At 45.1% G+C, this 71,389-nt stretch overlaps 3 protein-coding genes across 8 annotated transcripts in view; 2 read left to right on the top strand and 1 right to left on the bottom strand.

The window, feature by feature from the left end:
• Nucleotides 1-2,984, top strand: part of NCDN (neurochondrin) — an 8,825-nt gene extending 5,841 nt beyond the window's left edge. For all 6 annotated transcript variants that reach the window (XM_061412562.1, XM_061412564.1, XM_061412561.1 and 3 more), the window contains 2 exons: nucleotides 112-254; nucleotides 1,464-2,984. In XM_061412562.1, coding sequence (XP_061268546.1) covers nucleotides 112-254; nucleotides 1,464-1,900 — 580 coding nt within the window. In that variant the 3' untranslated portion in view covers nucleotides 1,901-2,984. The remainder of the gene's footprint in view (nucleotides 1-111; nucleotides 255-1,463) is intronic.
• A 7,104-nt stretch (nucleotides 2,985-10,088) lies between these two features.
• On the top strand, nucleotides 10,089-26,194 carry TFAP2E (transcription factor AP-2 epsilon). Its single transcript, XM_061413179.1, has 7 exons — nucleotides 10,089-10,115; nucleotides 10,416-10,892; nucleotides 11,450-11,501; nucleotides 20,648-20,870; nucleotides 22,389-22,507; nucleotides 23,033-23,174; nucleotides 24,937-26,194. The coding sequence occupies exons 1-7, from the start codon at nucleotides 10,089-10,091 to the stop codon at nucleotides 25,217-25,219; spliced, it is 1,323 nt and encodes a 440-aa protein (XP_061269163.1). The 3' UTR covers nucleotides 25,220-26,194.
• Nucleotides 26,195-31,030: 4,836 nt separating this feature from the next.
• On the bottom strand, nucleotides 31,031-67,609 carry PSMB2 (proteasome 20S subunit beta 2). Its single transcript, XM_061412547.1, has 6 exons — nucleotides 67,384-67,609; nucleotides 62,824-62,946; nucleotides 58,929-58,999; nucleotides 34,630-34,792; nucleotides 33,274-33,323; nucleotides 31,031-31,265 (listed from the first exon to the last, which is right to left on the bottom strand). Exons 1-6 carry the CDS (start codon nucleotides 67,472-67,474, stop codon nucleotides 31,158-31,160), a joined length of 606 nt encoding a protein of 201 aa, XP_061268531.1. The 5' UTR covers nucleotides 67,475-67,609; the 3' UTR covers nucleotides 31,031-31,157.
• Nucleotides 67,610-71,389: the final 3,780 nt, after the last annotated feature.

The following is a 71,389-nucleotide window of genomic DNA, read 5'->3' as shown; positions in this document are numbered from 1 at the left end:
CTAATTCCTTGCCAAACCCTGGCCTGGTGAAACTGGGAGCCCAGGTTGCCCCAGGGCTTGGTCTGGGTCCACTCATCCCCTGCCTCCCGTCTTTGCTCCCTTTCTCCCCAGGCGGGATGCCTGCTTCACTTCTCTGATGAACACCCTGATGGCGTCGCTGCCTTCACTGGTTCAGCAGCAGGGGAGGCTGCTTCTGGCTGCCAATGTGGCTACCCTGGGCCTCCTCATGGCCCGGCTCCTGAGCACCTCTCCAGGTAAGCCCCTGGGGACCCAGTCCGAACAGATGGAAGGCCTGGGTGGACGCAGAAGACCAGGCTGTGTTCTGGGCACAAGTCATCATTTTTCTGAAAATGGTTTTACAGAATTTTCCAATCAATCTCTGAAGTGCATCTCCATCCCCCGCCCCGCCCCACCCTTCTTCCCCGAATGATAATAACATCTTCTTCCTTCTATAGACTTTGAAGGCAAGGCCTGGTGGGTGTAAGTACAGGCCAGCTCTCAGGCACAGGCATAAGCACCTGGAACCCCCAGCAGCCCGAGGAATCTGAATTCTGTGTTTTCAAGGTGGAGCCGCCCCCACCCAGGCCCTGAGTCAGAAACACGACTTCTCTCCATTGAGGTTTTTCTCTGCTCAGCGCTTCACCTCCCTCATGACAGGCTTCAGTGCTCTTTCAGCACGTCCCTCCCTCCCCGCCCGCGCCTCACTCTGGCTGTGTGCAGGTTGGGGGGGCATCCGCTCCAGCCCCCTACCAGCCCCCCGTGTCTCCCACTTTGGCCGTGGGTGTCTGCTTGGGTCCCTCTGTCCCCGCCTGTTCCCTGTACCCCATCTGTCAGGTTGGAGGAGCTGCACAGATGCCTAGGAACAGAGTGTAATGAGCCCGTATCCTCAGCAGCCTCTGTTCCCTGTGCGGGGGGATCCCAGTAGGGTGCCTGGCAGCTGGAAGAGGGGCATGTCCCAGTGGATCAGGAGCCCCACCCCACCCTACCTGACCCTCTCGCCCTGAGCTCCCTCAGATCCAGGCTGCGTCTCCACAGCCCCTGAGTAGAGCCCCCAGTGCTGGTTAGCCCGACAGCCTCGGGAGAGCGTCTGCAGTGCAAGGGGCATAGTAGCCCTGCAGGCCAGTGAGCCAAGCCCATGGTCCCCTCTGGCACCTTCTTCTGGCCTAAGAACCAAATTGCCACACCCCCCTCATTGCTGAAGGGCTGGGCCCAGCAGAAGCTCCCATCACCACTCAGACTGTAGCAGGGTCCGACCACGAGGTAGAGTGCCAAGATTATTACATTTCATTCTCATGACAAGGGTTCTAAGATTAGCACCACTGGCCCCATTTTACTCGTGGGAAGAAACCAGACCCAGAAAGTGAATTACCTGAGGTCCCACCAGGACGGGGGGAAGGGCAGGGGGGATCCGGTGAGGCCGCCAGCCCCTCTGGTTCATGCCCCTCTCCCTGCTTGCCTTCCAGCTCTGCAGGGGACGCCCGCATCCCGAGGTTTCTTCGCAGCTGCCATCCTCTTCCTGTCGCAATCCCACGTGGCCCGGGCCACGCCCGGCTCAGAGCAGGCAGTGCTGGCCCTGTCCCCCGACTACGAGGGCGTCTGGGCGGATCTGCAGGAGCTCTGGTTCCTGGGCATGCAGGCCTTCACGGGCTGCGTGCCCCTGCTTCCCTGGCTGGCCCCTGCCGCCCTGCGCTCCCGCTGGCCCCAGGAGCTGCTGCAGCTGCTGGGCAGCGTCAGCCCCAACTCTGTCAAGCCTGAGATGGTGGCTGCCTATCAGGGCGTCCTGGTTGAGCTGGCAAGGGCCAACCGGCTGTGCCGGGAGGCCATGAGGCTGCAGGCCGGGGAAGAGACTGCCAGCCACTACCGCATGGCCGCCCTGGAGCAGTGCCTGGCCGAGCCCTGAGGGGGCATCCACTGGGGACAGACCTGGGGGTGGGCAGCGAGGGAGGAGGGAGGAGGCATCTCCCCTGAAGCCCCCCAGTTAGACCCCCCTCCCCAAACTTCCCCCCCAAACACCCCAGCTTTCTGGCTTTTCTGAGGGGTGAGGGCATGGCGCCCACTCTTCAAGTGTAAGGAACTGCGTCACGCCCCCTGGGCCCACTCTGGGCCAGGGATTGACTTGGAAATCAGCGTGGCTGTCCCCGCCAGGTCGGGGGAGGTGGGAGCAGCCCCAAGAGAGGGTGGGCACTAGGTGTCATTTTGCCGGAATGTCTCGCTCCCTCGTAGGAGAGAGGCCCCCAAATGGGACAGGGCTGGCAGGAGCCGGCTGCCTCGGCCCATGCGCCCTGCCGGCCAGGGCGTGGGCTCCCCAAGACCATGGTGCCCCTCTGGCCTCCCAGGTCCACGTCCTTTAAATTGGCCATTTGGTTCTTGCCCTTGGCCCCCTTGGGCAGAGAGCAGGCTCAGGCCGTTGACATTGCAGTTCTTCCTGTCAACTTCAGTGTTCCAGGGTCTGAACTGCCCCAACCTTCCGGGGGAACCTGGGGCAGACAGGCCTGGTGGGGGGGTCAGGAAACCTCCTTCCATGTGAGCTTCCTTGAGGGGACCCAGGAGCCCTTGAGCCCTGGTCTCTAAGCTTTTGTGTCGTGTTGCAGCAGAGTGACAGTGGGGGCTGGGGAGTTATTTATTTTGCCTGTCCTTATCCCTGCTTGGACTCCCGAGCACCTGATCCCTGTCCCCTTGGTGCCATCTGGCCTGGCTGGAGCCAGGAGCCGGAAGGATGCTTTCCCAGAATCCGCATGTTCCCCTAGTGACTGCACCCCATCGCCATCGTGGTGCCTGGCTTCCACTCCCACCCCCGCTGATGATTGCTCTCTGCCGAGAGACGCGACTGGCGGCTCCAGCAGGGACTACCTTTCTTACAAACCCAGGGGACCCCCCAGCCTGACCCCTTGCTTCCCTCTTCCCTCTCCCAGTGCGTTCTGTGATCACCAAGTTCAAAGCTGTGCAATGTGGACACTCAATAAATGTTCATTGGTGACAAAACAGCTCCTGTGTGGTCTGTCCTGCACCTTCTTCCCTCCGGGCCCCAGCAGCTCACGACACACATGCCCTGCTAATCACAGTTCACAAGTGCCCTCTCATTCAGTACCCCCAAGAATCCAATGAAGCAAGTGTCATCCCGATTCTGAAGAAACTGAGGTGCCGGGAGATTTGCTCAAAGTGTTGCAGCCTGTAAGTCCCAGAGCCAAGGCTCCATCCAGGCCATCCAACTTCTCAGCCCGCACCCTTCAATGGCAGAGTAGGTGGCAAACTCATGTTGATGTGGTGAGGCCTGGATGGGCGAGGGGAAACTTGTGCTCTTTTGTCCAAATGAAGTGCTGCCCCTCCAGGCCAGCAGGTTGCTGCCAAGTTAGCTGTCACCTCCTCCAGTGTTTAAAGAGAAGTCAAAAATCTGTTTTTAATGTGAAATCTGATTTTGAATGTTGATATTTTAATTAAATCATCACTACCCCAACAAAACATCTGCAGGCCAAATGTGACTTTCAGGCAGCCAGCTGTTCATTTCCGTTGTATGCCAAGTGAGAAGGGGAAATATCTGAGAGCGTCACTGGGGCCTGGACTGGAGCACCCACTGCCTCCCCAGGCCTGAACCAAAGCTGTAAGGCTGGAGCCAGACCAGTCCCAGGTCCACACTCTACAGACCCTTCTCCCCCTAGGCCCTCAAGCCTACAAGCATTCGTTGAGCATTTTCTAAGTACCTACCTGTGGTTGGCTATGCATAGATAGCAAAATTGATTTATCTATTGGATGTACTCAAAGTTGTGTCCTTGGCATGGAGTCCCTGAAGTCCCTGAAAAGTATGAAGTCAGACCCTGTCTGCCAAGCAGCTTAAAGTCTAGAGGGGAAACAGAGAAGGCAAAGGGCAACTCCTAAAGACTTAGGCAGTTGCTTCTATGAGGGGGTCTGTATAGCGTGGCTGGAATATGAGATCCCCTCAGCCTGGCTGAATCACTCCAGGAAAATTCAGAGGAGCTATCTGTGGCGAGACCTGAGGGGAGAAGGAGCTTGCCAGATGCACAAACAGAAGAACAGGAACTTGGGAACTGCAAGTAGGGGAGTGTGAGGTGCAGAGTGGTGGAAGATGAGGTTGGACCCATGGGCAAGGGCCAGATCTTACAAATTCTGGTGTGCCATGTCTAGGAGCTTAGATGGGAATCATGCTGAGGCTTTAGATTTTTTAGCAGATTGAGTGTGACTCTGTTTGCGTTGTAGAAAGATGACTTTGGTGGCAAGAGGGACGACTGAGGCAGAGAACTTGGAGAGGAGTTAGTAAGTCTGAATTAAGCCAGTGGCCATGAGGGTGGAGAAAGTAAGGGTGGTCGGCGTTAGTTAGTTGGCTTGGTGATTAACTGGAAGTGAAGAGGGATGAAGAGAAAGGATGACTCCCAGGTTCCTGTTCTGGGCCAATGAGTGACTAACGGGGCCATTCACTGTCATGGGGAGAAAAACAGGTTTGTGCAAAATGTAAGCTCATCTTGGTAAATGGTGAATTTGCACTGCTGATATCCAGGGGGAATTGTCTCTCTGCAGTCTGGAGCTTGGCGAGAGGCCTGGGCAAGTGACAGATTCAGGAGTTGTCGGGGATCAGCAGTCCTTAAAGTGATGGAAGTGACTGAGATCATCTGGGGAGGTGAAAAGAGAAGGGAAGGGCGCCCCAAAGCCAAGGACAACTGCCCCTGGTCCCTGCTCTCAAAATACTCTCCCTCATCTGGTGGAGAAGACAAACACTGCAGAAATCCTCAAAATGCAAGGCAGACTGGAGTCTGTACTTTGGTGAGGGTTGGTCAGAGAGTTCTTGACTCTGGAATGCGAGGAGGGCTAGGCCGCCAAGTAACACCAAGTTTGCTCCTGGTAATTCAGCACCAAAGGAGAAGGGGGCACGTGAGCTGCAGTTGTGAGATCTGACCACCAGGTGGAGCCTGAGTATCTCCTTGTGCCTGATTTCCCCTACCCTGCAGGCCACCAGGCCAAGAGCAGAAAGCTGTCAAAGGCAGGCAGGAGGGTGGCTGTGTTAACAATAAAGGAGGCAGGCCTGAGTCCTTTCTTAACATAAACTCCTACTGCAAACTCACTTTTTGAAAAGAGAGGGAAAGATTTGAGCCTGGGAGAAGAGCAATAGGGCTATTTGAACATGCATACCTACGTGTAAATATATGTCCTGTGTCCCCACGTGTATGTGTTTCTCATAAGTGTCTCTGTGCATGTTGTGTGCCCTCTGTGTCCAGGAGTGTCTGCATATGGACCCTGTGCACATTCCAGGCCCCCATATGTGTGCATGTGTTGCAGAGAGTGGGCAACTGGCAATGCCCACCTCCATGCCTCAGAAAGTGAGGAGGTCCTGGACAAGAAAGGGAATAGAGTCTGCAACCAGGAAATTTTGAGGATCCCCCAAAGAACAAACCATGAAGAACATCCCTCTCCTCAGAAGCCATAAGCAAAATCACTCACTGATCATAATGTGACTTGTCCACACTTTACCTGGGCTCTATGTCTAGTAACCCAGAGTCATGTTCACATGTGTGCATGCTCAGTCGTATCTGACTCTTTTGTGACCCCACAGACTACAGCCCGCCAGGCTCCTCAGTCCATGGAATTTTCCACGTAAGAATACTGAGTGTGTCGCCACTTCCTACTCCAGGGGATCTTCCCGACCCAGGGATCGAACCCGTGTCTCTTGTGTGTCCTGCATTGACAGGAGGATTCTTTACCACTGAGCCACCTGGGAAGACATATTCATTTAGAAGTCTTCCTAAAGGAGCTTAGGAATAGGCTGAGAAATTCATAAACTCACCCATTCATTCATTCATCATTTATTTAATAAGCCTTTACTCACCACCTGCTGTGTACCAAACCCAGCGCTAGACTAGACATATTTTCTGTTTCATCTTTCTTCTTCTTGTAAACTGGTTCATGAGGCAGGAAAGGAAAATTAGTTGCAGCTGCAAAGAGCCTAAAATGCCAAATACGGTGTTTCAATTTTTTTGTTCCCTGAAGATGGGCCATGAGGAGCCCCAGGAGAGTTTTCAGCCAGGAAGTAACATGGTCCAGTCACTTTTGTTGAAGAAGAGAAATGAAAGAAGACAGGAGACCAGTTTGAGGTAGGGGGTTGTTGCAATGGTCCAGGCAGTGGTTCCCAGGCTTTACTGTACTGCTGAGTCACCTCACAGGCTTATGGCTGGGCCCCTTGCCCAGAGTTCCTGATTCAGTAGGTCTGGGTGGGGTCTAAGAACTGACACTTTTAACAAGTTCCAGAAGTTGTAGGTGATGCTGGGTCAGAGACCACACTTTGAGAACAACTTGTCTAAAAGGAAGAGTATGGCAGCTTAAGATGCTGACAGAGGATGAAGAGAGATGTTTAAGAATTAGAAATGATGATCCTCTATGAGGATTAGGGGCTTCCCTTGTGGCTCAGCTGGTAAAGAATCCGCCTGCAATGCGGGAGACCTGGATTTGATCCCTGGGTTGGGAAAATCCCCTGGAGAAGGGAAAGGCTACCGACTCTAGTAGCTTATGGAGGTGAGGCAAAGGACAGAGCCTGGAATGGCTCTTTTTAATTTGAAGAATGGTGGTACCATTTACAGAACTCTAGAACATGGGAGGAGAAGCAGGTTGGAGTTGGTGGTGGTGGTAGAGATGTTTGACTTCAGTTTGGGGTTCCGAAGGTCTCAGCTGCAACAAGTTGTCTGGAGGGAATAGCCAGTAGGCAATGGCCCCTGTGGGTCTGGATTTCTAGTGAGAGATACAGACTGGAGATAACAAGGTTGGTAGATAACGATGGGCAGGGAGTCATTAAAGTCTTGAAAGGGGATGAACTCACTAGTGAAGAGTGTAGCTAGGAAGAAAAGGTAGAAGCTACAACTCAGGATGAATAAGTGACCTTAAGGGTGTGGTTGAAAAGAGGGGAGATAGAAGAGAAGATTGAGAAAGGGTCAGAAAAGAGGAGAAATAAGCAAGAAGGAGTTGTCTTAAACTGCAAGGAAGTAGGGTGAGGAAAGACACTGGGCAGGCAGCTTTTCTGGTCATTCTGGCCTTCCTAAGCCTACTGGGGAGAGCAGGAGATGCCCAGAGCTGGCACAGGCATCATAAGTCTCACTGGTCCTGGACATTTCCCAAAGGCATCCACCGACCTGCATGCACGTGCTGTCACACGTACACCTGTCCTGGAGCCTGATGTCTAGTGTCCTGTGGGGAAGAGGGGTCTCCCCACAGACCCCCACATCCATGTAGATATACACACACATACTCCTGACTTCTTATCTGCCCTGGGCACGAGGTTGCAAAATTGCTGCCCAATTTTGCTTTCTCTATCACCTTAGCTGGTGGTTTCAGCTTCTGGAAAGTTCCTAGTGATGAAACTTTGGCTGTTTCTAGCCTCCTCCTTCCCCTAAAGCCTCCCAGACTGAGATGACCCAGACCTGAGCTCTGCACCCGAGGCGTGCCTTTTGCAAAACACCCCTCAGGTCTCCTCCACACACCTCCCAATCTCTATCTCCCTTTCTCCCCTAATCTAGCTCACTATCTTAATCTTTACTTTCTCATCCTCCACTTCATTAGAAAGGGGTCTAAGAAAACATCTAGTCCACTCTTCCCTCCCATATTGTTGTTGTTGAAGTTGCAGAAACTGAGATCAGAGAGGAAAGGGGGCTTGCTCGGAATCACACAGTTCATCAGAGTCAGGACTAGATTCTAGGCACCTGAATTTAAGGCAATACAGAACAGTGATTCTGAACACAGAAAGAGGCTAGAGGCAGACTGCTCCAGCTCTGCCACTCAGCTAGCTCCTTGACCTCGGGCAAGTCATGTCACTTCTCTATACCTCACTTATCTCACCTGAGAATAGGGGTGATAAGGGTTTCTATCTCATAGGGTTGTTGTGAGCATTAAATAACTCAATATTCATCAAGTATTTAGCATACAGTCTGACACAGTATGTCATAAGTTGTGATTATTTCTATTCAAACCTAGACAGCATATTAAAAAGCAGAGACATCACTTTGCCTACAAAGGTCCCTTATAGACAAAGCTATGGTTTTTCCAGTAGTCATGTACAGATATGAGAGTTGGATCATAAAGAAGGCTGAGCACTGAAGATGGATGCTTTCAAACAGCGGTGCTGGAGAATACTCTTGAGAGTCCCTTGGACAGCAAGGAGATCCAGCCAATCCTAAAGGAAATCAACTCTGAATACTCATTGGAAGGATTGAGGCTGAAGCTCCAATACTTTGGCCACCTGATGTGAAGAGCCGACTAATTGAAAAAGACCCTGATGCTGGGAAAGATTGAGGGCAGGAGGGAGAAGTGGGTGACAGAGGATGAGATGGTTGGATGGAATCATCCACACAAAGGACATGAGTTTGAGCAAATTCCAGGAGATAGTGAAGATTGGGGAAACCTGGTGAGCTGCAGTTCATGCGGTTGGGGAGTCGGACGTGAGTTAGCAACTGAACAACATTCCTACTCTGCCCTAGTCAGAGTATCTTCTTGCCATTTTTTTTTTTTTTTAATTTTTGGCAGTGCCACGTGGCATGTGGGATTTAAGTTCCCCAGCCAGGGATCTAACCCACACCCCCTGCCATGGAAGCACAAAGTCTTAACCACTGGACTGCCAGGGAAGATCCCAACTTATTTTTTTTTTAAAACATTCCATCTGCTTTCTTAATTCTCATTCCCCTTACCATTTCTCTCATTTTGTTGTTCAGTCACTAAGTTGCGTCTGACTCTGTGACCCCATGGACTGTAGCACACCAAGATTCCCTGCCCTTCGTTATCTCCTGGAGTTTGCTCACACTCACGTTCATGGAGTCAGTGATGCTATCTAACCATCTCATCCTTTGCTGCCCCCTCTCATTTCCCTTTCTTTAATTCTTGTCCCTCTTCCTCAGGAAGGAAAGGCTGGGATTTGAAGTAAAGCAAAAGTGACTGCAGAGACTGGAACACACTTGACAGCCAGCCGGTGCCTGTCCTGGTAATACACAAACACACAGCCTGTGCATGTTATGCATGTAAATGGAATGACAGCACACGGTCCATATGGTGTCAGTTACAGCTTCGGGCAACATCCTTTGGAGATGACCCACCCAGGCTCAATCAGCCCAGGACCTCAAGGCTGCAGAAATACCTTGAACCCTACTCAGGTTAAACTCATGCCCAATCCCAGTGCCAGGCAACTCTTTGTGCAGTCAGTTTGTGTCTCCAGCTTCCTCAGACCTGGGCTAGGTATTGGGAGTTACCAGCTGGAGGAAGCCTGAGTGAAGTAAGCACCCTCAGAGGGGTTTTTTCCCAGAAACATGCAGAGAGGCTGGGATGGCCCCCAACTCACACACACACACACACACGCACACAGACTCATACGCTGATATATGTTTGCACAGGAGCCAGTGGGCTTGAGTCTGCAACTCACAAACCTCTTCCACTTTCAGGACTGCCCACCTCAACCATAATGGGGTGAGGTGGTTAGAGAAAGGACTGATACCCATCTTACAGACTGGCAAGCTAAGGCCGAGGAAGGGTAGTGCTTTGCTCCAAAGGCAAAGATGGGGCAGAGCCAAAGCAAACCAAGACCCTTGTGTCCCAAGCTCGAATTCTCCTCTGTTTCAAGGTAGCTGGGAGCTTTGAGCCTAGAAGGCGCTCAGACCAGCGCAGACTGGAACCACGACTCTATCCTCTCCAGGGGGTCGCGCCAAAGCCACGCCTCCTCTTGAGCAAGTCACTGGGGAGCGGGGAGAAAGCGGCCCTAGCATGTCTCTTTAATGCGCGCCCCCGGAGGCCCCGCGCGCCCCCGCCACTATAACTGGAGTGCATGGAGCAAGCTGCCTTCAGAGAAAGAAGGCGGGCGCTGGGCACCCGTTGACCGACTTTTCCAAGTGCGATCAGCTCCCGTCCGACCCACATCCCGCCCCCATGGACCCGCCCAGGGGCACCCACTTCTGAGGACCAGATGCCGGTCGGGCTCCGGGCTGGGTTGAACCCCGCCACCGCACAGTGACCGCCCGCGGGTCCTGCAGGCTCCGCGCACCTCTTCCCGCAGCGCTCGCCGTCGGGCGAGGGCTCCGCCGCCGCCACGCCTCGCGCCCCGCGCTGCCCGCCCCATGCTGGTGCACACTTACTCCGCCATGGTGAGTAGTCTCGGGCACGGGGGCGTGCCCGGCCGGGGATCGGGCAGCCTGGGTGCTGGACCTTCCGTTCCAAACCTCCCACTCCAACGAAATCTCGGATGGAGGGGGCCACAGCGACTGCGCCCGCGGAGAACCGTGCTCACGGGACTGTCCCCAGCCCAAGGTTCCCGCGCCCACGGGTTGTTCAGAGATAGACCTCGGGCCTCGGGAGCGGGCAGGACGGCAGCCGGCCCCTTGGGAGATGAGGAGGGTCCTTTCAGTTGCCGCTGGATCGCCTGACACGCCCCATTCCTTCCCCAGGAGCGCCCCGACGGGCTGGGCGCAGCGGCCGGCGGGGCCCGCCTGTCGTCACTGCCCCAGGCGGCCTACGGGCCGGCGCCGCAGCTGTGCCACACGCCCACCGCCGCCGACTTCCAGCCGCCCTACTTCCCGCCGCCCTACCCGCAGCCGCCGCTGCCCTACGGCCAGGCGCCCGACGCCGCCGCCGCCTTTCCCCACCTGGCAGGGGACCCGTACGGCGGCCTGGCACCCCTGGCGCAGCCGCAGCCTCCGCAGGCCGCCTGGGCCGCGCCCCGCGCCGCCGCCCGCGCCCACGACGAGCCGCCCGGCCTGCTGGCGCCGCCAGCCCGCGCCCTGGGCCTCGACCCGCGCCGTGACTACGCCGCTGCTGCTGTGCCGCGGCTCCTGCAAGGCCTGACCGAGGGCGCGCACGGCCTGGCCGACGCGCCCCTCGGCCTCCCGGGGCTGGCGGCCCCGCCGGGCCTGGAGGACCTGCAGGTGAGGCCCGAACAGTCCGGGATGGGCCAGCATCCGCTGCGGTGGCTTAGGACCCGGCGGGCGGCAAAGAGTGGCCAGTGCAGGAGCCCGCCCGACTTTTCTCCCAGCCTGCCGAGGATGCGCCCCACGTCCTGAGTTGGACGCTGCCTGGCCTTTCAGGCGGCCTGGCTCTGAGTCCGTGAGCCTGGGGTCTGGGTGGCGGCGACCCTTCGCCGAGGAAATGTACAGGGGCTGAACCACTTTGTCCCTCTCCGCTGGGCAATGTAGGGCATCTACATATGGCCAGTTCTGGTCTACTGGGGCAGCCTGTGCCTGGAGCGAAGAGAAGCGGAGGAATTGCCTGAAGTTCAAAATTGCCTCTGTGAATTGCACAGCAAGGTTCCCAGGGCTCCAACTCGGCCGCAAATGCTGGAGCGCGCGGGTGAATCCCGGTCCCGCCCGAGGCCGCCGCAGGCGACCGGTGGTGCGCGTTGGGCGGAGCAGACGGCAGGGGCTTGGGAAGCGACAAGAGATTATAGTCTACGAGCGCCCTTACCACTACCCTGTCCTATTTGCAGGCCATGGACGAACCGGGAATGAGCCTCCTGGACCAGTCGGTGATCAAGAAAGGTAAGGAAGAATGGCGTGCCTCTGCCAGGGCAGAACTGGGCGAGATGGTGCAAGCCCTGGCACACAGACCCAACGTCTTCCCTACGGCGCGTCCCTCATGTGCATCGCCGAGCTCAGTGGCCACCGGTCACTCTTTTCGGCCCAGTAGAGGGGCTGCGGAGGCTGCAAGCCTGGGCAGCTGGGGTGGTTGGTGAATTGGCCCCAGAGCCTACCAGCCCGGGTGCCCTGCGAGCCCGACCACGCTCACTTAGCTACCCTGGCGGCCAAGCCTGTGCAGGGGCCTGGCCTCTCCCTACCAAGGGGGAGGGCACTCTCTTAGATCTGGAGTTAATTTGCAGAACAAGTTAAACCACTTCCCTGTTTCCTAAGAGGTGGTAATAGGGGTGCTATTCCCATGGATGTCGTTAAATGATTTCCACTTTATGGAGCCTTACCATTTCCTAGCCTGCCAGGTTCTTTCTGCCTCTCCCTTCCCAGCAGGGCCTCCGGAGCCTTGTGGTTCCCTAGGGAATTTTTTCTCCACTGGGGAGCCTCTTTCAGTGTTCAGGATGAGGGGGCGGGTCTGTGAATATTGTGTCAGGCCCTGTGCAGGAGGGTCAGGGCCTGGTGTTGGTGTCTATGTGAGTCTGCAATCCTGTACATGTCTGAAATATTCCTTTCCTAGGTGTCTTTCTAGTATTTCTTGGTGTCTCTTGCTGTTGAGTGTATAATGTGTGTCCATCATGTTGGTGTAGTTTCCATGCTTTGGGGGGTCAGGGTCCCTGTTGTGTCCAGGAACTTGTTTTTTGGCACTGAGGATCTCTAAGGATGGAGAGTTGCTCCCTGTTTATTTTCGGGGTGTTTGTGTCTCTCTAGTAAAATCCAGGGGTTTGAGATCTGCCCTCCACTGGCTCTTGGGACCTGTGAGTTCTGACGGTGACAGAGAAAGGTGAGAAAGACAGACACAGGAAGCTCAGGCATCCAACAGGCTCCTTGAATCTGGGGAGGGGGCGGTGAAGAGAGGAATATGGGGGCACAGGCAAGCCCGCAGTGCCCAGGGCAGGCACAAGCTGTTTTTCAAACCAGTGAATTCAAGCCTGGGCTCAGTCTGCCCTCCCAGAGAGCATGTGGGGTGGGGAGGGACAGGGCTCCAGGCAGGACTTGGATTTCCAAGACTTGGGGCTGGGAGTTAGCTGGACCACCTGGAGTATGTGTGGGGAAAGATGAGGGGATAGCCCACCCAGAACCTGGGGGAAGGGGGCACCAGGTACCGGGGCTGTGTTACCTGGAGGTAGGGGTTTGGGGAGGCTGCCTGGAGCCCCAGCAGAGGTGTGTGGTCAGAGCCAGCTCTTTGCTAGCGGCCAATGCCTTGCTTTAGTGAATTTTTCCAAAACCGACGGAAGGAAGAACTTGTCTCCAGTGGCAAGAGCCTGCTGCGGGGCTGCGTCCACCAGGAGATGGTCTCCACGGTCTCAGTTCCCAGTTCCTGACTCCTGCCAGGACTCAGTGGATTAGGGGGGCCTAGACTCACTGACTCCCTGGGGGAGGTACGCACGTGCTAAATCAATTCAGTCGTGTCCAACTCTTTACAACCCTATGGACTGTAGCCCACCATGCTCTTCTGTCCATGGGATTCTCCAGGCAAGAAAACTGGAGTGGGTTTCTGTGCCCTTCTCCAGGGGATCTTCCTGACCAGGGATCAAACCCATGTCTCTTATATCTTCTGCATTGGCAGGCGGGTTCTTTACCACTAGCACCACCTGGGAAGCCCAAGGAACCTGGGGATTTCTGCTTTGGGGAAGGGTAGAAAAACCAGCTGGGCCTCTTGAGTACCTTAAACCCAGTCCCCTGCTCAGAGCCAGGACAAGAGACTGGCTACAAAGAGGAACTAAAACTGCCTAAAACTCCCAGCCCCAAACTTCCATAAATTCTGGGTCCTATGGGTGAGCGAGGATCCCCCAAAGCAGCCCCAAGAACACAGGGAATGGGGCCAGGATTCGCGAGTGTTGCGCGCTGATGTTGCGCGCGAGTGTGCGGGATGGATGTGGGCGCCCGTGCTGTTCGGGATGTCGCCGTCGCGGGCGCGCACACGGCCCGACTGCAGTGTCAGCCCGTGGGTGGCCCGGCGACCTGAGTTAGGGACTGCACGCTGGGAGCCCCAACCTGGACGGAGAGTCACAGCCCAGGGCAGTGCCGCCAAGAGGGAGGGGCGAGAGCTGGATCTCCCAAATGAAGGAAGAGGCTGGTTCCCGAGCGGCGAACTTGGCCTTTGGCTGGCGGCCGGCGCGGCTAGCCTTTGGGGAGGAGACGGAGTTCGTGCGGCGCTTTGCGGCTTTGCAACCAGACAGGCGGAGCCCATCTGCGAAGGTCAGGCCTCGGAAAGCGCTTGCACGGGCGACCTAGCCGTGGCCACGCAGGTGGCCCAGTTGAAGCCCTGCGTCCTGGAGCCTCCACGCCCCACACAGCGGGTGATTTTCTTTTGCGCCCTCCGCAGTCACTGCGGGACTCCCGCCACGCCGCCAGCCAAGTGGGCGCGGTTGGTTAGCTTCCTTCTTCGCCCTCGGGTCTTTCCGAAGGCTTGGGGAGCCCCGGTCCCGTCCTGAAGTCCTCTGGCACCTGCCAGGAGCGATGGAGGACCGTCCCACTCCTGGATTTATAGAAAGCCCTGGAGTTACAGAATTATGGAAAACTCTGAAATTACAGAAATTCGTTCTTGGCTAGCTGCAGCAAGGACTTCATTCCTCCAGCTCCTCCTGGCCCTGGCGGGAGGGGCAGCTGTGTCAGGGGCGGCTGAGGTCCTGGGTGTGAAAGGGCCAACAGGTTTAAAAAGGTTAAACATTTCTGTGGGTTTCTGACCACACAGTTACAGCTGGAGGGGAGTGGTTTGGGGATGAGAACTGAGGTGTTCCTCCTTCCCTCCAAGGAGAGTGAGTAGTTGCCGAATTACAGGCAGGGAAATCCCTTGCTGGGCTCTGTTGTCCACTCTCAGGGCGGGGGCTGATGTGAACAGTCACCCTTTCCTCTGGTTTCCCTGGCTCTGGGGAAGGAAAAGGGGAATGGGGAGTTTCTGGGCTTCAAAGGAGGGCCAGGATTGGGGTGAAATAAGTGAGGAACTCACTTGAAGCAAGATTGGGAGCTCTGTAATCAAGATAAATAATGTATCTTAGCGCAAAATTTTCTAAATTTTTGAATGCAAAGTATATCCACAATACACAGGATACCAGAATTTTACACAAAGATGGAATCTGACTCTCACTTCTACAACCCTACCTCACTTGCCTCCCAGGCTACCGTCGGCCACAGCATGAGACTAAAAAACCAGTGCAAATGAACTGTGGACTCTGCCTGAGGGCAGCATAGCACCCACAGGGCGGTGAAGGGTAGGAGTTATAGTTAAAAGAAAGGGAGGAGAGAATGGTAGGGGTGGGGATTAGGAGGTACAAACTTACTCAGTACAAAATAAGCTACAAGGACAACACAACCCAGAGGACATAGCCATTATTTTATTATGACTATAAATAGAATATATCTTTAAAAATTGTGAATTGTTATGTTGTACTCGTGCATATTATGTAATATTGTACATCAACTATATCTCAATTAAAAGAAATTAAAATTTGAAATAAAAGAAACCCTCCAGGAACTTCCTGGTGGTCCAGTGGTTAAGACTTTGAGCTCCCAATGCAGAAGGCATGAGTTTGATCCCTGGTTGGGGAGCTAAGATCAAACCAGCCACATGATTCAGCCAAGAAATTAAAATATTTAAAAAAGAAACCCTCTAGCAGTTGGTGAGATGGAAACTTAACCAGCAGGTCCCACTGGGGAAGGTGAGGGAACTCAAGTGGGCTGGGAGGAGGGTCAGGACCCCTCCTGTCTGCTTTCCTCCTGCTTGTCCCTCTCCCCACAGGCCTTGGATTGGTGGTACCCTAAGTGTGGTCTAAGGAACCACATGCATCAAATCCACAGTGGGTGCTTGTTTAAGAAAATGAAGATTTCCTGGGCACCATCTCACATCTACTGAATGAGAATCCCCGGAAATATGGCCCTGGGACTTCATTTTTTTTAAACTGATTGATTGAAGTAAAATTTACATATCTGAAATTCACCCATTGGAAGAGTACAATTCGAAGATTTTTAGTACACTTATAGAGTTGTGTAACCATTACCACAGTCTGTTTTAAGACATTTCCAACACCCCCCCCCCAAATTCCTCTATTCTCGTTTGTAACTAATTCCCACTCCAAGCTTTAGGCAACCACTGATCTGCTTTCTGTCTATATGTTCGCATATACTGGACATACTATATAAATGAAACACATATATAAATATGCCAATTTTTTCATCTAGCTTCTTGTACTTATAATATTTTTGAGGTTCATCTGTGTTGTAGATTTTATTAGTAGGTCGTCCCTTTTTTATTGCTTAGTAGTACTCCATTGTATGGATGTAACGGATTTTGTTTATTCATTCCTCAGTTGATGGACTCTGGGTTTGTTTCCACTTTTTGGCTAGCATGAATAATGCTGCTGTGATTATTCACAATGCATCTTTGTGTGGACATGTTTTCACTGCTTTTGAGTTCCTAGGAGTGGAATTGTGGGATTTTTATGAGTTTGTCTTTAATTTTTTCAAGAAACTCCCAAGCTGTTTTCTAAAGCAGCTGTACTATTTTACATTCCTACCAAATAGATGTGAGGATTCCAGTTTCTTCACATCGTCATCTGCACTTGATATGTCTGTCTGTTTGATTATAGCCTTCCTGGTGAGTATCTCAGTATATTTTTAATTTGCATTTCCTTAATCACTAGTGATGTTGAGCTCTTTCTCATATGCTTACTAGCCACTCATATCTCATTTTTAGTGAAACATCTATTCACGTGTTTTGAATATTCTCTAATTGGGTTATTTATCTTACTATTGAATTATAAGAATTCATATATTCTGGATCCACATCCTTGATAAGATATAGGATTTGCACATATCTTATTCAAGAGTATTTCATTCATTTTTTAAAAGAGACTCTTGCTTTTATTTATTTATTTGGCTGTGTGGGGATCTCAGTTGCATCACATGGTGTCTTCATTAGGTCATGAGGGGTCTTCTGTTATGGCTCATGGGCTCTAGCTGTGGCACATAGGTTCACTTGTTGTGGTGTGTGGGCCCAGTTGCTCTGCCGCATGGGGGATCCTAATTCCCCAACCAGGGATTAAACCCACATCCCCTGCATTGCAAGGCAGATTCCCAACCTCAGGACCACCAGGGAAGCCCCTCATTTTCTTAATAGTATCTTTTCATGTGCAGAAGTCTTTTATTTTGATGAAATCCAATTTCATGATTTTCTTTTATGGATCATGTTTTGGTGTTGTATGAGGAACTCTTTACCCAATCCAAGGTCAGGAAAGCTTTTCTCCTGTATTTTATTCTAGAAAGAATTGCAGTTTTAACCAGCTTTCTGAGCATCTGTGGCACACTCCCCAGAATCAGTGGTCAGAACGTATCTCCCACCTGTGGACAGAGTGTGTAGACTTGCTGTGTGTGTGTGAGTCTTGTCTGCAGGCGTGTGTACATATGAATGGCTTCTGCACGCATGACCAGGGGGACTCCATGAGTAGACCACTTCAGCTTCAGCACTCACTGTGGTATGGGAGACAGACGCCAGTGTCCCTGCCTTGTAATCTGTGCTAGTTAATTCCCACCTTTATGACTGCTCTTTCTCCAGGCCACTTGCTTCCCTGCCTAACCCTGGCTTCACACCCATCATTTTTGAAGGAAGAAGCTCTGAGGGGAAAGACACAGACAAGTGGGGGGAGTGGGGGGAAGTAGCAAAGTCTCTAATTCATATACACAAACACTTGTCCACCTGTCCTGCACTACGCTAGCTGTAGACTACCTATGTCTGCATAAATCTGGCATATGCTCTATGTTTAAATATATCAACAGTAGCAAAAGCACCTGCAGATATCCTTATGTACACTGCTGCATTCCTGCAACACTGGAGAAGGGCAGAGCCTGTGTGTATAGAGCTGGGCTCACTGTTGTTAAGTGTATGCACGCACAGGTTCACCCTCGTTGCTGTATAGCAGGGCATGTAGTTTTTATGTAGAGACATTTGTATGACACGTGTGCTCACATATGTCCCTGTTTGCACATGCACAAACGGCTTCACCCAGCTTTGGTCTCCCTCCTGGTACAGAGCCTGGCCTCAGGGGTCTCCAGACTTCAATAAAAGCTGGAGGGAGGAGGCTGCTGGGGGAGAGAAGAATTTTCTATTCTTCTGACCATTCCCTCTGCCTAGGAGTCATGGGCAACCGGACAGTCTCTTTGGCCTTCTTGTTAATTTATTAATTCATAATTTTATTTTTTAAGTCAAGCTTGAGGTATAATTTACATATAGTACAGTTCACCCTTTTAAAATGTGCATTTCTATGCATTTTTGTAAACTAAGTTTTTATTTGACTGTGGTGAGTCTTAGTTGCGGGATACAAAATCTTAGATCTCTGTTGCAGCATACGAGATTACACATGGGATCTAGTTCTTAGCCACTGGACCGCCAAGGATGTCCCTAAACTTTTGAATCAGTCGCCAGTGTTTAAAAATCCAGGGAATTCCCTGATGGACCAGAGGCTAGGATTCCATGCTTCCATTGCATGGGGTGTGGGTTCAATCCCTGGTCAGGGCACTAAATTCCCATAAGCTGCACAGTGCAGTGAAAAAAATAATCCAGAGATATCACCTAGAAACCTCAAATTCTGGTCTTACCAGCAAAAACAAAACAAACCAAAAACCTGAACAAGCTAAGAGTTCTGGCAATGTTGGTGTGTCCTACATGGTAACACTCTCCCATATCTCACTTACTTCTATTAACTGCTGCGCTCCCCACTTTGAAGTCTCCAACTGTGCTGTCCACTGTAGGATCTACCGGCCATGTGTGGCTAAAGAGCACTTGAAATGTGGCTAGTCCAAATTAAGATGTGTTGTAAGTATAAAATATGTGTTGAGTTTTGAAGCCCAAGTACAAGAAAATAATGTAAAATAGCTCATTCATAATTTTCAAAATACTGATTGTATGACTCAGTGATAATATTTTTATTTATTGGGGTAAGTAAAATGTATTAAAACTAGTCTTAATGTGTTTCTCACTTTTTAAAAATGGGGCTTCTGGAAAATATAAATTTATATATGTGGCTCAGAGTGTATTGCTCTTGGACAGTGTGGTCGAGAGCCTAAAGGGCAGATGGAGGACCAGGCAGATAGGTAGGGAGGGCTGGACCACAAGCTAGGTCCCACTTTAAAGAACATTTGGCCACTCTGTGCAACATGTGGGATCTTAGTTTCCTGACCAGGGATGGACCCGTGTCCCCTGCGTTGGCAGGCAGTGTCTTAACCACTGGAGCACCAACGAAGTCCCAAGAAGGGCACTATGACAGTTATGGTCATCATCAGAGGCCAGGCCCATCTCTGTTCCTTATTGCTGCGCCAGCTTAACTATTAATACTGTGAACTTTAAGTTTCTTTATCTTGAAATGGGGATAGAACATACCATCTACTCCATAGACCTGTTAATGTGAAGCCCTTGGTATACGGTTGGCACTCACTGGAGGGTAGGCAGCATCATTCTGCTCAGCTATGGAGCTAGAATTTGATTCTCAGGCACTGATGAGTTCTAGGCTGGGGAGTGATGGATGTTTCAGAAAGATCCCTCTGGAGCAGGGGCTTTGCAGAAATTCAGGTGGGAAGTGAGAGTGTCCCTCCATACCTGTGGCTGCATCCAGGCACGTGGAGAAAAGAAAGCCCTAGGCCACGGTGATGGGTGGGATGGTGTAGGAGAGGGCAGTGTGGAGGGCCTCACTGAGGTTTCTGGCTGGGCGAAGGCAGGGATGGTTTCAGTGCACATTCAGAGAAGGGAAAGCTGGAGGGGCTCTGCCAGGCCAGGGACTGGGCCAGGCTTGCTTGCCTCTGCCTTCCGGAGGCTTAGCACAGTTCCCCGCACACTGGTGCTCAGCGAACATTTTGCCAGATGACTGGAGGGCCAAGTGCCGCCTTTGAGACCACAGTCCAGGGCTTACTACTGGTACTAAGTCTATCGCCTACATGATTTCAGGCCCATTATTTCACCTCTCTGGGCTTCAGTCTCTCATCTGTAAAATGGGGATAATAAACGTAGCCTCTGTTCTGAGGATTCAGTGAGGTTATTGGTAGAAGCACAGTATATACTATAGTGAGTGCTCATTGACTCTTGGCCTCAGGATCTCCACTTGATCCCCCTCCCCAAACACAGAAAGCCTGCCTTTTCTACTAAGGCTCTCACTTCCTTGAAAGAAGAAAAGCCCAAGGGGAAACAAGTACGTCAGTCGTTCTCCCTTCCCCCTGAGGCTTAGCAGGAGAGTGGAGGTTAGACTGCGGGAAGGACTTTCTTTTAGAGCCAAGAGTGTCCAAATGCGAGTTAAAAAATAAACTTCTCAGATTCCCTTCCCTGCCCTTCATAGATATTAGTACAAAATTAGAGAGTATTGGAGGAGGGAACAATAGGGGATGTCTCTTTATTCCTGGACTCCTTGACATCCCAGAGTGACTTAGCTGGAAGAGGGCCAGGGTTGGGGGCCTAATGGGGTCATAACCTCCCTGTCTCTGGAATGCGGGAGTCCAAAGCCCCCAGGCCTTTCACTGACCTGAGATGGTGGGGGAGACATGGGGATCACAGGTGAGTGGGAGCAGGGAATCGGGGACTCCTTGTGATCTGGCAGTGACCCAGGAATCCAGTCGCCAGCTCACATTCCGTTTCCCTATTTCCAACACCCTCTGTGATCATGCATGCCCAAACTCCCAAGACTGCTGAGGCTGTTTGATTTTTAACAGGGAACCAGCCTGACTCAATGAAGGGAATCGGGGTTCCAGAGCCAGAGAAGTTTTGAGTTTCATTTCCACCACCCATTGGCTGAGTGAACATGAGTGAGTCACGTTAACCTCATCATGCTTCAGTCTCTTCTCTTTTAAAGCAGGGTTAGTAGAACCTCCTTCTGGAAGGTGCTGGGACGTGCAGAAGCAGCTGTGTGTGCACAGCGTGTGAGCACGGTGCTGACTCGCAGCTGGCACCTCAGCAGCGCGCTCGCATCCCAGCTGGCCAGTGCTCAGTGTTTCTCTCCCTTGCTCTCGCTTCTGCTCCACAGTCCCCATCCCCTCCAAAGCCAGCAGCCTTTCGGCCCTCTCACTGGCCAAAGACAGCTTGGTTGGCGGCATCACGAACCCCAGTGAGGTCTTCTGCTCCGTGCCCGGCCGGCTCTCTCTGCTCAGCTCGACGTCCAAGTACAAGGTGACAGTGGGGGAGGTCCAGCGGCGACTCTCACCTCCCGAGTGCCTCAATGCCTCTCTCCTGGGTGGTGTCCTTCGCAGGTAGGAAGGCCAGCCCACAGCTCCCTGCCCAGGGTCAAGGCTAAAACCTGTGGTCCTTTCAGACTTCCTCAGGGGTTTGGAGAGGGGACGGCCCCACCCCAGGACACACAGGGTCATCTCTACCTCAGTCTCCCAGGAGGATTATGTATGCTCTCTGGACAGGCCTATGTCCTTGGCAGCTCCCATGGGTCTGCAGGCTGGAGGGTCGGGAGTAGAGAAGAGCCTGGGTACCAAGAAGGGATGCAGGACTCAGCCACATTGGGCATGATGGAAAGGCTGGGTTAGGGGAAGGGACAGCCCCCACCCCACCCAGAAAAAGGATCCCCAGGACTTAAGGCCCATTCCCTGTGTCAGGTACAGGCCTCTCTGGTGTGTGTGTTCTGAGCAGGGAGCATGGGGTACATAGTTTGTCTTCATAATTGGGCCTGTCTCTGCGTATGTCCTTGTGCCTGGGTAGGTATTTCTGCTTCAGGACTATGACTTTTGATGTATTTGACGATAGTGTTTGTGTGCATGCTTGCATGTGTGCTTGTATGTGTATGTGGTGTAGGGAGTGGACAGGAGTATATGTTTCCATGAGTGTGAGTTTCCTGTTACTTTCAGTGGGATGTGTTGGTCAGAGTATGTTCTACTCTGTGGGTGGTGTGAGTATATGCTTACCCTTGGGTGGGGCTTCCCAGGTGGTACAGTGGTAAAGAGTCCCCCTGCAAAGCAGGAGGGTTCAGTCCCTGGGTCAGGAAGACTCCCTGGAGTAGGAAATGGCAGCCCACTCCAGTATTCTTGCCTGGAAAATTCCATGGACAGAGGAGCCTGGTGGGCTACAGTGCATGGGGGTCGCAAAGTCGGACACGACTGAGTGACTGAGCACGCACCCTTGGGTAGGAGCTGCATTTGTGCAGGTGTGGGAATATCCCCTTATTCCTGGTGTCTGAGCATCCCAGAGTGGCTTGTATGAGTCCATGGGTGTCTGCACAAATGTCCCTGGGCTCCTGGCTTGGTGTGGACATGTGTTTCTGTGTCCTGGACATCTGAGACTGTGTGTCTGTCTCTATTGGTGTGCACGTCTGTTCTTGGTCCTTAGTGCGTTTCATCTGTGTGTGTGTCTATGTGCCCTGGGCAGCTGTGTGTATGACAATGTCTCCCATGTATCTCTCTGTGTTTCCCATTTGTCTCTGGGCCTGCTTGTCCCTGGGTAGCTGTGCTGATGTATACAGGTGGGAGAAAGAACCCTGAGATGCTGGTCCATCCTGCCCCACCCTGGGCTGTCTCTGCTATTGGGAGGATTAGGGAGAAATGAAGCGGTTCCTGGAGCTGGGTGTAGGGCCCCCTTTCCCATCATGGCTGCAAACCCAGTGAGATTAGGAAGAGATTGCGATCGGGCAGGTGGAGACCCCAGCGTGTCCCCAGGGCCAGGCCCAAGCCTCGCAGGGTTGGTGGAGGCAGCAAGGCCCTGTTGGCTCACTGAGCATCCATGATTCTCTCTTTATAGTGTGTGTCTCTCTCTGTGTGCACGCCCAGGGCCAAATCCAAGAATGGAGGCCGGTGCCTGCGCGAGCGGCTGGAGAAGATTGGGCTCAACCTGCCAGCTGGCCGTCGCAAGGCCGCCAACGTGACCCTGCTGACTTCGCTAGTGGAGGGTGAGGCCCGAGGGGCCACGAGCCACCACCCAATGTGACTGTGTGTGACCGTCTCGGATGCAGGAGGGCGTGTTTAGTCATATGTGTGTTCTCTGTGCCCCATATGTAAGGGGTGTGTGTGAAATATGCATGCAGTCTTTACGTGTATATGCAGCACACAGGTGCATGTGCTGGTACAGCAGAGTGTGTGTGTGTGTGTGTGTGTGTGTGAGGAAGAGTGGCCAGTGTGTGAATGTGGTAGAGATGAGGGGGTTAGAGTCCCCTCCCTGGAGGCTGGTGACTCTGAGCTCAATCATCTTGAGTTCTCAAGCTCAGCTCCCACCCCTGAGCTCAGAGGCCTTCCGAGAAGGGAGGGCAGTGGGGTTGCAACTGGAGCTGAGAGGGGAATCGGAAGAAGAGAGAAACATATATAGAAGCAGAATGGAGGCTAGCCCTGGCCAGACGTTGGAGGGTCCAGGCTGTGCTCCGGGCTCAGAGGTACACCTGGCTGTAGTGATGTCTCATCTCTGCCTCCCCTCCCCCTAGGAGAGGCCGTACACCTGGCCCGAGACTTTGGCTACGTCTGTGAGACCGAGTTCCCAGCCAAGGCAGCTGCCGAGTACCTGTGCCGACAACACGCTGACCCCGGGGAGCTGCATGGCCGCAAGAGCATGCTGCTGGCTGCCAAGTGAGTGAGGGTGCCGTGCACAGGCTGCCATGGGTACCCTACACGGGCACATATGGGTACAGGGCACAAACACAGGCTCCGAGCGCGGGCACAGTGGGCACCACGTGTGCCTGTGATGGACACACGGTGCGTGATCTACTGCACACACCTAGGCTCCATGCTGCATGTGACAGGGCACACGTGGACATGTGAGCATATCTGAGTTCTGTATGTCACACACACAGTGTCAGGACAGGCTTACACAGAAGCCCAGGTGTGGGTACCATGCCCCCATGGCACCACCAGCTCGTCCCATCGAGGGTCTGAGGGTCTCTAGCCCTGCGCCCCATGCCCGAGCCTTGTCAATCAGCCCCTCTGCTCCTGTGACCTCCATCAGGGCACCCAGCCAGGCCCCTATGTTGACCCTACTTTGTCCTTACTTCACACCTGACCCCTCTACAAGTCTCACGGATGCCTCCCTCACCCCACCCACATGCCACTGCAACGCTGGTCTCCTAGTCTCACTCCTGGACATTTACCCCAGCGCCCCTCTGTTCCCCCAGCCTTCCTGCCCCGCACATGCACTACTCTCTACCCAAGAGCCTTCAAGGGCTCCCACTGTTACTGCATTGATTTTCAAACTAGGTGCTATTGGGATGCTGCAGGGCCTGTGTAATGAACTGATGTTTGATGAAGATTTAGTTTTAAGGAAGGGTTCCCTCGCGAGAAGAGACAGACAGGGCAGTTTGAAAACCACCATTCTGTAAAATCCAGACTCCTTTGAGGACCCCCATAATGTGGTCTGCACAAACTCCACCCACTCCGCCTGACCCTCTTGCTCTCTCCTGCCCTCCCATTCTTGGGCTTGCTCTTCCGCTTAGAATGACATTCAGGCCTTCCACCTAAGGCAGTTCTTCATATCACAACTCCATCCTCCCTTCTTCACAGTTCCCTCAAATGTGCTAGGCAGAAATGGACTCACAGACTCATGGGACTGCCATGACTCATGGGGCCTTTGAGACTGTTCATATTGGAGCTGGAGAAATGTGTCTAGGGCAGGACCCACCTCACTCATTAATCAGCTAACTCACCAAGCCCTTCCTGGGTCCCAGTCACGTCTAAGATGCTGACTGGGTTCCTTGGTGATGCAAAGGGAAGACACAAGTGGTTCTCCTGCCCGAGGTGGACGCAGGATGCATAGAGAAATGAATGATGGCTGCAGAATGGAGTTGGATTCAACTTCCAGCCTAGTCACTTGGACAGGTCATCTAATCGTCAGAAACTTAACGAGTTTCCTCTTCCATGTGACAGGGATAACAATACAGATTTGTTGTGAGATTAAGTGAGCTGATATAGACAGTGTGCTTGGCACAGAATCCAGGCCTCAATTCATATTCACTGCTATTATTTCAGTTATTTAAGGCAGATTCTGGATTGTTCCCCCAATAATTTCATAAACGAAGCTCTTGAAGCATTGGCTGTTTTGGGTGCAGGTGTGGATAGGAGAGAGAATCAAGGAAAGTTTCCTGGACAAGGCAGGAGTTGAGCTGGACTTGGAATGTGGGCAGAATATCCACAGGAAAAGAAATTGTAGGGTATTGGCATGTGCTGTTTATTAGCTGTGATATTGGGCAAGTCAGTTACCATCTCTGAACCTTCATTTAATTTTCTGTAACATGGGTATGATCATCATTTGTAGACTGTTGGGTCAGCAATCATATATATGATATCCAGCTGAACTCAGACCTCTGTCTCTAACCTCTGACCCTCCTTCCCCCACCAGGCAGATCTGTAAGGAGTTTGCAGACTTGATGGCGCAAGACCGTTCACCGCTGGGCAACACTCGCCCAGCGCTCATCCTGGAGCCGGGAGTGCAGAGCTGTCTGACACACTTCAGCCTCATCACCCATGGTTTCGGCGGGCCTGCCATCTGTGCTGCCCTCACTGCCTTCCAGAACTACTTACTGGAGTCACTCAAGGGGCTGGACAAGATGTTTCTAAGCAGTGCGGGCAGTGGGCACGGTGACACCAAGGCGTCAGAGAAGGATGCCAAACATCAGAAGTAACCGCTTGCCCCGCCCCATCCCTAAGGGGCTCCCAAGATCTGAAATGAGGTCTTTCCTCCTGGGGGTGGGCCTGAAAGCATTCAAAGGTGGGGCTGGAATCAGACCAGAAAAAGAACATTCCTCCAGAAGCCCATGAGTTAGGGGTCTGGGCTGGAGAAGGGGAAGTGGCCTCTTGTGCTGTTGATAAGTTAAGCGCCCAGGTGCTTGCCTCCTGTGTGCAATCTTCTGCCCCTTGACTGCTGAGAAGGGCTTGAAGAGGAGGTTGGCACAGAAAAGCCTGGTTCTTGGGGCCAGTGCTGCCCATGAGGGTGCCTGGGCAGTGATGGGTGCCCCCAGGGGCCAAGGCCTTGCTGTTTTTACTGAGACCAGGAGAGAAATGAACAAACCAGAGGTGCTGCTGAGGAGCTGGTGTGCTTCACCTCAGTCTCCTACCCCCAGAAAAGGGGTGCTGGCAGAAGGCCCCAGTGGATTCTTTGCATTGCTGCCACTCTTCTAAAGAAGTGGGCAGGAGGGCCCCTCAAGGAACAGGGAAGATAAAGCACAAATTGGATAACTTGAATCCAGGCTGCACTTCAGTCCTGTTGCTGTCTGTCCTATTTATTTATCATTACAGTTTAAAAACGTCCAGTGCAGCTTATTCATACCAGTGAGCCGAGGACTCTCGTTTCATTGTCTTCTGCTCACACACCAAGATGTGCAGCTACGCTAGGATGGAGAGGCTGTTTTTGCTCGCAAAGGGCTATGGGTGGGCCGGGAGGGAAGAAGGATGTCAGGGACTCTGAGGTTGTGGCTGAGATTTTGTATTTACGGTTGTTTCTCTTGACCCTGCAGTCAGTGTACCTCCCCAACTCTCAGACTGCTTTCTCATTCTCTTAATAAACCTTTCACTGGATATGAAGCCCTCCCTGTCCTTCTTCAGTCCAGGCCTGGATTTGCCTCCCCAGATGGCAAGGTCACAGGGGAGAGACAGGGCCTGGGAACTGGGGGAAGGGGGTGGAGTGTATAAGGGGGAAATCTTGGAGGGGGCTGCGGGCACCACTGGGTGAGGGGATGCAGACGGTGGATCTGTCTGGCTTGTCAATGTGGCTATTAGTTCTGTGTGTGTGTGAGATAGAAGTGAATCCTGTGTGTGTGTGTGTGGGGTGGGGCGGGCGGCGGTATGTTGTGACTTACTGAGCCTGTGGGTGAAGGTGTCAGTCTGGCTGTTAGGTCTATGTGATGTGTTCCTATGATCGTTGGTGGTGGGTCTAAACATGTGTCAGTGTGAATGCTGATGACCGTCTATCTGGCCCGTTCAAGTCTAGCTTCTTTTTCTTCTTGAGGATTTCCATTTTTCTTGCCTGCACCTTCAGTCTCTCTGTCCCTACTAGATCATTCCCTAAAGGACACATTCTAGGATCTCATACCTTACCAAACATAAATCCTTTCCTTTTAAAGAGTTCTTAAAAAGATTATGACACCCCTCCTTCCACTTCCCCACCCCTAATTCACTCCTGAACCCACTTTACTCTGGCTTCTACCACTACCAGCCTATGGAAATCCACTCAGCAAGGTCATCAGTGGCCACAAGTCCAAAGTCCCCTCTTCTGGACTTGGCAGCATTTGATATGGGTGACTACTTGCTCTCTTCTGAAACACTCCCTACTCATGTCCAAAATGGAGTACTTGACTCAAGTACTCAGATCTTGACCTGGCCACCTTCCTGACCTCAGTAAATGGTGCCACCCTCTATACCCAGTTCAAGCAGAAACTAGGAAGTTGTATTTGATTTTTCCCTATACCCTATCCATCACAAAGTCCATCCAGATAGAAGAATCTCCTCTGCTACCACCCTGGTCCTTGGGACTATTACAGTAGTCTTCCAACTGGTCTGTTTCCATTGGTGCACCACACTAAAGCCCTGCCAGCAATCGAGACACTGCCTGCTTCTTCAACCACATGTTAAACTACTCTCTCCTCTTCCTTTGCTCCAGCCACACTGGCTCCCTTTCAGCTCCTCAGATCACCACTTTTACGTCTCAGGGCCACTGCACTTGCCTCTCTTTCCCTGGAATTCTCATCCCCCAGTTCCTTATAGGTGTGCTGTCAGAGACAGATGGTCAGGGGTTTCACAGAAATGAAAGGTTTGGGAATCATCTCCCAGGGGAAAGGTCCAAAGATGTGATTGCTTCTCCCAAGAAGTTTCCCTGCCTCAACCTACACATATGAAAGGATGGGAGGAAAGGCTGGAAGTATGTTGTGCTTTAATGAAAGACCTGGACCTGGCAAGAGACGTTCTACTACTAAAATTATTTTAGACTACAGGAAGTTGAGGGGATTAAATGAAGTAAGACATATGGCACTTAGACTATTTCAGCACCCCCTTCCATTTCTTAGGGGTTCCTTGTCAGCTTCCTCAACCTCTTCACTAGTCAGAGCTAAGCTTCCCTACCCTGAGGCAAAACAGCTGCTCTCTTCTGCAACCTATCCCCTCTCACCCCAAGCATGGGAAGGAATAAACTGTTTCCAGTGTATTAATCACCTGAAAGCAGATGAGAACCAACTGGGAGGCCATTCTGAGTGGTGTTTGGCCAGAAGTGGTAAAGCACCGGTGCACTCCCAGTGTTTTTCAACTTCAGAAAATCGATTAAGGACAAAGCTGGCATTAAAAAAAAAAATCTAGTAGAGATAACAGATTAGAAAATATCAGGGTGCACTGCACCACAACCCAATCATACATATATACATATCTGTAAGAAAGATTTCCGGAAGCAATGTTTACCCTTTATACAGTTGGTATGAAGTAAAAAACATGCTGAGGCTGTATCAATTCAATGGGTCATGGGCTTTATGAGGTGTAGAAGGAAAGGAAATTGAGGCGCTAGGTGGGAGAGGATTATGAAATGCTTAGCATGTCAAACCCAAGTTGGGTTTGACATTTTCAAAGTCATTCAGTCATGTCTGACTGTTTGCGACCCCGTGGACTATACAGTCCATGGAATTCTCCAGGCCAGAATATTGGAGTGGGTAGCCGTTCCCTTCTCCAGGGGACCTTCCTCACCCAGGGATCGAACCCAAGTCTCCCACATTGCAGGCGGATTCTATACCAGCTGAACCACAAGGGAAGCCCAAGAATACTGGAGCGGGTAGCCTACCCCTTCTCCAGCAGATCTTCCTGACCCAGGGTCTCCTGCATTGCAGGAAGATTCTTTACCAGCTGAGCTATGAGGGAATATAAATAGAATAAAGTTGTTTTGTTCTATAAGCAATGGAAACCATCAGAAAGTGTTAAGTGATGAGAGGAATGGATGATCCAGTTTTTAGAGTACAGAGAAAAAACTGGAGAGGGAGGAGATTTAAAGTAGAGAGAAGCTAGGAAGCTGTTAAAGTAGTCTGAGAAAGGGAGTTAGGCCTAGGGGTTAGGATTTCGGGCTTTCCCTGCTGTAGCCCAGGTTCAATCCTTGGTCAGGGAACTGAGATACTGGAGATGGAGAGTTTCATTAAAAGATTTAGGAAGTCAAATGCGAGAACTTGGTAACTCTGTGAAGGCAGGAAATAAAGAGGCAACAAAAATGATGCCCAGCTAGATGCAATGAGTTATGCTGGATCATATCCTAGAATAGAAAAAAACATTAGTGGAAAAACTGGTGAAATCTGAATAAAGGCTGGAGCTTAGTTAACACTCATGTGCCAACCAATGTTTGTTAGTTTTACAAATGTATTGTGGCTAACGTGTTGCACTAGGGAAAACCAGGCGAGCAGTATAAGGATACTATGCATTATCTTTGCAACTTTTCTATAAAACTAAATTTATTCCAAAATAAGTTTATCAAAGATAAATGATGCATAGTTTTCTGGCTTGGGCACTTGGGAGCCAGGAGCTGGTGGTAAGGCTCGGCTTTAGACGTGCTGAGTTTGATGTCCTGTGACTAGAGGGTGAGATACCTAGGACTAAGTGCATATCGAGCTTAAGAAAGAGATCTGGATCAGAGAAAACAGACCGGAGGTCAGGGTGGCCTGATGGCCTTCCCTATGAGATTGCCTTGCGGACACATATTCAAAGGCAGAGAACGATTTCATTCTTAGTGAGGCCTGGATGCAGGATAACAAGTTTACCAGTGATCCTAGACTTACTGGGACTTCCCAGGTGGCACTAGTGGTAAAGGACCCGCCTACCAATGCAGGAGACGTAAGAGACGCAGGTTCGATCCTTGGGTCGGGAAGATCCCCTGGAGAAGGAAAAGGCACCCCACTCCAGTATTCTGGCCTGGAGAAGTCCATAGAGTTGCAAAGAGTCGGACACAACTCAAGTGACTTAGCATGCATGCATATGTTTATAGAGCACTTACCACATGCCAGGCCCTGTTCCAAATGCTTTACATTAGCACATGGAATCGTCATACAATTCTATTTTACAGATAGGAAAACCATGAAGCAGGACTGCTTACACTTTAGTAGTGGCACTCAACTGGGGCAAGCATCAGAATCACCCGTGGAGCTTTCAAATAGACGTCTTAGAGAGTCAGGAAGCTAGCCAAAAGCTCACCTATGCATAGCGATGGTGGTGTTGAACTAATGAGGAACTAGGCATGGTCATGTGAATCATCTCTTTCTCCCACTTATTCAGTGATTAGCTTGCTTCTTATGGTGGTACAAAGCATTTACCACCGGTGTACTAAAAAGTATATGGCATTCAAATCTGATAGTAATTCAATACTGTAAACACAAATGTGCTATCTATAGGGAGTAACTTAGACAGATGATATATTTCACCTCAGATAAACAAAAAACCTACTGTATGTGGTATTAAGAGCAGCACAGAATGGGATAAAGTTGGGCTTATCTTAGTCTAGGACCAAATGGTGCTCAAAGTATGGTTCCCAGACCAGCAGCATCACATCGATCAGAAATATCAGAAATGTAAAATCTCAGGCCACCCCCTCAAACTACTGGAGTAGGACCCAGCAAGCTGTGTAAGGAAGTTGAGATGCATGCTGTAGTTTGAGGATCACTGCTCCAAAGAAGCTTCAAATTGGCGGTTCTCTATTGTGACTAAGGATTAGAAGCTTTAAAAAATATTCCTAGTCTAGGCCCCAAACTTGTTAGAATCTGGGAGTGAGTGCAGGCTAATCAAGTAGATTAAAAAAGAAAACCCTCCAGGTGATTCTGATACATACATCTGGTTAAGAACTACTGTTTTAGTGGCACCAATTGAAAAATATCTACATTACTCATTACCAAAAAACTAGGTTAGAAAGTAAAATAAATACCTGGTTAACCACTTAAGAGTACACCAATTTCATGCAATATTATGCAATTGTCAGTAAGAGTAAGGTAGCTATGTACTGATATAAAAACCATCTCCAATAGTGTTCAAGGAAAAAAGCAATATGCAGAACATTTGAAAATATTTTTTAAAAGGGACATGTGCATGCATATATTTTATAAAAGAAAAATATATCTCTAAAGGTTAGATAAGAAATTAGTAGCTGAAGCTTCCTCTGGGAAGGGAAGAAGGTGAATAAATTATAGGGATGGAAGAAACATTTTCACTGTATTTTCATCCTGTTTGCATTTTTTCTACATGTATGTATTATCTATTCAAATTAATTAATTAAAATATGTTTAAGCTTAGGGGCAATAAAGAACCACTGCTTTAGAGGGATGAGACTTTAGCAAGCAAACTGTCAGCTGCTGAAGGACAATCAGAGCATCAATGAAGGAAAGGGGCAGGAGGAAAGACAATCCTTGCAGGAAGTCCAATGCAGGTAATGCTCCCTCCACCCCCTTCCTGAGGCGATGTTAGGTAAACTCAGACTCAACCCAGAGGGCTCAATCGATCCACAGTCAGCTTTATTCTGAATTAACCATGTGTGGAAAGCACACATCAAAAGAGTAGAAAAAAATAGAGGAGCTCATCAAAAAAAGTTCCCTGGCAAGTGGGAGGGAGGGCATGACGTTAGGAGCCCTGTTTAGGGAAGGAAATGTTGTCCAGGTCATGGATGCCATTTCTGTCAATGATTCGAACACTGAAGGTTGGCAGATTCAGGATGAAGCGTTTCTGGAGCTGCAGAGAAACATGAAGGAAATCAGTCAACAAATTTTTATTGAGAACTGTGGTCCAGGCTCTGGTCGAGGCACTGGACATATAAGCAGATAGTGATTTTTGCGTTGGGGGCGCTTGGTACCCTACTGAGGACAGCTGGTACTAAGATACTGAGAAAAGCCCAAACCGCAGCTGGCGGCTGACTGGAAGGTAGTGAGCAGGAGCTTGACTCTGATCAGTCAGCTGCTGAAGAACGAGACAATCTAATGTTCTATTCCTCACAATCTGCCACCAATCAGGCCTGGTAAACACAGACTTCTCTTTCAAAACATCTCAAGGCAAGAAGCCAACTAAGGAGCTACTGCCCTAGGAAAAGCTCTGGACCAAAGCCATGTACTCCTAGGTCCAACAGTGTGCTCCAGCTACCCACCCACATTATAAGGACCAGGTGTATGTGAGTGTGTCTGTGTGTAGAGCTGGAGGCTGGTGGCAAGGATGGTCTCAGAACTGCTCTTGGAACAACCCCTACTTCTATCTTCTTCAATCTAAGCTGAACTGTCACTGAAGGAACCTCTCTGGACTCTAGTGTGACTGTCTGCTTGAGAGGCTGTTCTAAAGGACCTGTGGTCTGTGCACACAAAATCAGACAGCCCCATCAACCTGGCTAGAGATCGGTGAAGAGCGCAGCTGGAGGAAACCTTCGCCTCTGTGGGTGACTCCTCCTGGACAGTTCACTTAATCTCTGGATAGAAGGCACAAAGCTGTACCTGCTCCCTTAGGGACATATCCTGAAAATGTGCCCCTCCCCTGGCCCAAGCCCTCCTTCCCTTTATGTTTCCCATCTCCCTTACAGATGAGGGCTAGGCAGCAACCACCACTTCCATTTCCATAGTCCTCCCTGGCTGATGACTCCTATGTCCAGAAAAAAGTTCCAAGATCAAGAAAAGGTGATAATAATAAGGAAATGTGGAGGATCCATGGGGAATAAAGTCTCAAAGCATTCCACATTCCAATGGCTTCTTCCTGGCAGACCCTTGCAACACTTAGAGCTGCTAGACTAACATGGCCTCCTGGTTGAATTTTTAAGAAAAGCACATGAGTTTATTCTCAGTTTCTGCTTTGGAAAGGAGATTTACAAACAAGAAGAAGAAGGGGCCCTGTGGACTAAAAATGACAGGCTTGTGTAAGAGGCAAACTGACATTACTGATGCTACCAGCTGCTCTCAACCTCCTACTCTCTTCTCACTAGAGTACAAATTCAAGTTCATCCTTAGGCTATAGGAACAACAAAAGCATTAAAAAGCCTAAAGGAGCCGCTTTCTTTTCCTCCTCATCCTCCTTTCACACCAGAGCCTCAGACTCCTCGCAGAAGTATTAGAAGGGGAAGGGCCCATGTTCCTGGCCTCATAAACTAAAGGCTACTCTCTCCATCTGCCCAAAGCCTGCTCGTTACCTTCTATGGCCTCCTGAATTCCCAGGGGTGGCTTTCCCTCCCAGACTCACGTACTGTTAAGAAAGCAGACTTTATGGCAACCCCAGGTAGCACAAAAATGGAGCAGGAATAAAATCCAGCACAAGAGTTCTTAAAGTACGGCCCCCAGTTACCACCTGCAGCAAAATCACCTGGGACTGCGGGCCAAGACAGTCTCAAGAGCTACACCAGGACAACTAATTCAGAATGAAGATGAGGTGGAAAGCATGAATGTGCCTTTTTAAAAAAATCAAGTTCCCCAGATAATTCTTACACATGCTAAAATTTGAGAATCACTAGTCTGGAAGAACCAAAAATAAAAGTAATTAGATTGTAGAATTGACATTGATGAAATGGTGACCCAGGAGAGAATTAAAAAAAAAAAAAAACCCAGCTTGTTATGCATCAAACTGTATCCCTGATAGGAACTTCACATATGGTTAGTGGATATTATACTTTCTGGCAAGGATCAGAAAAAAATGCAACTGGGGAAGGGAAACAATATTGGCCAACAGAGAGACAAAACATTCCTTTCAGGATCCCATGAAAGCTACTCACCTCCTCCAGACATTTCCTAAGAAGCTCCACTGCCTTCTCACGCGAGATAGCTGAAAGAGAACACGGAAGTCAGGCACTCAAGGCGCTGACACTAAGTAAAACTCTGCCACAGCTCTGAGCTGAGCTTCTAACTTTCTCAGGTCAACATGACACACAAACAGATACGGCAAAAAAAAAAAGCCAAGGCTTCTGATGTACCACAAACTTTCTCTATATGCAGTTGAGTGTCCCAGGCCCAGCGCTCAGGCAGCCACAAGCCATTGCAAATTGATTTGCTACAGAGAAGGGTAAGCGTGACGGAATCTGCCTCCCATGGCCAGTGCTTGCCTCCAGAGAAGTCCAGTGGCCTGCCAGTTCTTTATAGCCCATCCCCCAACTCCCAACAACCCCCAGCCTTCCTTTAGACCAGGGCTTAAATCAGCTCCATCTGCCCTGGCCAGCTGCAAATCAGGGAAAGGGAGGACAGGGCCAGTGTGTCAGCCTCACTTTGCCAGCTGGGCCCCAGTTTAACAATAGAAACAGAATTCATAGGATGGGGCTGAGTCTCTCGTAAAACAGGAGCCAAAGGAACTGTCCACAGGCATGGCAAACTGGGATGACATATGATGCAGTTTGGCTTCAGGGGTGGCTGGTGGTTATTTCAGTGGGCAAATCACTGTATTACTGACAGATGCCAAATCAAGCAATGGTCACTAGGAGGCCAGGCTAATCTTTTCAGGATGTGGCCTGGAGCCCCGGCATGGCTGAGTTGAGTGAGAGGGCAGCGCCATGAAAAGAAAGAACTAGCTAGATTCTTCCTACACTAATAGGGAAGAGTGGAATGTAAGGCGAAAACTGGTTATCTGTGTTATCCCAAGTGCCTATTGCTCACAATGGCTGAAGTGAGGTTGGGGTTGGGGTCAGAAAGTAGAACTTAACGCAGAAGCACCCCTGTGTCTAGAGGTTTGCCAAGTGAACGGTTCACGGACAAGTAGACAGCCAGCTTTCTCATATAGGAGAGGGCAGCTATTATCTTCCCTGGTGGCTCAGAGGTTAAAGCGTCTGCCTCCAATGTGGGAGACCTGGGTTTGATCCCTGGGTCAGGAAGATCCCCTGGAGAAGGAAATGGTAACCCACTCCAGTATTCTTGCCTGGAGAATCCCATGGACAGAGAAGCCTGGTAGGCTACAGTCCACGGGGTTGCAAAGAGTCGGACACGACTGAGCAACTTCACTTACTTACTTAACGATCTACAGAAAAAAGCTTCCTGAGGGCACCTTCCTTGGCCACCCAACTCCAAGGGGTTGTACATAAAGCCAGGAAGCAGCTGAGGACAGGGCTTTGCTACTGTTCCCAGCTTAGAGAGCTGAAACTTACTTGGCGTGTAATATCGGTCCAGGATACTGAGAGTCAGGAAGGCACCGTAGCCGTGGGCTGCGAAAGGGGCTTTTGCCAAGGCTGCCAGGTAGTCCATGTAGTAGAGTGCTGGACCCTCGTGCTCATCGTAGCCGGCCAGGAGGAGGTTGACATGATACGGGGTCTGCAAAGGAAAGACACTGAAGTGACGGTCAAAGCAGTAACACCAACATCTCTCATGGAAACAGGAACATTCCAACTGCTGATAAATAACAGCAGCAGCTGAGTAAATGATGATGAAAGAAAAGATTCAGAGAAATCTAAAGGACCCAGAGTGTGGTCAGAGGTAAAGGGAGGTCAGCTTGTTTTCTCTGAACAGAAGACCATTTGGACCACTTTGAGGTATTTGAAAAAGTTGCGTCTTAAAGCTCATGGACCAAAATCTGTTATAAAAGCATTTCAAAGGCAAAGCATGGGTGTTCTTGTGTTGTTCCTAACAGCTGAAACCAAAACACACTATTCTGAGAGTGTCAGGCCACAGGCTAAAGAAAGCTATAGCACCAACCACATCATCCAAAATAAAAAGGCTCAGTATGGGCATCTGGACCACAATCTCAAATAGTGAACTGTATGTCTCACTATTAAGAAACTACGTCTTGGGCTACATTTAATAAATCCTAGACAGGGTGTGAAGGAAAGGCCGACGTTGCTGGAATGTAAACTGGTGCAGCCACTATAGAAAACATTATGGGAATTCCTTTAAAAACTAAAAACAGAGCTACCATACGATCCTTCTATTCTACTCCTGGGTATATGTCCAAGAAAAAACAAAAACTCTAAATACATGCACCCCAATGTTCATAGCAGCACTATTTACAGTAGCCAAGACATGCAAACAACCCAAGTGCCCATCAACAGACGACTGGCTTAAGAAGCTGTGGTACATATATACAAGGGAATATCATTCAGCCATAGAAAGAATGGCTTATTGCCATTTGCAGCAACATGGATGGACCTAGACACTATTACACGTAGTGAAGTAAGTCAGAGAAAAGCAACATTATGTGATATCACTTACATGTGAAATCCAGAAATAATACAAGTGAATCTACACACAAAACAGCAACTAACTCAAAGACATAGCCCATGGGATTAACAGCGACAAACTACTATACATAAAATAGATAAGTAACAGGATTTACTATATAGCATAGGGAACCATATTCCAAATCTTATAATAACTTATGATGGAAAATAATCTGAAAAAAGTATATATATAAAACTGAATCATTCTGCTGTATATCTGGAATTAATACAATACTGTGTATCAACTATAAAAAAAGAATAAAAAAGAGAAAGAAGTCTTGGGGTAGGGAAGCGTAGAAGGTCTCAAATATTTAAATCAAATCACTGAACTTGTTTTTGCCACGCCACACAGCTTGCAGGATCTTAGCTCCCTGATCAGGGACTGAGCCCTACACCCTAAGCAGTGAAAGGGCCAAGTCCTAACCACTGGACAACCAGGGAATCCCCAAGTCATTACACTTTTAATGCAGACAGTAATAATGCAAGTTCACAAGTTCAAAGAAATGTGGTAACTCTAGAAGAACAGGTGAAATGCTAATTATTTTTCTAATATAACAAGGCTGTGCTAAGATAACTAAGAGGTAATTTTTATCAACGAGACAAAAGTAATTATAATAACCTATTTTATAGGTATCCTTTTTTTGTATTACCTGCAAGTGTAACGAGCAAGTTTCTACAGAGAACCCTGCCTTGTTCTTCATCTCTAAATGGATGATTAGTTTTCTACACCAGGTGGGCCATTTACCATGTTAGATTCAGACTGTCTGTGTCCCCAGGCACCAGTGGTGCGACTTCCGTGAAAAATGACTTCCTTTTTCTCTGCACAGGACGTTTTCCCTCTTGCCCTTGCCTCAGTGGACAGTGAGCAGGCCTTGCCACTGTTAGGTGCCCATTCCTAAACTTACAAATTCAATCAAAGGGACATTACGGGGCATAAAGTAATTACAGCTAATGGTCTTAAAAGTGATGTTTTGTGTTCTTTGAACACTGATCAGCATGGGCACTTGGCAGCTTGAAGAAACATTCTAACTCATGTTAGAAGATACACATGAAAACATTATATACTTACTTGGAATTCCAAGCCAGCTGTGCTAAGTAGTATTTCCCAACGATTATAGAGTAGCTCTAACCTGCAAACAAGTTTCTGCCTTGGGGATAAAATGGTGAATAGTCTCAGAAGAGTAAGAAATAACCAGGAATAGTTAAGTCTTTTGAGAAAATAATTAACTGCCTACTACATTTCCAAGTAAGTAGCATGCTAACCTCTGCCAGGAGTCTCTGGAATTCTTTGCCACATTCTTTGACTACATTCTTAATAAGTCTGACCTTAAGCAAGACACTTAACCTCTAAGAACATACTTCCTTATGTGTAAAACTAGGTTAATTAATCCTTCCCCTTTCTATTTTCTAGGAAATACGGTGAGAAAAAAATAATAGAGGTGAGACATCCCGAACTCTGGAAGAAAAAAATGTGACCTAAATTCTTAGTATATTAGCTATATCCCAGTCTCCTTTTTGATAACTTACCACTTTAAACAACAACAACAAAACTGTTTGAATTACCTAAAAATAAAAAATAAATATAACAGTATTTTTAAAAAACTATGGCAACACTAACGCAACATCAGGGAGACAAAGAATACCATGGTGTTTTTACAGCTAAAATTAGAAAAGCAAAAAAGAGGGACTTTCCTGGTAGTCCAGTGGTTAAGAATCCACCTTCCAATGCAGGGGACGAAGGTTCAATCCCTGGTCAGAGAACTATATCCCACATGCCACAGGGCAACTACTGAGCCCACTCACCACAATGAAGACCCCACGTGCCACGACTAAGACCCAATGCAGCCAAATAAATAAATTAAGACGAAAAGCAAAAAAAGAGAGAAATATAGCAAGGGGATCCGAACTGGTTTCCTTCCCCAAGAGATTTAATAATATAGTTACTTACCTATCACAAAATAAGCTCATCTTTCTGCTAAAAGGATAACAAACCCTCTCCACATACTAGAGGACACTCCTTTTACGGCTATTTTATCCAGTTGTATATTAAGAATCCACCCAGATATCTAGAGAGACCCAACCAGCAGAAACCATATATGCTCACTCCAATGAGGATCTTGCCCACACTGAGATTAAACCGTGTTTAAAACAATTACTGTGATCTGTAAAAGCCACCACAAAATTTTTATGTGAAGATGTCAAGAGAATTCCAGAAACAAACTGTATTGCTTAGTTGGTCTATATAATATCATTTATTTATGCTCAAGCATCTGACACACATGCTCATCAAAGTTGGTATTCAGAAGCTATAACATGTGGTATAGAAGATAACTCACAAATTATTGTGTGACTCTGAATTACCAACTTTTGCATGTGTGAGATGCTTAAGCATAAATAAATGGTGTTATCTAGACTAATTAAATCATTACATCTGTGTAACAACTTGCAGTTTCTGAAATTCTTCTGACAATGCTTCATCAAAGATTTCTGGCTCACACGAGTTTTTGCTTTTTATTTTTAATTTCAAATAAGGTCTTATATACTGCTACTCCCTTACTCCTCTAAGAATCATGGCATTCAAAGAGACAAAGCCATACTGATGGGTTTCTTGATTCTTACATTTTCTCATATTCTTGATGCAACAGTGTTTTCCTGGAATAAGACAAATTCCAAGCCGTTCAATTTTGTGAAATTCCTACAGCATATCCATGTGTGACTGTGGTGTGTTTACGGAAATACACAGTAGGTGTAAGACACAACCCACCCATTCAAATATTTATACCAATTACAAACTCCACGAAGGCAGGACTCTATCTGGCTTGTTCAATGATGTATAAGCATATAATAAATATTCAATAAATATTTGCTGAGTGAATAACAATCTTACCAAAAAGCCTTATATATTTTTCCATACATATGTGACTAATGCCTAGAATCACAAGAAGAAAGATTAAGAAAATCTCTAAACAAATGTCAGAAAGTGATAGGTCCTACTTCTGAGAACTGGCTCAAGTTTAAGCTGACTGCCAGTAGCGCTATAATTACACATATACTGCTATTTTTTTCCTAGGTTCCTGGGTCCTTCTCTTTCTACTTTCCTTTAGACACAGGCTGCTAAGTAAAGAAAAAATTATACTATAGGCATTTAAAATTAAATGAAGGGGAGAACAATAGCTTAAATAAATATCTCATGTCAGGAAGAAACAGCTGGGTTACACTACAGAGTTAGGCCTGAGTTTGAAATCCAGCTTTATTATTAGACGTGTGGCTTTAGAAAAGTAAGTAACCTAATGTCTCTGAAAGTGTCTTCATTGAAAACATGGGATACCTACTACAAAAAGACTGCAGTGAACATTCAAAGAAATAATGCATGCAAAATAAGCACAGTGCCCGAAACCTAGTAAAGGCTCAATAAATGCTAAAATAATCACTAGGGAAACATAATCACTTATGAAGTTCACAGTGTCCATGGAAAAACATGGAAAAAAAAAAAAAACTCAAGAGAAGACCATCCACTCCTGGCAAATGAGATACAAGATAAATTCCTCACAGAGTCAAATATACCCTAAAGAGCCAAAACAATCTTGACAAAGAAGAGTGCAGCTGGAGGAGTCACACTGACTTAGGACTATATTACAAAGCTACAGTAATCACAACAGTATGGTACTGACACAAGAACAGACACACAAATTAACAGAACACAAGAGAAAGCCCAGAAATAAACCAATGCGCATATGGTCAACTAACCTATGACAAAGGAGGCAAGAATATACAATGGAGAAAAGACAGTCGTTTCAATAAGTAGTGCTGGGAAAACTGGACAGCTACATGTAAAAGAATGAAATCAGAACATTCTCCAACACCATATACAAAAATAAACTCAAAATAGATTACAGAGCTAAATATAAGACCCAGGACATTCTGACATAACTTGTATTCTGACATAACTTTTTGGATCCATCTTCTAGAGTAAAGGAAACAAAAACTAAAATAAACAAATGGGACCTAATTAAACTTAAAAGCTTCTGGACAGCAAAGGAAACCATAAACAAAATGAAGAGAGTCTGTGGAATGGGAGAAAATATTTGCAGAAGATGTAACCAGGGGGCTACACGCTGGCTCAGTGGTAAAGAATCCATTTGCCAATGCAGAAGACATGAGTTTGGTCCCTGGTCCAGGGAGATCCCACATGCTGCGGAGCAGCTAAGCCCATGCGCCACAACTACTGAGTCTGTGCTCTGGAGCCTGGGAGCCACAAATACTGAAGCCCACACACCCCAGAGGCCGTGCTCCACGGGAGAAGCCACCGCAATGAGAAGCCCACGTGCCACAAGAGAAAGCCCGCACACAGCCACAAAGACCCAGCACAGCCAAAAATAAATAAATGCACAGAATTTTTTTAAAAAGAAGGTGCAACCAACAGGGGATTAATTTCCAAAATATACAAACAGCTCATACAACTCAACAAAAAATGGGCAGATCTAGACATTTCTCCAAAGACATACAGGTGGCTAAAAAGCACATGAAAAAATGCTCAACATCACTAATTATTAGAGAAATGCAAATCAAAACTACAATAAGGTACCACCTCATACCAGTTTGAATGGCCATCATTTAAAAACCTATAAATAGGGACTTCCTTGGCAGTCCAGTGGTTAAGACTCTCTCTGTTCTTCCAATGCAGGGGGCATGGGTTTAATCCCTGGCCAAGGAACTAAGAGCCCACATGCTGTGCTGCAGGATCAAAATAAAAGGAAAAGGAACCCTCCCACACTACTGGTGGGAATGTAAATTGGTGCAGTGACTATGGAGAACAGTATGAAGGGTCCATAAAAAACTAAAAACAGAGCTACCACATGATCCAGCAACCCCACTCCTGGGCATATAGTCAAATAAAGCTCTAACTTGAAAAGACACATGCACCCCAAAGATCATAGCAGGCCTGTTTACAATAGCCAAATATAGAAGCAAACTGAATGTCCATCAACAAATGAATGGATAAAGAAGATGTGGCACATGTATATACACACACATAATTAATAACTAATCAGTCATAAAAAAAGAAAGAAAGAATGCCATTTGCAGCAATATGGATAGACCCAGAGATGATCATACTAAGTGAAGTCAGTCAGACAGAAAATGACAAGTATCACATATATGGGGACTCTTAAAAAAAATGCAAATGAGCTTACTTACAAAACTGAAACAGATTCACAGACATGTAAAAGAAAGTTTTGGTTACCAAAAAGGAAGGGGGGAGGATATATTTGGAATTTGGGATTAACAGATATAGACCATTATATGTAAAATAGATACACAACAAAGACTACTGTACAGCACAGGAAACTATATCCAGTATCTTATAGTAACCTATAGTGGAAAAGAGTCTGAAAAGAATATATATATACACATATAACTGATTCACTCTGCTATACACCTGAAACACTATAAATGAACTATACCTTAGTAATTTTTTTTTAATTTTTAAAGGAAAATAAAAATTTAAAGGAAAAGAAATAAATACCCCATGTACATCTTCCTAAAGGGATATGGTGGGCTATTTATAAAAATGCCCAGCATACTGCCTGACACATGGTAGAAATGTATGATGGCTTCCTCCTCTCTCCCTCTGGGACTCTTGGCAGGAGCCCTAAGGTGATAGTATTCATTGTCACAAACATTCACAAGCATCAACACTTGGAGCATATCTGCTTCACAGTACACACACCCTAACCTATCTTGAAATTGATACAGGCATAGAGACATTTTTCTGGCAGTCTGAAAAAACAAAAACAACAACCCCTACATCCAGATTTGGAGAGAGAGAAAATTACCACTTATTAAGTACCTTCATACTATTTCTACCCTTACAGATATGTCCATTCTGAGTGGTAAGCCTTACTTTCTGTCTACCTTTTCATCAGTTCCTGTCTTTCCCATGATGAGTATTACATGTGAGAATTTGCCAATTATCCTGAAGAAATGGGAACACTAATCAATAATGATAAAACTGCCAAGAATCCTCTGTCTTTAACAAGGTAATCTTTATCCTGTGCATGATATAATCTAAATCTTTGGTTGTCTCCAGTATTCTAATTATTTGGACACTGTCCAATGACCACGAGGATCACCATCAATGGTTTGCAGGGCAAATGCCAACATGTTTAGGTTTAAAGTTGTATTCAAGGACTTCTCTGGTGGTCCAGCAGTTAAGAATCTACCTTGCAATGGAGGGGATGCAGGTTTGATCCCTGGTCAGGGCACTAAGATCCCACATATTGTGGAGCAACTAAGCTCACGCACCAGAACCACTGAGCTCATATGCCGCAATGAATGATCCAAGCACGACACAGTGAAGATCCCGTGTGCTGTAACTAAGACCCGATGCAGCTAAGTAAACAGATAAATACTTTTTAAAAATTAAAAACTGAATTTGTATCTAACTGACACACACAAATTTAAATGAACCACCCTGGGAACTCAAAATGAACTTTAGTTTCTAAAATAAAGTACAACCAAAATTTTGCCTCTTTTTATAAGCAGGGAAAGAAAAAAACAAAACAGATAAATTGATATCTTTTCCCACCTTAAAAAAATACATGATATAAGCTTATTTTTAAAATGGAGATCTTTAAGTCATTTTGAGATTTCCTCATCTATACAATAGGGATAATAACAGTATCTATCATTATAAGGTTATGGCAAGGTTTAAGTAAACAAATGTAATGTGCTTTAATTAGAGAAATTAAAGAGTCTCTTGATGAAGATGAAAGAGGAGAGTGGAAAAGTTGGCTTAAAACTCAACATTCAAAAAACTAAGATCATGGCATCTGGTCCCATCACTTCATGGCAAATAGATGGGGAAACAGTGGAAACGGTGACAGACTTTATTTTCTTGGGCTCCAAAATCACTGCAGAAGGTGACTAGCCATGAAATTAAGACACCTGCTCCTTGGAATAAAAGTAATGACAAACCTAGGCAGTGTATTAAAAAAAGCAGACATAACTCTGCCTATAAAGGCCCGTCTTGTAAAAGCTATGGTTTTTCCAGTAGTCATGTACAAATTTGAGAGCTCGACAATAAAAAAGGCTGAACACAGAAGAATTGATGATTTTTGAACTGTGGTGCTGGAGAAGACTCTTGAGAGTCCCTTAAACTGCAAGAGATCAAACCAGTCAATCCTAAAGGAAATCAAGCCTGAATAATTTACTGGAAGGACTAATGCTGAAGCTGATGCTCCAATACTTTAGACATCTGATGCGAAGTGCTGACTCATTAGAAAAGACCCTGATGCTGGGAAAGACTGAAGGCAGAAGGAGAAGGAGATAACAGAGGATGAGATGGTTGGATGGCATCACCGACTCAATAGACGTGAGTGTGAGCAAACTCCAGGAGACAGTGAAGGACAGGGAAGCCTGGCGTGGTGCAGTCCATGGGGTCACAAATGGTCAAACACTCTTGAGTGACTGAAACAACAACAAATGTGCTCAATGAAATGCCTGTTACATAGTAATAACACAGATGATCTATATCACCATCATCACCACAGCTTTTAGGATTTGATCGCATTATTAACAGATCTAACTAGATAATAATAAGATCAAGAAAATGTACCAGCGAATTCCCTGGTGGTCTAGTGGTTAAGACTCCAAGCTTTCACTGATGAGGACTTGGGTTCAATCCTTGGTCAGGGTACTAAGATCCCACAAGCGACACAGCGCGGCTCAAAAAAACAAGTACTACAGAATGCTAATAAAATTATCCACCTTTTTCTGTTGCTAAAAGGAATACAATTAAAGCCAGGGGAATTAGCCAATAAGCACATCTCTTATGTCCCTCTCCATGGGACTGAAATGGACTTCCTAAGTACCTGTGAGCCCTGTAGAACTGAGTTCAGTTCCACTTTGTACCTCTGAGCTCAATTCCCTTGTACGTTTGAAAGTGGGAAAGTTATGACCAACCTAGATAGCATATTCAAAAGCAAAGACATTACTTTGCCAACAAAGGTCCGTCTAGTCAAGACTATGGTTTTTCCTGTGGTCATGTATGGATGTGAGAGTTGGACTGTGAAGAAAGCTGAGCACCGAAGAATTGATGCTTTTGAACTGTGGTGTTGGAGAAGACTCTTGGGAGTCCCTTGGACTGCAAGGAGATCCAACCAGTCCATTCTGAAGGAGATCAGCCCTGGGATTTCTCTGGAAGGAATGATGCTAAAGCTGAAACTCCAGTACTTTGGCCACCTCATGCGAAGAGCTGACTCACTGGAAAAGACTCTGATGCTGGGAGGGATTGGGAGCAAGAGGAGAAGGGGACGACAGAGGATGAGATGGCTGGATGGCATCACTGACTCGATGGACGTGAGTCTGAGTGAACTCCGGGAATTGGTGATGGACAGGGAGGCCTGGCGTGCTGCGATTCATGGGGTCACAAAGAGTCAGACACGACTGAGCGACTGATCTGGTCTGATCTGATACGTGGCACACACATGCAAACTTTCCTTCTAACTCTTGGAGCACTTCCTTCTAACTCTTGTGCATACAACTCCTTGTATATTCCCTCTCTCATGAAAAAGAAACACTGTAGTGATTAAGAAGAGTGTGAAATTCCATAAATTTTACAGCTAAAGAGAACAGTTGTGATAAATACACTGAAACAACAAAATCAGCGACGAGAGTCTGGGCGGTGACAAGCAGCGGTGTGACATCTGGCGGAAGCCAAAGTCACAGCAAGGGGGAGAGAGGTGGGCGTGAGGAAGCATCCTGCCGAGCGTGGACACAGAAAAGGAGAGGAACTGACAGTCTTCCTTTGGAGCCAGGCCAGCCTTTCCCACCTCTAATTGAACAGGACGACGTCCTCCAAGTGAGGTGCCTTGGAGAACGATGCAGTTTCCTTTGCAACGTGTGGCGCACCTCGGAACATTAAGCAGCATGTGAAGTATACGTGCATTCCTCGTGGCCCGTAATTTGGTAGGAGAGGCAGAACCACCAACGGGACAAAGGACTTGGCTAATGATGACAGTGTTTTAATAAAGCAGCTTCTAAACAGAGACTGGGCTTTGAAGGGAACAGTGCCTGCTATCTCATTTAGTCCAGTCGATTGTCAAAGCTGCCTAAAATTCCATCTTTGGCACCAAGAATATTTCACAAAAGTGCAGTTTTCAGAGTTAGAAGGGATCTAAGAGCTCATCTAGTTTATCCAATGTCCCTCTCATAAATGTGGGGACTTGGGTTCAAAGAGGGGACAGTGACTTACTCTAAATTATACAGCTAATTAGAGTCAGGACCAAAATCCAGGCTTTCTAATCTCAAGTCTTGTGTGCTTTTCTAGGAAACGATGCTGCCTCCACAAAATGGAAATTAGTGTGAAAATATGATTCAATATGTAAATGTCAGTTTCGCACTCAAAAAGTTCAGAATGTACTGTTTTGCATACCAGCATCTATTGTTCTCTGTTTCATGTATTACCTCTTATATGACCAATAATATTTTAAGTTTTAAAAGGACAGGTTTAATGTCAGACCATTATGACTTCTCTAAAGGGTCTACAACTATGCAAGATATACTAAATAAATATAAATAGATGCTAAAACCTTAACTGCTTTGCCAATGCTCAATATTTCAACTTTGTTAATAAATAAAATGGATCCATTGTTATTTTCTTACACTGGTGCTCTGAACTCTGAATCAGGAGCTTGTTTCCAATAACCAACAGATTTTATCAGCTATCTGCTTTGGCTAGATTAGGTGATATAACTTTAAAATTTCAACGTTAATTTTGTCACTTTAATTAAAGAAAGACTTTGTACTTATACTGGAATTGCAATGTTCACTACTTCAAACACTTCTAGAAAATCTAAAAGATTTTAGCAGCTTCCAACTGTTCTTGTGACCAAGTAGCTTTCCCAGCTCTAAAAGATTATGGATGGGGATAGTACTGGAGCTGAGGAAGAACTCCTTATCCCTAACGCCTAAGCAATACAGAATCACTTGCACCTTGACTTTAATCCTCCGACAAGAATCTCTTTTAAGGAAAACCATCAGTCTCTTCTTTCTTATAACAGGGGTGACTACACTTTAAGTAAAACCATACAGAGTTTATAAAAGGCTTCAACCAAATCCTGAGAGAATTCTCTGAGGCTGCACAGAATAATTATGAAAGGGGGGAATGCCCCAACCAACTTCACTTTTGCATGTGGAATGTGAATATATTATAAATTCAGTAAGTACTATTGGGCACTTATGTGAGAAGCATTATGCCAGGTGATGAAGATGGAAACCTGGATCTGGAAGGAGCTGACAAGACAGACTGGAGTAGTAGCAAGGATTTCAGATGGAGGAAACAGCATTTGTGAAGGTAAAGACACAAAGGAACGGGGAATATTTGGGTACTGGGGAATATGGGACATGCATGCTTAGTGAAGGAGGTGATTTCAGTAGAAAGCAGAGAGGAACTGAGACAACAGGAATTGAATGATACTGTCATTGGCTTCCTAGACTATGAAATATGAACTTAAGAGGAGTTCCCTGGTGGCCTAGTGGTTAGGATTCTAGGCTTTCATTGCCACGGCCTGGGTCCAATCCCTGTCTGGGGAACTGAGATCCTGCAAGCCATCCAGCTGAGCCAAAAAAATAAAAAATAGCTTCCGTATATAAACTGTGGAGGAACCAGTGAAAACCATACCCACTCCCATGCCAATATAAGCCTTTTTCATGTCTTAGAACACTGTAGAAGCAGTAGGGATGAAGGGAGACGTGGAATATAAAATATACTTAGAAGGCAGAATAGATAGGAATTAATGAATAATGAAATAGAAGGTGAGAGAGAAAGAGGAGTTAAGAGGATGCTCAAAAAAGGGAAAGGTGGTAGAGCAAATGTGAAAAACTCAATTTAGACCCAATGAAACTTAAACTGAGCTGTTCAGAAGCAACTGGAAAGAAAAAACAAGGTACAGCTGAAATCATGAGACTGAATGAAAGAGTCAGCAGCTCAGTCGCGTCTGACTCTTCGCAACCCCGTGGTTTGTCCATGGGATTCTCCAGGCAAGAACACTGGAGTGGGTTGCCATTTCCTTCTCCAGGGGATCTTCCAGACCCAGGAATCGAACCCAGGTCTCCTGCACTGCAGGCAGATTCTTTACTGACTGAGCTATGAGGGAAGACTGAATGAGTCAGCCAATTGGAAGGTTTTATTTACACAAACACACATTCCTATGTTCACATGTGGAAGACACCAGAGGAAACAATTACCACAGGACACACCATGGCAGAGATATTCTTCCCAGGTCATCATGAGAGCACAAAGAAGCTCTTGTGAGTAACGAACATATACGGGGAAATACAGAGTTTCCCTGGAAAATGATATTTTTAAAACGACATATGCCAAAAGTTAGGCACGTGTTTTTGTGAAAAATAAGGACTTGAGATCAAATGTGGCTTTAGCGCTTACAGTTGTGTTACAAAAGACAGTCCACTTGGCCTTGAAGTTTCAAGTGCCCCATCTGAATATGGGGGCAGTCCTGCTTGCCTGACAGCTGCAAAGAATGAAAAGTACTCATCTATGTTAAAGTTTCTAGAAGAAGGCCCAGTAAATAATAGGTGCCTAATAAGTCTCAACTGAATCTGAATTTTATAAGCAAAAAATTAAATACTGTGTATACATCAATTTTTAGCAAAATTACACTCAATAATTATGAAATTCCTATACATTTTACCTCTCTAAAACCATCACTAACCCCAAGTTTGAGTTGTAATCTCATCGTAATTAGAAGTTCAGAAATTTAATGAGTTGAAATGCAACATGGCACAGCTGCCTTATTATACCAACTAGTTAACACAGTATTTGTTTTCTACATTAATTTTACTTGCTAATCAAAAATACTGCTTTCTCCCAAATAACATCAAAATAAAATTGCTGATTGTGCAATGGTAAAACTAACAACACCATGTCTGCAACAAGGTCACTTGATTTTTTTTTTTCATGAGCTGGCAGTTTCCAGGGAAAATTCTGGGTTGGACAAAAAGTTTGTTCCGGTTTTTCCATAATAGCTTACAGAAAAACCCAAATGAACTTTTTGGCCAACCCAATATAAGACTCCGTATACCTTCATCGGTTCTCAAAAAATTCCAGGACCAAAGTCACGCTCTGTATACCCCTAGGCAGATATATGTTAAGCTGCATATGGTGAACATGCCCATGAATATCTTTGTTTGGGGTTGTTGTTTTGTTTGCTACACTGCTCAGCTGTGGTGTATCAGTTCCCAACCAGGGACTGAACCTGGCTTGTGGTAGTGAAAGCCCAGGATCCTAACCACTAGGCCCCCAGGGAACTCCCACCCATGGGTTATCTTTGAATGTTGAGCATGTGTCCTGATTCATCTCCTTGAATTAATAAGTAAATCGCTGGGAAAAAAACTACTTAGGGCTACATATAATTGTATGTTTTCAGATGCCCATAGCAACTAGAAAATCCTGGGGAAAAGACTATTTAGAAGCCCCTGTACTAGAACACAGCACTCCCCAACAGCAGCCTAGGCCCAACACAATGGACATGAAAGCTCCTCACGGGTCTTCCTGCTTCCTTCTGTGCTGTGTGCTGTGCTCAGTCATGTCTAACTCTAGCTTGCCAGGCTCCTCTGTCCGTGGGATTTTTCAGGCAAGAATACTTGCCTGAGTATTACAACCCTGAGTGGGTTGCTATTTCATCCTCCAGGTCTTCCCAACCCAGGGATCAAACCCACGTCTCCTGTGTCTCCTGCACTGCAGGTGGATCCTCTACCACTGAGCCACTGCTGCCGTCTACTTTCCCCAAATGATCTACCAAAGAGTGGCCAATGGTCTAATCAAACCTCATCTGATCATGCTATCTCCCTCTTAGCCAACAAGCTTCCAGAGAGGCCCATTGCTTTTAGCACAAGAGCTTGTTTTTATCAGTCTTCATGACATGGACTAACTCTCTAGTTTCAATCTTTTACTATTCCCCTAAAACCCTGAGCCATATTTAACAAACTACTTTAGATTACAGATTTTGTATATATCGTGTTTAGAGTAAAAACTATATGAAGTTATGTATTTCTATTTGTTTTTCCATCAGAAGAGCCCTAATTCGTATCCAGTACCTGTTGGGGGCCAGAGTGAGGTACTCCGCCCATGGCAAAGGTCATGAGGAAGGAGGCTCGACATACGCAAAGGCGGGATCGAGCCTCAGGAGTCCCCCTGGAAATCCTCGAGTGTCTACCCCCATAACCAGAGCCTGCCTACTTTACTACTTTGTGCTCTCACCTACACCTCTGACTTTACAGGGGGCTGTCCCCCACCACCTCTTTCGGAGAAGGAGTTAACCTAGAGCTCCAGTCAATAAAAACTCTTGGGCATGACAAGAGTGTTTTAACCTACAAACTCCTCTGAAGGTTCTCTAGCCTGCCTGACAGGCTCGTCCGGCCACATGTGATTGCTCACAGCCTCCCAATCGTGAGAGGCACGAGATGCTTTAAACCCTCTAAAAACAGGTTCTTTAGAGAAGTTAGAAAACTATAAGTATAGTGGGCTGATTTGAAATTGTGTTGGTGAAGGGTTTTTCATTTGTTGAGCCAATGTTTGTTGCTAAGTCTCCACATCCCCTGCCCTTACACACATTAATGAATATATAGAAGAAATAAGTATTAACCTTTGATATTAATCACGTTAGACCTTAGGCTAAGTAAATTCTTTCCTTAACTAAAACCCACTACACCCTCACCCTATAGGAATGTAACTTTATTTGGGTGGTGTCTGTTTTAAGAATAATCACCCCTGGAGAAATAAGTGTCCTGGTTGACTGACCGCTGTCACAAGGAGAGGGTCATAAATTGTCAGCAGGCCCCCTGGCCAGAAGATGATGTAACACCCCTAAGATCTCTGTATACATTTGTATGAAGCACCTGACTTTCATAAAAGTCAGGACTGCTGACCCCGCGTGACTTTTGCATAACATCTCAGTGTATAAAAGTAGACCATGGAAAATAAAGAATTGGGATCAGTTTCTCGAAATACTGGTCTCCCCATGTCACTCTCTCTCTCACTCTGGTTGAGTCTCCATCTGGAGCGCGGAACCCGCCATGCTTACTAATTATGCCTGGGCTTCTAAGATCCGACCGGGGAGGCCTCAGTGTCTCCTGTCCTTCAGGAGAACGGAAGGACGCCTGCGGCCTACGTAAGTGGTGCAAACTTCTTGTCTTGAAGTTTTATTGGTCTCCCGCGTAAACCAAGCTACTCAGCCTCTTTTCTCCACTGAATTTTCCTACTGAGCTATCCTTATTCTATTACTCTTTATATCTTTAATTAATGTCTAATTGAAGCTATTGTATCCTGACCCTCGCCGACGCCGTCCCCGCTTCGAATACCCTGGATCAGCCGGGCAAGGACCCCGGCAAGTACCCCACTAGTTAAAACAGGTAGAAAATGAGTAGGAGACTCAGAAAACTATTTGTGCCTGCCCCAAACATCGTTAGAAAATGACTGTGCCAAAGGAAATGGCAACCCACTCCAGTTTTCTTGTCTGGAGAATCCCATGGCTGGGGGAGCCTGGCAGGCTACAGCCCATAGGGTCACAAGAGTCAGAAATGACTTAGCAACTAAACCACCACCACCATCAACCTAACCCTCTCTCACACTCCTCTAGGTCTGCACTTTCAGTGTTCCTTTCTGCTTCATCTTAGCCTAATGACAGCTGGTCCTTCAACACTCAAGTTAGGCTCAGTTTACAGAGCAACTACCTGTAAGGCTATTGTAGTACTTGTCACTCTGCAGTATAGCTGTTTATTTCTCCACCACCCCATCTGAAGGCACACACTAAGCTTTGCACATTTCTTCAGCTCCCAGGGACAGTGCAGGCTATAGATTTGTTGTATGGATGGCTAGCAGCACCTATGGAACTTCTTAGCTATATTATACTGTACAAATTAGGAGGCATAGGAAAAGGAAATGTGAAATTCTGGCCAAGTATTTCAGTTAATAAAGATTCAGATTACTTCCTCTCCCTTCCCTTTTTCTTTCCAATCTACTTCATGCTATCTGCTTTACTGTCTACATTCAAAAGTAATGGTAAGTCTGAAACTTTTTTCCATTTTTAGCTTTTAAAAAAATGTGTTCTGCTTTCCTACCCCTTTACTCTTCCTTTTTATGCTATTAAACTTTTTTGGTGAAATAATACACTCACATAAAAATGCATAAAATATACACATGTGGTTTAATGAATAAAGTGAACATACACTTAACTACAACCAAAGTCAAGAATAGAACAGTCAACTATTTCTCCCTCCAAAGGCTTCCTATTCCCCTGTGGGGATCAGCCCCTGAATTCATATCTCTGCATGATCCTGGTCCATGACAGGTAAAGAGAAGCACTAAGATGCCAGGGTACATGCGTATTTGTATCTGTGAATATGTGTGAGGACATGCCCACACAGGCCAAGGCACTGGTTTAAAGCAATCTTAAAAGGTGGGGTAAATCTGCATTTCTAGTGGTAAACACTTTGCTGCTTACTAAAACAGTATTCTACTGCTTATGGCTTAAACCAAATCCTAACAGGAAACCACATAATTTTCAAGATACAAGTTTCAAAACAACACAAATTTAAGGCCAATTACTTATACTGCTTCACCCCATCGTGGACAGGAAAGATGCTTTAAGTGAAAAGTTGGCATTATGAGGTTACACAATCCCAGCCACCCAATAGGCTCATTCCACTCAGCGGAGAATAGGGGTTCTCTATGCTCACAGCAGGCATACAACAGGGTAGCACATATATGCTCTCTGAGCAAGAAAGCAACACCTTCTCACATACAACCCCCTGGAGAGAGATGGGGAAGGCGAGGGGGGAGGACTTTACACCTGCAAACTCCTAACTCTATCAGCGCTAGGACTGGGAAAAACAGCACATACTAAAAAAAAAAAAAGAAAAAAGGTTTTCTGATAAAGCTAGTAACTTTCAGAGAAGGATGTTAAGTCATTTTTTTCCTAGGAAACTAGTAGGCGCAATGATTCAACATCCAAGTCTTTGTCTCCTTAATGGACTGAGTCAAGCCCTAATGACTGTATAAATAAACTGCTTAAGAGGGCAGCTGTCAGAATTCTTATTATTCTTGGCAGAAAAACACTATAAGCACAAAGTGCTGTCATATTAATTAAGGCATCTGAACTTCAGGGCACATCTGTCCCTGGGCCTCTGGATAATCAAAATGACCACTAAAAGTAGAATGGTGGTATCTCCAATGGGGCAGACATGAGTCACTTCCAACCCTGAGAGATTCCAGTGAGATGTGACTTGAAATGCACATTTTGCAATACCATTGAATGTCCATCTATATGTAGCCATTTAAGTTTTTACTCTATGTTCTATTAAGGCTAGTAGACAAAAGTAGTTAACAGATATAACTCTTGGCCCATAGTGAAAATCCAGCTAGCTGACTAGCTAACTGAGGTCTGGCAGGGAAGAAAACACCTCTCCAGGTCTTAAAAACCATTGACTGCACTGAAACTCCATGAGTTCCATGAGGAACGTCTTGGTATTTTTTTTTTTTCAATTTCCCCGTCACCAAGAGTGAGCCAGCTCTGTCTGTCAAGATGCCCAGGCTGCGTGGCAGCAGTGTCAAAGGCTGCCATTTGCTCCGAGGCACTGCCATCTGCAGCAACACAACATTTTGTCTCCGGAAAATAAACACATCTGCCTTTGCCAGTGTCCTCCCACTGTGCCGCCCATCTGGAGCAGGTGAGCTAGAAGGCAAGCCCGGGCACGGGTGAGATGGGGCGAGCAGGGAGACGAGGCCTCAAGGGAGAAGGCACGTGCAGGAAGAAAGTAGTGCTGTGTCATGTCACATCCTGCTAACCACATTTGCCAAAAAGCTTGTGAAATTACCCTTGTTAGTGATATTTTAATCACAAGTAACAAATGGTTGGTTGCGTTTAGGGGACAAAACCTGCAAAGCCAAGGTTTCACCTGGGCCATCTGTTCACAAGATCACATGACCTCACCAATACCAATCAACAGATGATGTCTTTGTATCAGCCACCAAAGGCAAGAGGACAATATTGTCCTTTGAATAGAAGGCTCAAGGCAACAGGGTTTCTCTAGGACAGGAGCATACAATACCTGCCTACCATTAACCAGAATAAACACACTCAAATTCAGGCCAGAGTGCTGAGACAAGTCACTTCTAGAAATGATTGATACCTGAAATTCTTTCCTATATATTCTTACCCTTTCACTTAAAAAAAAATAAATTCAAGTCTAGTTATGGTCATTTTAAAAAAGGAATTTATTTTTGGCTGCACTGGGTCTTGGTTGCTGCATTCAGGCTTTCTCGAGTTGTAGTGAGTGGGGGCTGGTCTCTAATTGTGGTGCAGGGGCTCCTCACTGCGGTGGCTTCTCTTGTGGAACACGGCCTCTAGGGCACACAGGCTTCATGAGTTGTGGCACATGGGCTCAACGGTTGCAGCTCGTAGGCTACAGAGTGTGGGCTTAGTATATGGGCTTAGTTGCCCGACATGTGAGGTCTCGGACCAGGAATCATATCCATGTCCCCTGCACTGGCAGGCGGATTCTTAACCACTGGACCACCAGGGAAGTCCTAGTTATGGTCTTGATGTCAGATTTTTTTTAAACTGAAGTATAGTTTTAATTTACAATCTTGTTTTTTTCAGATGTACAGCAAAGTGACTTCAGTTATATATACTTTCTCAGACTATTTTCCATTATAGGTTATTTTAAGATATTGAATATAGTTTCCTGTTGTTGTTCAGTCACTAAGTTGTATCCAACTCTTTACGACCCCATGGACTACAGAATGCTAGGCTTCCCTATCCTTCACTATCTCCCAGAGTTTGCTCAGATTCATGTCCATTGAGTTGGTGATGCCATTCAACCATCTCATCCTCTATCACCTCCCTCTCCTCCTGCCCCCAGTTTTTCCCAGCATCAGGGTCTTTTCCAATGAGCCAGAGCTTCACGTCAGGTGGCCAAAGTACTGGAGCTTCAGCTTCAGTATTAGTCCTTCCAGTGAATATTCAGGATTGATTTTCTTTAGGATTGACTGGTTTGACCTCCTTGTACTCCAGCACCACAGATACCACAGATCAAAAGCATCAATCTTTGGCACTCTACCTTCTTTATGGTCCAATTCTCACATCCACACATAACTACTGGAAAAATCATAGCTTTGACTATATAGACCTTTGTCCGTAAAGTGATGTCTCTGCTTTTTAAAACTCTGTCTAGGCTTTTTGTAGTTCTTCTTCCAAAACCCTTGTTTCTTATCTATTCCATGCAGTTTGTTTCTGTTCATCCCATACTTCTGATTTAACCCCTATTCCTCCCTTTCTCCTTTGGCGACCGTATGTTTGTTAACCACATCTGTGAGTCTGTTTCTGTTTTCTATATAGATTCATTTGTATTATTTTTTAGATTTTACACGTAAATGATACAATAAAACAGTTGTCCTTCTCTACCTGACTTATTTCACTTAATAGGATATTCTCTATGTCCATCCTTGTTGCTGCAAATGGCATTATTTCATTCTCTTTTATGGTGGAGTAATACTCCACTGTGTATACATACCACATCTTTTTAAACCATCTGTTGATGGGTACTCGGGCTGTTTCCACGTCTTGGCTGTTGTAAATAGTGCTACAATGAACACTGGGGTACGTGTATCTTTTCGAATTAGAGCTTTTGTCTTTTCTGGCTGTATACTCAGGAGTGGGGTTGCTGGATCATATGGCAACTTTTAATTTTTTAGGGATACTGTTTTCCATAGTGGCTGCACCAATTTGCATTCCCACCAACATATACAAGATTTCCTTTTTCTCTAATGTTCTCCATCACTTATTATTTGTAGACTTTTTATTTTTATTTTTTGATGGTTCTGTGCAGCATGTGGGATCTTAGTTCCCTGAGTGGGGATCAAACCTGTGCCCCCTGCACTGGGAGCACAGAGTCCTAACACTGGACCGTCAAGGAAATCCCTATTATTTTTAGACTTTTTGATGACAGCCATTCTGACTGGTGTGAGTGATACGTCAATGCAGTTTTGATTTGCCTTTCTCATTTCTCTAACAATTAAAAGAATCCACCTGCAATGCAGGAGATCCCCATTTGATTCCTGGGTCAGGAAGACCCGCTGGAGAAGGGATAGGCTACCCACTCAAGTATTCTTGGGCTTCCCTCATGGCTCAACTGATAAACAATCTGCCTGCAATGTGGGAGATCTGGGTTCGATCCCTGGGTAGGGAAGATCCCTTGGAGAAGGGAATGGCTAACCCACTCTAGTATTCTTGCCTGGAGAATTCCACAGACTATATAGTCCATGAGGTCACAAAGAGTCAGACATGACTGAGTGACTTTCACTTTCTAATAATTAACGATGTTGAGCATCTTTTCATGTGTCCGTTGGTCTTGGTCACCTATATATCTTCTCTGGAGAAATGTGTATTTAAATCTTCTTCCCACTTAAAATTTTTTTTTTTTATATTGAGTTTTATGAGCTGTTAATATATTTTGGATATTAACCCCTTGTCAGTGCAAATATTTTCTCCCATTCCGTAGGTTGCCTTTTATTTTGCTGATGGTTTCCTTCACTGTGCAAAAGCTTTTATTTTGATTAGGTTCTATTTCTTTATTTTTGATTTTATTTCTTTTGCCTTGGGAGACTGATCTAAGAAAATATTGCCATAATTTATGTCAAAGAATGTTTTGTTTATGTTCCTTTATAGGAGTTTTATGGTGTCATGTTGCATATTTGGGTCTTTAACCATTTTTGAGTTTATTTTTGTACGTGGTGTGAGAAAGTGTTCTAATTTCACTGATTGACATTTAACTGTCCAGCTTTTCCAACATCACTTGCTAAAGACTGTCTTTTCTTCATTGGATAGTCTCACTTCTTTTGTTGTAAATTAACTGACCACAAGTATGTGCGTTTATTTCTGGGCTCTCTATTCCATTCCATTGATCTATAAGTCTGTTTTTGTGCCAATATCACCTTGTTTTGATTACTATAGTTCTGTAGTATTTGACATTAGATCTTTAAAGCATGCTATCTGGGAGCTGAAAGAAACTATAAAAATTACCCATATGTTCTTTCTCTCAGGGTGCTATACCTCCTGTATCAGGAATCATTCAATTACACTACTTTTCAAACTTTATATCTGTAATTTTCAATATGATAGCCATTAGCCACAAGTGGCCATTGAGCACTTAAAATGTGACTAATGTGACTGAGGAACCAAAGTCTTTAAAGAAACAAAAGTTTATTTCTCTTTCAAAGTTCCAGAGACTCTCACATAGGAACTGAATTTTAAATTATATTGAAGCAAGTTTTTATATTAAAGCAGAGTTGATTTACAATACTGTATCAGTTTCAGGTGTCTAGTATAGGGATTCGATATTTTAATACATTATACTCCATTTAAAGTTATAAAATAGCTACATTTCCCTGTTTTACAATATATCCTTATTGCTTATTTATTTTATACATAGTAGTCTGTACTTCTTAATCCCATGCCCCTATCTTGCCACTCCTCTCTTTCCTATCCTCACTGGTAAGCAATAGTTTGTTCTCTGTATCTGTAAATCTGCTTCTGTTTTGCTATATACATTTATTCTTTTTAGATTTCACATACGAATGGTAACAGAGTATTTGTCTTTGTCTGACTTTTTTCATTAAGCATAGTATGCTCTAGGTCCATCCATATTGTTGCAAACTGCAGGATTCCATTCATTTTTAGGGCTGAGTAATATTCCACTGTGTGTGTACACACACCCCACATCTTTTTAATCCATTCATCTATTGATACATAATTTCAATTATTTTAAATTTAACTAGCCATATATGACCAGTAGCTACCATGCCAGACTATGTCAATCTAGAAAAAAGCTGAGCACATAATATATGATCAATGTTGGTTTAATTCTATTTTCCTTATTAATAGCACTCTTTACTAGCAGATTGTTGAACTAAAATATAAAATAGCACAAGAAACAATCTCCCATAGGAAACTATCAAATTGCTTCTTTAACCAAACAGTAACAGCACCATAAAAATAAAAGTTTATTAATTTATTTACCAAATGAATGTATTAATTAGGTATATGTGTCATACACTGTGTTAACAGCTTTGTATGATTACCTCATTTAATCTTCATAGTAACTCCATGAAGTAGGTACCATTATTTTATAAGGAGGGAAATTAAGCTTAGAATTTGTTCAAAGACACAGCTAGCAAGTCAGTGGGCAAAGACTTAAACCCAGGGAGTGTAATTCCAGATACTGTGTTTAACCAATAAGCTAAACTGTATCTTAAAGAACCAATTTATATAAGATTGGCAAATGGCACAGCACATAGCAAACTGGAGATCAAATAATTTGAGCTACAGACATGAAATTATGCATGGTAACTGGCTGACTCAAATAAGTATCATGTGCCAAATGGTGTGACTATATAAAAATGCCAAATCTAGTGATTTTGTACTTATTGGGAAGACTGAAAAACCACATCACCTTTCTCCTCATAAAAAAAAAAAGCCTGAAATATGAATTAGTATTTTAGAACAATCTCATTTGATTGGAAGGTGGCGGAGCAGGGATTGGATCTAGAAGCACAAGGCAGAGGTAATCAGTGTCTACTAGAGCCCCATGTCACTGTCTACAAGGGATATTTATTTGTTAAGACATCAAACATTTCTGCTAGGAGATTAACCGGATTCACTACATTTGCATAAAGCACACTGCCACTCTTATCTCCATTCTAAAAGGAGCTTAACTCACTTAATGTCTGTAGCATTTAAGACAAAGTGTTTATTGTGCCCAAAGCTGGAATTCTTATTCCAATTCTGCCTGGCAAGTCAGAGGGATATTTTACACAGCAAGCCACAGTATACTCGCTATTGAATACCACAGGAACTTCTAAGAAGCAGGAAAGGTTGTCTCTGATCCATTTACCTCTCTTGGGGAACAGTAAATAAGAAAGGCCACTGATCTTTCACCCAGATTAAAACAATGTATACAAATTTATCCCCTCTACCCAATTCATCCTGGTTTTAGCTTCTCTTCAAACTTCACAATTTTTCACATTGCACAAACTCCTTGGTTGAAGCTAGCAAAGAGAGATTCTATTTACTGAGAAGTTCTCAATTCAGTATTAGACACTAGAAAATAAACTGCTTTAAAATCTGTAATAAGTAACAAATCAAAACCTGTACTTGTTTTGATTTGTCATAAATCAGCTTAAATAAGTACAGATAAAAAAAAAAAGTATGTTCTAGAAACACTACTGAAAAACCAAGTAGCTGTCAAGGCAGAAGAGGCAAGTAATTATTGTACCATTAGTGTAGCTTTTGCCTGACCTGCTGTGTGACCTGGAGCTAATCTCCTTGACGCTTTATGCTTTTCATTCCTATCAGTGATAGAGAATTAACTACTATATATCTCAGCAGACTAGTGAGTAGATTAAATTATTAAGCAAAACGCTTTGGGCAAAAGTCATATGGATGTTAAATATTCTGATTTACAAGCACTCATTATCCTAGCACTCCTGTGGGGTTAGGAAGTTATCAGGATTTCATAGATGAGTAAACAGGCATGGGGTAAAGTCACATGGCAGAGCTCTATTTACTTAGTCCCTGTGGGAAGAGAATAATACACACCTTTAGCAATCATAAACTTTCTTGCCACATCCTACACAATCTTTAATACATTCAATCCTCTTTTCCCCCTTTCTTTTTTCATTGAATCTTTAAGATGTTGCATCTTTTAACGTGCTGTCAATGGAACAAAGACAGTTCTAAGGTAACAACAAGGCTAGACTAAGTGAAGAGGAATATTCTGTGTGCACTGGCAAGGAGTCACAGAAAGACACGGCTACTCTCAAAATAAAATGTGTATGTAATAGTGTTTTAAGGGTTCATCTCCACCACCACATAATCCAACCACAGGAATTAAGAAACACGGTTTGCTGTGAAAACACTGAAAATTAAAAGGCCATTGCCAGACCTTCCTGTTGGTGTACCCCCTCCAAATTCTCTGCAACTGTTATGTTCACCCTCTGGGCTTTAATTAGCAACTATGCGGAAAGAAAAAACAAATCCCACAAGACTGAAGAATAACAAGTAGCAATAGGAAGGGCTCAGAACGGCCATTTGGTATAACAGGAATAGACAAGAAGCATAGATTTCTCTGTTCCTAAGGCTGCTTGCTGTATTGCTTACCCGACTCCGAAGATAGTCAGCCAGGTTTCGGCGAGTGAAATTAGCTGCTGCCGTGGGAGACAGTTCATAACCTGGTACAAGAGATACATACTTGTTGTCAACAGTTGAAAAGTGAAAGTGAAAGTTGCTCAGTTGAGTCCAATCTGCGACCCCGTGGACTATACAGTCCTTGGAATTCTCCAGGCCAGAATACTGCAATGCGGGAGACCTGGGTTTGATCCCTGGGTTGGGAAGATCCCCTGGAGAAGGGAAAGACTACTGGAGTGGGTAGCCTTTGTCAACAGCTGGGAAATAGCTAGTTAGTACTGGCAGTGATTACTGGGCATAAAACAGAACCAAGGTAACTATTCTACAGTGAGATTGAATTCATCCTCCTGATGAAGCTATTCATTCAGCAACAGACTGTGGTTTCCTCTATAGAAGGAAAGAGGTACAAATATATACAGATGTTTTATATATATATATAAAAGAAAGAGGTCTTGAGATGATAATGTTTTTAGTTTATTTTAAAAAGATACTGGGAAAGAGAGGCTGGAAATTAGAATAGCCTCAGTCATACTTTATAAGGTTTTCTTTTTTTTAAGTGAAGTAATTTTATTAAGAAGTGTAATGTGATTTTCAAAAGCACAAGCCACAGGGAAAAAATTGCTTCTACAGCTATCTGTAACATTTTAAAGATAGAGGCTCTCCAGCATAAAACCTCTAAATAAAGTTGTAATGTCAAGCAAAGTACAGCCCAGAGGCATGGCATCAGATGTGCCTTAGTAACACACTCTGGACATTAACACTCCACCATAAAATGGGGCTAGTGTCAAAAATCACAAGAATGACCCACAACTCAGCAGACCCACAAGAAAATGCCAGCTTGGAAAGACTGCATGTGATTATTTCCTACAACATTCACAATACCAGTGTCACATCAGGTAAGATGTAGATTAAAATTCTAACAAATATTTACTGAACAGCTATTATGTTTCAGAGCTTACACTAGGTGCTTTCACATATATTACTGAATTTCATCCTTACAAGTCTATTAGTTCACGTTAAACTATAATGAAAACAACTCTGAACAAGCAGGAATACTTGTTGATTCTCTATCTAACTCACTAAACAGTGCTAAGGATTTCACAATTATCTTAAAAGGCAGAAAAGTCTGATGCCTGACCATCTGCATATAGATTTTTTTTCTTTCCCTTATTTTGGCTCAGTTATTGAGTCCCTTGGACTAAAGGAGATCCAACCAGTCCATCCTAAAGGAGATCAGTCCTGGGTGTTCACTGGAAGGACTGATGTTGAAGCTGAAACTCCAATACTTTGGCCACCTGATGCAAAGAGATGACTCATTTGAGAAGACCCTGATGCTAGGAAGGATTGAGGGCAGGAGGAGAAGGGGACGACAGAGGATGAGATGGCTGGATGGCATTACCGACTCAATGGACATGAGTTTGAGTAAACTCCGGGAGTTGGTGATGGACAGAGAGGCCTGGCGTGCTGCAGTCCATGGGGTCGCAACGAGTCGGACACGACTCAGCTACTGAACTGAACTGACTGAATTTTAAATGCACAAGCTATATTGTGTAGGGTTACATAGACAAACTGGAGAAGGCAATGACACCCCACTCCAGTACTCTTGCCTGGAAAATCCCATGGATGGAGGAGCCTGGTAGGCTGCAGTCCATGAGGTCGCTAAGAGTCGGACATGACTGAGCGACTTCACTTTCACTTTTCACTTTCATGCACTGGAGAAGGAAACAGCAACCCACTCCAGTGTTCTTGCCTGGAGAATCCCAGGGACGGGGGAGCCTGGTGGGCTGCTGTGTATGGGGTCACACAGAGTCGGACACGACTGAAGTGACTTAGCAGCAGCACATACACAAAATATATTCGATAGGTAACTTAAGGAGTTTTAAGGGCAATTTTAACCATATACAATTTGTGTTTTATGCACTGACTTTAGATCCTGAGAATTATGTAACAGAAACTCTTGTTTATTACTCTGCCCTCTTCTGGGCCAGGACAGGGAAGTATTGCTCTACCAACTATACTTCAGAAACACTGGGATCCTTCATGGGGGCCATGCAGACAACGAGTAGTCATTAAAAATAATGATTAAAGTATTTCACACACGGCACTCTGCTCAGTGTTACATGGCAGCCTGAGAGGAGGGGAGCTTGGGGGAAAAAAGACACATGTACATGTGCTGCTGAGGCCCTTCCCTGCTGCACCTGAAACCAGCACAGTGTTGGTAGTTGGTCATATCCCATTAGGAAATAAAAAGTTTAAAAACCAGTATTCTAAACTTGCTTAAACCTAAATACCATGTACTTTAGGTTTCTTAATGGCAGGAACTGAGCCTTATTCATCTTTGAATTCTCTGTGATATTAGGCAGAAGGCTTAACGTGGATAAGGCCCTCAAAAATATTTATAGAACTGAATGCATGATGCTAAGCTTGCCACCTAAAATCCATACAAATGGATCATAACCAGTCACTTTACACATACAATTATATTAAAATTAAGCTCCTTAATTTATACTAGTTCTATAAAATTAAGGTGAAAAATGAAAGTATAAGGAAGAAAATCTCTAGTTTTATAAAAATGTATTTTGTTAATCTACCTTCTCTCCCCACTTCTAAGAAAAGTTGTACTGAAAGTCTTTAAAAATTCTTTCAATATTTAATTATTTTAAATATTACTTATTAAACATTGCATCTCCTAGCTCTAACATATACATATATAGTTTTCTCCAAAAATGGGCTTCATGATTGAGTAAAATAGCAGCAATAAGAATCAATGTCCCTAAGTTTGTAAAGAAACCATTTATTGCACATCTTGAGGTTCATTTTCATTTTTGACATATTATATAATATTTCACCTTTCTATAAGTAAAATGGGGAGAAGGAAATGGCAACCCACTCCAGTGTTCTTGCCTGGAGAATCCCATGGACGGAGAAGCCTGGTAGGCTGCAGTCCATGGGGTCGCACAGAGTCGGACACGACTGAAGCGACAGCGACAGCAGCAGCAGCAGCAGCAGTATAATAGTATTATTATACTGTGAAATAAGTAACTGGAAGGAAGGTTCTTTTCTGCTGAAGCATCACTATAAACTTCCTTGGATCAAAGGGCTAGTGGCTATTATTTCACAGGAAGGCTTTCCCAGTGGATAAGAGTTTATTAGCTCCAGAGAGTTCACAAAATATCTCACAAAAATTCTAATTATCTCCCTAGACAAGAACCTACCAGAGAGGCAAGGCAGAACCTTTTTATGACATAGTAAGTCTCCTATAATTACACAGAGTCTAAAGTTTACAAAGCATTTTCATACATACTATTCATTAATATTATTATAACAATACCATTTATTTATTTTTTGACTACGCTGCACAGCTTGTGGGATCTTAGTTCCCCAACAAGGGACTGAATCAATTCCCTCTACAATGAAGTACAGAATCCCAACCATGGGACTGCCAGGGAATTCCCAATAATGCCATTTTAGTGATAAGGAAAGTAAAGGTCCAGAGAGGATAAGTGATTTGTCACATAAAAAAACAGTATAACCAAGTTTAACTTAGGTCTTTTAGTTCTGAGATTTCGTACATACTGTAGCTCAAGTCACATTCTCTAACACTTAAAAATCTCATATCATCATGCTCATTTTTCAAGGTGGGGTTATTTTTATTCCCCATGTATCTGTGTTATAATAGTTCTCTTTTCTGCTCTGGGATTTTTGTAGAAAATCCTTAGGACCAGAAGGAGGATCTAACTAAGGCTTTAAAAATAGTAAGACTCAAATAAAAATAAGAGCACATGTATAGAACTGCCAGTATAGAATATTCTCTTTCAGTACACTTTAAAGACAAAACCACCAGAGCCACATTCTAAGTATTACCCACCATTTCGCATCTTATAGAGCTGCACGTTTTTCTGAATATATTCTGCAAACTGTACAGTGTCTCCAGCCTCTCCAACACACAGGAGTAAGATTTTTTCACTCATCTTGAACATCTTGTCATGATCTGCTCAAAGGAAAAACACACAGTGTTAGAAATTTTATCTTAGCAGAAAATTATTCTTATTACACAACAACTACAAACAGGCTTATCAATTACCATATTGAATTTTATGAAGAACTGTTTTATGAAGACTTTGATGGGCAACTCTATCAATTACTTTCTTTCACTCTCCAGGTTAAATTCATTTGCATATTTTATTAACATCAATTTCAGGTGGAGAATATATGTAAAAGTTGATAACTGAAAATACACATAAAAACATTAAGGCACTTGAAATGCAATGAACAACAACCAAAGAAACTGAAGGAATCAAGCCAGTGGCCATTATCTTTAGGCTCAAGATTCCAAAATCCTGAAATGTCTCTACAAATATGAATGCAAATTATTATATAAACAAAAGCATATATGAAAAGAATCAATGCTGCAGTTAAGAAACCATCTCAAGGAAGAACAAAAAATCAACTAAGAATATAAATCACCTAAAAAAGTAAACCAACTCCATTTACAAAGCAAAGAGAAAGTTACAATGAGTGCCAAAGCAAAAATCCTAACAAATAGTGCACTAAGCTATTTAAAAAATACCTCAAAAATCCCAATATTCTAATCTTATCTAGCTGAACCAGACACATTCAGATTAAACAGATAAATAAATATTCAGATAGAAATTAGTGCCCAAGGAAGAAAACTCCATATTCAGTCCATAGCTTCAGAAAAAAGCTAAATCTCCCTATCTTACTCTCACTTTCACTTTTCATTTTTCAAATAGTGCTGAATAATCTTCGCTGGGAGACATGCTTCCTGTTTGAAAGCTTTTGAAACATCAAAATCTCTTTAACAGGATTTAAAAAACAAATGCTATAGTCAAATACTTCACAAGTATTTGAGAACTGGAGATACCAGTAATAAGGTTTCCTAGACTTTAGGGGGGAAATGCACATAAAATGCGCCTGTAGATACTATCAAGCTGCCTTGAAACTCCTAAATTGAAACACTTTTATTTGTTAAAGGCTACAGGAGATTTAAAGACTATGACTTTAAAGATTTAAAGACTGTTTATGAAAGAAAAAATTCACATATAGATAAATCTCTATGCAAAGAAAAAGAACCAAAAGAGTATTAGATGCCGCTAGCATCTGAGTTCCTGCAGTTGCAGAAGTATGGGCAATTTTTATTTCTTTCATTATGCTTATGAATATTTCCTATAATGTTTATACTTCATATGCATCATCTTTGTAAGAAAACACTACTTACTATGTTTATTGTCATAATGAGAAAAAAGCTTCATATCGGGCGGGGGGCCTTTTACAAAGAATTTATGTTATACTTAGAAGAAATGCTAAATTTTGAAACAGTAAACTCTTCAACTGTTCAATTTTGAAATGAACTTAATTCAAGGCCAAAATAAGTGTTTTTTAAACATGCATTGTATAGTGATTGGTGAAGGGGGTATTAAAAAGAAAAAAAGAATATGCTAACGACTCCCTAAATCATGCAGCAAACAGGCTATGTAGCTCAAGGCAATTTCTGATCCTTAAAAAAGAACACACAAGATCCACATACAGGACACAGGTGGACAACAAAATAAACAACGTAAGCATACAATACTCTAGACTGGAACCCAGGAGATTTTCGTAGTCTGGGTTGAGCAAGTCTGCTGCTGCTGCTGCTGCTAAGTCGCTTCAGTCGTGTCCGACTCTGTGCGACCCCACAGACGGCAGCCCACCAGCCTCCCCCGTCCCTGGGATTCTCCAGGCAAGAACACTGGAGTGGGTTGCCATTTCCTTCTCCAATGCATGAAAGTGAAAAGTGACAGTGAAGTCGCTCAGTCGTGTCTGACTCTTAGCAAGCCCATGGACTGCGGCCCACCAGGCTCCTCCGTCCATGGGATTTTCCAGGCAAGAGTGCTGAAGTATTAAAAAATTAAATTAAATTAAATTAAAAAAAAAAAAGAGTGCGGGAGTGGGGTGCCATTGCCTTCTCCATGAGCAAGCCTAGTTGAGCTCAAGTCTGAACTTGAGCAAATTATCTGCCCTTTCTAAGCCAGTTTCTGAGTGTGTAAAATGAAGATACTGTCACCTACCCCTGCCTAACTCATAGGTGGGGAAAACTGTACACGTACAACATTATCATACTCAGTGTGAGACAATGTAGTTCAGATTATACATGCTACAGGAATTCAGGGGGAAAAAAGAGCAATCTGTGTGAGCTGAGGTACTGTGAGAAATTTAAAAGCAATTCTATACAGGCCAGAAGATAAGAGAAATAAAATGTGGCATATAACCAAACTGAAACATTGTGCCACTTTAACAGGCAAGCAATCTCTGGGAAACACCTTCTCTATAGTATCAAAATATCTTACAGCAACAAACCAAAAAACTGATTGGAAGCGATACTCTCATTTTATACCAGAAGAATAATGAATCGCAAAAGGTTAATTCATTTTCAGCCTACCCTACACAGTTTCTTCACGAAATGAAAAGGAAGAAAAAACTCCTTACACAATTCCAAAGCTTCTATCATAAACATTTTTATATCTGAAAACACCATAGGGAAAATTAGAGCTAAATACAATTATTTTCAACCATTTTTAAAGAACTAACTCAAATTTATCTTCCTTCTATACCAGTGATTTCTCTGAATACCATAAGGATTTACTTTTGAAACCATTAATTTAAAAGCTAACCTAATACTCATTGGTGATACTTCTTTTTATCATACAAAATCATCTTGTAATATTTATTTCCTGGTTTTCTTAATGTCTTAGACCCCTGAATGGATTATACCAAATACACTGCATACCCTGTAACACCTAGAAGCACTGTGTATGTAAGTGGGCTTAAAACACATTCTATTTTTTGAAGTGGCTTCGTATATATTATTGTGAAGAAACAGAACACCTATAAATGTACTGAATTTGTTACTGCTAAACTACTTCATGCTAAACTCAGTTGCATGTCAAAGGCCTTAGTATTCAAAATAATGGATAGATTTACCCTTAAAAAACAAATTGACTCCTTTGGAAAACATGGTTTACCAGTAAAACTTCTACAAACTAATCATGGAATTTCATAAAGTAATTTGACTTAAGGAACATGATCCACACCATAAATGTTTAACCGTTTGACAATTTTCCTTTCCTTAAGCCAAGAATGAACTGTTACCTGCCCTCAACGCCGTCCCTAGTCTCTACAACTAGAGATAGTTGTAGATCCCTTCTTCCTCTGGAGTAGATAAAAGCAATCTCTGCTTTCTCTGCACTACCTGAGAAGTTTGGATGTACTTTTCATACGCAGCATCATTTTCTAGCTTGTGTTATAATTATTTGTACATATATCTGAATCCCTTATTAAACTGTAACTTCTTTTTTTTTTTTTTTAAACTGTAACTTCTAAGATAAGGGCCACATCTTATTTTTCTTTGCATCCCTTCAGCACCTAGCACTGTAACAGACATATAGGTGCCCCAAACCTATTTGTCAAATGAACATTAAATCATCTGGGCCAACAGATAATACTTTTTCAAAAGTAGGATATCTATGAATCGTGAAAACGCACTCTTAAGATTCCACAGACAAGCAACCAAAATCTTTCAAAAATATGCAGTCAAACCGCACAGGTCTGAACCTGGGTTCTGTCACCTGAGGCCTTAAGCAAGTTTCTTAACTTCTATGCCTCAAAACTGTCAGTGTGACAGCATCCATTTCAAAAGGTTAAATAAATTAATGTAAACTGCTTAAAATAACATGTATACAAGCACTCAGTATGTTTACTACCAAGTATCTGTCATAGTGTTAAACATCTGCACAAAACTTTTTCAATTCAATCCTCTCAACAAGCTTTTGAGGTTGGTGTTACTAACCCTGATTTAGCAGATGAGGAAATTTGGGCACTGCGCAATAACTTGTTCAAAGTCATAAAGCAAATGAGTGACGGGGCTCCAGTTTCCTAACTCCACTAGCTACTCAAATACAAGGAAAAGTAGGTAGCCAGTGCCCTGAAAAAGAAGGATCAGAGCTAAGACTAGGGAAAATACAGACAGTGGAAGGGAAATGGCAGGTTTCTAGTCCCACAATCTCTCACTCTCCCCAGGATCCCACCTTATGCTGTCACAATCTAACCTCTTCAGCACCGACAACAAGAAATTTATCAGAGACTAGAGGGTCTAGGAATCCTGGAGCCGGGCTGGCGCTTAAACCCTTAAGCAACTCTCGCCTAGCAAGCATTTATCTAAAGCTGGAGCACAGTACTGACCCAGGAACCCTGGGAGGAGACAAAGTCAAAGCCCTAAGCCCGTCCCCTAATTCTAAAACTACTTAAGAGCTGACCAGGGCAGTCGGGGTTCCATGCCCAAGACCTCCCCGGTACTCACCCAACCTCCCACGAACTCCTCCCGGCTGTCCCTATACCCAGGCCCGGCCTGGCCTCCCCTGCTTCCTCTCACCATCCTTCATCTGGACAATATTGCTAGCAGCCACCCGGTCGGAGGCGACAAGGACATAGTCGGGACCCTGGATGCCGATGAGGTACTCCATGGTGGCAGGAGGCCGGGGAATGCAGGTTCAATCGAGCGCGGGGCTGGCCTGCTTCTCCGCCTCACGGGTGAGACAGCACCTCCGAGCAGAGCTCCGCGCGTCGCAGGCCCCGCGACAGTCCCGGCCACCGGCGCTCCCGGATGACGCACAACTGTCGCGAGAGTTTGGAAAGTGGGGGTGGTGTTTGGTGGATTAAACGCTGCTCTCGGCTTCTGGCCTGTTCCGGTCTCTTGAGATCCAGGCAGTACGGGGTACTTGTCTTACGTAATCTTACGTAACTCCTAGTTTCTTTCTTTATAATTGGGAGTTTGAAACTCGCTTGAGGAGGAGATCACGCGCTGTATACAAAGTGCCGAGCACATGCGTCTGCCAAAAGGTGTGCGTCTTTAGCTGGCAATTTCCCTTCGGTTCTCGGTAAAATAGCTCCTGAAACCCCTTTCCTGCAAGCTAGATTAGAGAAAAATAAACTTGAAATTTGAAAGAAGCCCTTTTTACAGGCTTCATAATTGTAAAATATGACTGAATTAAAGATCTAAACATGAAGACAAATAATAAAAGATGTTTATGTTCTTCCAACCTCAAATTATATGTAGTTGCTCCCTCTGATAACAGTGATTTAAAGGGAGCACTTTCACTTTTTATTTTATACACATCTATATTATTTAAATGTTTTACAGTGCTCAGGTATTACTCGTAAGTTAATAGGAAAAAGTTCAGCCATCCCTTTACATGTTTCAGCCATTCTGGGGAAAGTTAATATATTCCATGATTAGTTTCTGATATTTGAATGGTTTCATAATTGAGTCTTCATACTAATCATACTAGCTTATTCAGAAATGGAAAACTGGTTGCAATTGTATCTCTAAACACAACTATGCAATTCTCTGACTTCTGCCAAAATGTGAAGTCCCTACTCCCTTCTGAGTGTTTCTTCCAGCTCTCTGCCCATGCAGGAACACAGAGCCTGAGGACCTTGAGGCAGCCAGTCTATCATGGGATTATGCCAGAGGCAAGTGAGGTCATTAAATCCACCATCTCACTATGAACACAGATGCATCCATCATCCTAGAAAGATCCTTTCTTAAACACCACTGGGGAAGCAGTCTCTTAAGCCTCTCTCCCTTTCTGTCATTTTGTTTGTGTTTTACAACTGCAAAAATTACATAGTTATACTATACATACACAAATAACACAGAAGTGAAGTTAACTGTCTCTCCTCCTCCCACCAGAGGTAAATACTTACCAGATGTCTGTATCCTTCCAGAACTTTTTTCCTTTGCATATACCAATATTTATCTGTTCATCCATTCATTCATAAAGGCTGCAGAATTCAGAATTGGAAAACCCAATTTTTAAAAAGGACCTTAAAAAGAAAGGACCCCCAAGCATCTTGTAAGCTGGCTGTTCATCCTCCTCCCCAGGAAATCCCCTCTAGCTAAGTCAAACTAGATTCTCTAACTTCTCATTATAATAGAAGAAAGTGGATTTTCAAGATATAACTTGTTCTATTTCACTAAGAATTAGGGAGAATACCTCCTTCAATTAAAGTCTTAGAATAACTGAATGTTAGAATTAGAAAAAGCGCCTGAGGAGGTTCCAGAAATGGCATGATGTAGTCAATTTTTCTCTAAAGAACCATATAGTATTTTTGGCTTTATAGGCCATCAAGTATCTGCCATAACTACTCAGTGATGCCATTGTAGTGCAAAAGCAGCCATGGTGAATATATAAATCAGTGAACATGGCAATGTCCCAATAAAACTTTATTTACAAAAAAACAGGTGAAAGGGATAAGTGGATTTGGCTCACGAAACGTAGTTTGCAGACCCCCAAAGTGGTGGGAGGCCTGTGAATCAGCACCTAACTCTGGTCCCAGTTCGACCTCTTCCAACTTTGGTGCAAAATTCATTGAGCCTCAACTTCTTTACTTATCAAAGGGACATTCAGAAGAGAGATTTGCTTTTTGTTTTTCTTGAGATGGGAAGAAGATGCAGGCTTGTTTGGCTCCGTGAGTGTAAGATGTCATATCCTGCTCCTTCATGAACTCTGGGAAGTTTGGCAGGATCATAAAGAAGAATGACTGCAGTGTACCTAGGGAATGTGGGAGGCTACCAGCTTTGCCAAGACTCCCAAGCTTGACATGGAAGCATCAGTTTAGCCCATACTCAAAAGACTCTGTGAGCTTAGATAGTAAGATTGGGACCAAGGCTGGAAATCAGTGGCCCACCCCTAAATATTCAGGGATATTAATAGATAATGTTGATGCCCTGCTCATATCCCTTTACCTACTTGTAGTAGCTGCATACCCTAGCTTCTATTAATAACAACTCACAACTTTGCCTTTCTTTGGAGAACTTCCATCAACCACAAGAGAAGCATTTTTGCCTGGGAGGCTATGAACCAATTTCCACTCCCCAATCATTGACTTACTGACACAGGGATAAAAGATCAATTCCCTTAACTTAAAGTGGAATATAGTTTGTCCTCCAGAGTTTCCCTGTGGATCAGACTAAAGCTAGACTCCAACCAAGACACATTCTTGCTTAACTTTATTCCTGCCCTATCTGGCTTCTGTTACTCCCTTTCTCCTACTTCAGATGCTAAAGGCAATTCTTTAGCAGGTATTCATGCTAATGGGCTTCCCTGAAAGCTCAGTTGGTAAAGAATCTGCCTGCAATGCAGGAGACCCTGGTTTGGTTCCTGGGTTAGAAAGATCTGCTGGAGAAGGGATAGGCTACCTACTCTAGTGTTCTTGGACTTCCCTTGTGGCTGAGCTGGTAAAGAATTCGCCTGCAATGCAGGAGACCCCAGTTCGATTCCTGGGTTGGAAAGATCCCCTGGAGAAGGGAAAGGCTACCCACTTCAGTATTCTGGCCTGGAGAATTCCACGGACTGTGTAGTCCACGGGGTCGCAAAGAGTTGGACAGGACTGAGTGACTTTCACTTTCACTTCATGCTAACAAGCTGCTGGGTCTAAAGTCCTTAGGCAAGAACCTCTTACAGAACAGAAAAACAAAATTATGGAGGGATTCACATATTACATCATAGGTACACAATCTGGCCCCCAACTTCATATTTTATATCAATCAACATTGCAGGGAAATGGAAAAGTTTACATCTAAGCTAGAAGAAACAGCCTGGCTGTCTTAGGTAGTAGACTCAAGAAGTTGTTTGAACTTGTTTTCTTGGTCAGCCCTGAGAAATCTTGGGTCACATTTCTCGAGTGGCTTCAAAACTCTTTTTATGAGTTTTGGCTGAATGAAAAATCAAAAGGGAAAACAGAATTTTAAAAAGTTTCCATATTACTAGGACTTCCCTGGTGGTCCAGGAGTTAAGAATCTGCCTTCCAATGCAGGCCACATAGATTTCATCCCTGGTTGGGAACTAAGATTCCACATGCCACAGAGCAACTAAGATGGCACATGACATCTACTGAACCCTCGCGCCCACAACAAATATCCCACGTACTGCAACTAAGACCTGATGCAGCCAAAAGTAAATACTTTAAAAAGAGTTTCCACATTATTGTGAAAAGATTGGCTGTTTTTTGAGGTCATGGTACCAAGCAAGAATCTGTTTTAAACCTGCCTAATCAATAAATGAGAGTTCTATACCCTTGGTAACAAATCACCAGAACAGGTTTAAACACTTTTACTCAATCGATATTGATACATCTGTCAATGACATAATGAACATGCTTTTTTTGCAAGCCAATCACTCAGTGACAGCTCCTTATTTCTAATCAGCCAATTAAGACTTGACTTAATACTTCTGAATGCCAACCAATGAACCAAGTGCTTCTTGGGTTTCACCCAAGAAACCATACTTATTAAGATTATATCAACCCCTCATGCCTCTGAAAATCTAGTCTCTGAATTCCATGCTCTCCTAAAACTCTAAGATGAACAGTCTGCT

This window comes from Bos javanicus, chromosome 3, assembly GCF_032452875.1.
Source record: "Bos javanicus breed banteng chromosome 3, ARS-OSU_banteng_1.0, whole genome shotgun sequence".
Lineage (NCBI taxonomy): Eukaryota > Metazoa > Chordata > Mammalia > Artiodactyla > Bovidae > Bos > Bos javanicus.
The sequence above is the reverse complement of the archived record's forward strand: the minus strand, read 5'-3'. Positions and strand labels throughout refer to the sequence as shown.

Coding starts and splice junctions, on each gene's coding strand:
- TFAP2E (XM_061413179.1), top strand. CDS start 10,089: ATGCTGGTGCACACTTACTCCGCCATG. Junction 10,893..11,449: donor CGGGCCTGGAGGACCTGCAG/GTGAGGCCCGAA, acceptor TCCTATTTGCAG/GCCATGGACGAACCGGGAAT. Junction 11,502..20,647: donor CCAGTCGGTGATCAAGAAAG/GTAAGGAAGAAT, acceptor TCTGCTCCACAG/TCCCCATCCCCTCCAAAGCC.
- PSMB2 (XM_061412547.1), bottom strand. CDS start 67,474: ATGGAGTACCTCATCGGCATCCAGGGTCCCGACTATGTCCTTGTCGCC. Junction 33,324..34,629: donor GGACCGATATTACACGCCAA/GTAAGTTTCAGC, acceptor GTTCTCTTTCAG/CTATCTCGCGTGAGAAGGCA. Junction 31,266..33,273: donor TTAGGAAATGTCTGGAGGAG/GTGAGTAGCTTT, acceptor GTTTCTCTGCAG/CTCCAGAAACGCTTCATCCT.